General features: G+C 41.4%; 1 long non-coding RNA gene across 1 annotated transcript; it reads right to left on the bottom strand.

The window, feature by feature from the left end:
- Nucleotides 1-15,883: 15,883 nt before the first annotated feature.
- LOC142660720 (uncharacterized) lies at nt 15,884-63,555 on the bottom strand. Its single transcript, XR_012850557.1, has 3 exons — nt 63,438-63,555; nt 20,779-20,908; nt 15,884-17,533 (listed from the first exon to the last, which is right to left on the bottom strand). It is a non-coding gene; the product is annotated as an uncharacterized LOC142660720 (long non-coding RNA).
- Between the last annotated feature and the right edge of the window lie 8,534 nt (nt 63,556-72,089).

Genomic DNA, 72,089 nt, shown 5'->3' with positions numbered 1-72,089 from the left:
CAATTCTACTCATCCAAGCATATTTTTAGTGAGACACACAACAGGGTCAGACTGGCCCACGAGCGTGCAAGGGAAGCCATTGGTGGACCCTGGCTTAGACACAAAAATGGGCCTCTTATTCAACCGGCAATAAAAGGTATAGAAGAAGGCCACCTCATTTGAACTTTACTTCGGAGCCAGTCACTTGCCACTAGTGTCTTATTTCTTATGGCTGATATGTCCTGCTTGTGGAATTCTAACAACGTAAAGGTCTTCATGCACATATTCTGTATGGATGGAAGGTGTACCCTCAGCTTCATGCCTCTGGGGGTGAGGGTGGGCATGGATCCCCAGTCCGATGCTAGACACATAGGAAGCTAATAAGCTTATGATTACATGTTTTAATTTATGGTGGAAAACAACAGGTAAAATATGCAGATTTCATACAGATGTTCCTGCCGTAAGCAAACCCATGGCCACAGCCTCGAAAGTAAGAGCCCTGAGCCACAGGACTACTAAATCCGATAAGTTATTTATTATATATTGTAGTCTGAAAAAAAAATATTTGGATATCTTATGGCTATGGGCCTAAGGGGCTTACACAGAGGTAAGAGGCCACACAGGAAAATCAAAATGGTGCCCTACTTCCTGTTACTGTTTGCCTTAGTTTCCTCCTCCCCCAAGGTTCGCTCTATAATGTTAAAAACCCTTAACAGTCCTTCCTAAGTCAGGACAGAGGCAGGATTAGGACAAGGATTGTGTGTCAACCCATCTTGATTTTTGTCTCCATCAGTAATGTGGATTGGGACTTTGGCAGAGGGACACTTTTCACAACCATGGATCCAGGAAAAGACAAACTGTCACCAGGCAGGCCACTCTAAGAAAGAGCATCTATTAGATACTTTTTCTAATTCAGTCGGTGTGAATGGTGTTAGCATTACATGGTTGCCTTCATATGCTTATATCATCCACTTTGAAAAGACACAACAAATGGGAGCTCAGGGAGCCATTTATCAGGTACAATAGCCTCCGGTGATGTTAATTAGAAAGAACATCTAACAGATGTTCTTTTTTAAACTGGTCTATCTGGTGACAGGTCCCCTTTAAGTGATCACTAGATGCCCAGGACTAGTTGTCAACACTATTATTGTAGATAAGCCAAGAACTTACCATGTGGAGCAATGTAAGTTAATAATTTGTGCAATACGGGCAAAATTATTCTCATCATACTTTATTGCGCCTTTTTAACACAACTGTTAATAATGAAAAATGTTCCAATCTTTGGTACAAAACATCAAGAAATCCTAGAAACATCTTTATGTTTACAGTTAACTTTAGAGTGGTCGTATGGTTGGATCGCCTTAAATAATATTGTTATTCAGGGTCGTATTTACAGTTCGCACTGCCCGAAGCACTGAGACTAAATATATCCCCTATTAAGCCATATGTTACACCAGTATTCTGAGGCGACTGTGCAAGGATCTGTAATCTGTATCTATAGATGTTTGTCCTACATCCCACTCCAAATATATATATTTCTTTTATATGTGTGCACCTGCCGCCTGCTGAGTGCCGCCCTAGGCACTGGAGCTCCAGTGCCTAGGGTAAAATACTGCCCTTGATTTAAACTCTTAATATCTGAAATATTTGTTTAAATAAATTCTAGTCTTAGGCTTCCATTAGAGAAAGTAGGCTAAAAATATAAAATTGTTGTTATGTTTTACATTGCATGTATATGTACGGTTTATGTATTTACACATGCACACAGTATTACATATGTGTGTGCGTCTTCCGGAAATGACTTACAAATGCATTTCACAGACTTCCTAACTTGGGTGCGATTACTATTTTTAAACTCTTCGAAAGAGAAAAAAAAATCATCCTGTACAAATGAATTGTCTACAAAGTGTCAATTTCAGGGGGCCTTTAAAATGCTCAATTTTCAGCCTGCAAACAAATTCTCAATTTGCTCTTACAACACCCACTGGATGCATTAAACACCAACTGATAAATAAAAGTAACAATTGTGTGGCCTCTGAGAAACATACTACAGAAGTGTTATAATTCCCTAATTGATTCTACAGATCTGGGAGTTGAACGTTGCTTTTGTTGGTCTTACCGGACCTTGTGAGAATCATCCTGATTTGTTTGTACATCTGGTGTTTAATATTGAGCAAGTTAATATGAATTTAGAATATATCAGGAGCTCACATAAAACACTGTTTGCTCATTAAAATGAACCCTTTCCAAATATATAAATATATAAAATTCATGTACATGAATTTCAATTTATATTAAGTTAAAATAAAAAATGTAAAAAAATAAATTACTTTTTTTTTCTTATTTGTCTCCACATGGGATGCCAGACTCAGCCCTAGAGGTTCAAGCTTCCACTTACACCTTAAAAGATATTGCTCAAATCTCTCCCCCGAAAGTTTCCCAAACTTCATGCATAATTTACCAACTAGAAAGATTTATGTTAATAATGCTAACCAATAAGATACTGTTCCACCGTATCCAGGTTTGCATTTGGTAAGTTTCACTAATTAAAACTCTGACTTTGTAATTATTTTTGACTTCCATAAGAAAAATCCTTATAGGGATTGTCCAGGTTGGGGGCTATTTCCTCTACTGATGACCTATCCACAAGATAGGTCATCAGTATATGATCGGTCGGGGTCAGACACCCGGACCCCGCACCGATCAGCTGTTCCGGCTGCCTCTGGGCACCGGAAGCTATGCAGCTATGCAGACGGTACAGCTGATTGGTGGATAGGTCATCAGTATAAAAAACTGCCCCCAACCAGGACAACCCCTTTAAAAGAGTTGGCCCACAATGAAATAGTATTTTCTTTTGTTAGATCAGGCAAAACATAACAATATTTAAATTGTAAAATAAAAAAAAACATGCTTCTGTGTCTAGATATTGCTCTTGCATACTTAAAAAATGGGAACTCAGTACTCCAAGGTATTATGCAATAAGTGATATTTTATTTCACATATAGCTAAAAATAGTAATCCAAAAACAGGTTTAACGTTTCGGTCTATACATTCGACCTTCTTCAGACACGGATTACGTCCGTGGATATGGATATGCGGCGCTTGAGACCTCAGTCGCTGTTAGGTAATGGCGTATGCTGTTGCATACTTGTTATAATGTCCCCTGGTGTCCTTTTTTTTCCCTGTCAGAACAGCCACCTAATGTGTTCAGTGCTGGTGAGAGAAGTGGCTTGTAGTGTGTGTTGTTTTATTGACTGACCTACACATTAGCAGGAATGACTTTGCCGTCTGTGTACAAGTAGAACTGAAGTGGTACACAGGGAGCAAACTGAGCTACAGGGCATGTGTGTCCACCGACACTGGGCACATTAAGTGGACATTCCATGAGGAAAGCAAAAGAACACCAGGGGGCGCCAAAACACGGATGCAACAGCAAAATCTAAACGCAAGCGCATCTTATAAAATTGTTGATCTAACAGAGAAATGTACTATAGTGGTCAGTCAAGTTACAATATTTTCAACATACAATGGTGTTTACTGTGACATTGTAACTTGAAACCACAATCAACGTACAACGCCACAATCCGTCTGGATCTGCAGAAGCTGTAAACGGCTGGAAGATCCCTCCAATCAGCATGGGTATTCTACTGGTAAAATAGCTGTATACTGAAGTGCATGCTGTCTAGTATCACCTCTCTACAGTACAGTACTACATATTCTGTGCTGCTCTATACCTGTACCAGGATAAATTGCTCTTAGGTGAGGGCGGGTGTGTTATTTTTCTGGTACACTGTGTACTGTACAGATTCCGGAAGAAGATCCTTTCCTCATCATAGAAAGTGATTTACAGCGCCCACCAGCTATTTCTGATTTTTATATGTAATAACTTGCTTAGGCCCTATTCACACAGAGTTTTTTTGCCGCGAGGGGGAGGCGTTTTTTTTACAGCGAGCAGAAAAAACGCTCGCGGTAAAAAGAAGCGATATGCCCTATCTTGAGGCGTTTTCTGCCTCAAAAACCCCATTGAAATCAACGGGAGATGGAAATAAACGCGTTTTTTTACGCGTTTTTTGCTGTGATTTTTTACACTTTTTTTTTACGCATTTTTTTAAAAAAACGCTCGCGGTTATTTCATCTTTCTGTTGAAGAGATAGCTAAAAAAAACGCGGCAAAAGATTGCAGCAAAAAAATGCCTCAAAGGTGTGTGGTGCAAAAACACTAAAAAAAACGGAGCTGATTTTTTTAGCCAGAATTTTCTGCCTGCAAAAAACTCAGTGTGAACAGGGCCTTAATCTGCCTTAGTTACCTACTTATTTCTATTGATATTTTTATTATTTAGGTTGACATTTTGGAGGCTTGGGAACCAGTTACTAGTTTTCCATAGTTAGTTTTCAATTTACAATGGTCATCCTGGAACCAACTTATATAGTACCTTGAGGGACCCCTGAATTTAATAGTGCGATAACCCCTGGAATAGTCTGTTAAAATATTTTCATGTATGAGCCTTTCATAATGTTTTGTAACTGGATTTGCCTGTTGTGAATTTTGTCACTAGAAGCTATAGAAGCCAGTGTTCTGGTGTAAACACATTTTGTCACTTTTCCGACACATGTTGGAAAAGGTGAAGAGGCTTCGAAGTCAAACCAAGCGTGATTGATTTGCTGAAATTTTCTGACTTGACATTGCATTCAACCTATGCCAGATTCATCAACAGGACAGGCACTATTTATGAATATGGTGCACACAGTATGAGGGAGAGATATTAGCGCACCACTTGGGCCATGTTCAGACGTGGCAGAATTTTTCCGCTGCAAATGTTGGTGCAGATTCGGGGCAATTACGCAACGAATCTGCACCAACATTTGCATATTTGACAGGTAATTCAGACGTTTCAGATATCACAGGGGACTTGCCACAGATTTCAGTTTTTGCATTGAAAAGGCTGAAATCCGCAGTGAAATTCCGCTGCTTCTCCGCAACATAATGAGCATGCTGCGGAGAGAAAATTCTGCACCGCAGTCTAATTTCCGCACAGTTATTTTCTGCAACGTCTGAACTAAGTTTCCAAAAAATGTATAGAAACCAATGTAAAAAATGGCTGCTACAGAATTCCACTGCGGACTGTCCGCAGCGTAATTCAACAGCAATTCCGCCATGTCTGAATGTGCCCTTAATGCTGTGTCAGTATTTATTAATCGACCCCGTTATTTTCGGTTATACCTTTTACAAATTTAATTTATTTGTCAGACATTTTTATTTTTGCTTTTCTGCCCGGTGACTTGAAAAATAATCTAAGTGAGTTATTTTTTTTAATTTTGACTTGGGCTGATGGCTGTGTATGACCGCTCTGACCTATTCCACTCCCTCGTTGGTGCACTAACTTTACATTTTTTTGTGCCGGTTTCCCTGCTATTTCTTTTCAGAGTTTCTCTCTTTCCCCCACTGCTCATAATTTTTGCTATAGGTCTTTTTTTTATGATTTGCCTCTCTATTTTGTAATACTTTTGCTTTTCTTACCATTTACATCTTATATTCTTATTGTATTGTAAAGTTGCATACATTATGTCACATAACTTAAAGCTTAGGTAAAAGGCCCTCCACCTAACATATGTTATTTTTAATAGTAATATCTTCTTATGTGGCAAAGAGGTTTTTGGTCCTCCTCAGGCACCATGGCCTGAATGCGACTGCTATTTCTGGCCCCCACCCCTTATAGCCATGCCCCTGCATTGGTTGTTTGCCACATAAGTAATTACTGTTTTTGGGTAATGCCATATGAGTTTCTACATCAAAAAGTGCTTGTAGTAAAAAAAAAGACTGTAATGACAAGGCAAACAGTCTTTAATAGAAAACTTTAGAATTTCACACCTCAGTGAAAGGGTGAGTAGGTTATGCGGACCTTTGTATTATATCCTGTTACACTGTTTAAGCAAACTAATTTATCTTACTGAAAATTCATCATTCATTTCTGGAGGAATTCTTTGAGAAAAAGCTAATTTTTGGACGCAAACCATAAATATCTAAGTAGCTTAAGTTACTTTATAAGCAAGAAAGTTATTTCCAAGAGATCTCAGGCGCTTAAAAAAAATTACAATTACTTTCACCTGTAGGACCACTTATTTAAGAAGATTATTTCGAATCCAGACCAAAGTTGTTGTGACAGATTTTTTTCAATTCCCTTAAAGGGGTATTCCCAGAATCAACAATTATCACCTATCAAAAGATTGGAAACGACTGTTTGATTGCTGAGGGCCCCACCGCTAGGACCACCACCGATCGTGAGACCTGGTGTTCCGAGCCTACTGCTCCTCCTCACTGATTGACCACAGGACATTGAGTAAAGCACTCGGCTCTTTCCATCAGTCCCATAGACATTGACATGATTGGTGGGGGTGCCAGTGGTGTTGCCCCCTGCAATCAGACAATTATCTGCTATTCTGTGGATAGGTGAAAATTGTTGATTAAGGGGCAACCCTTTTAAATACTCTAATGGTCTGGTTCCTGTAATAGCCGGGGAAAGAACCAATTCACCTATAGGACCTTGCCTTACCACGTCTGCTGTTTGGGTTGCTGTACTCAGCTGGCCCCGGGACGTTTAGTCCCCCAAGCTAGTCCAGTGTTTGATTAACGTTTAGCATATGACCTATAAACAAAATTTGGAGGTACAGTTGCTAGGGTGAACGGAGACAACGGAAAGTTTATACAGAAACCTACCAATGAGTATAATAAACTAAAGATGTGGGAGTAAGTAGACGTAGTCAGGCTAGCTGATGTCGGTAACGGAGGTAAGACAGTACTGGGATGCGGTTTTTTTAAATAAACAGGAGCGTAGTCAAACCAGCCATGGATCAGGTAACGGAGGTCAGGCAAAACAAGTAGGAAACAGAAGAACTGAGAACAAGCACACAAGTCAAAACATTGTTAAAACCACTATAACTGGCACATAGGCCAGAGATAAGCACTCTCAATTAATGCGACTTAATTTTTATTGACAGGACAACCGTGCACACCCTGCGCGTGCTGCCCAACATTCCTACCCGCTGTAATTCAGTGCAGCGTCTGGGAGGAGAAAGTCGTGGTGCAGGAAACCAAGCAGGTAATTTTATTGCACATCAGCATAGTGGCTCAGTGTTTATCACTATTGCCTTACAGGACTGGGGACCAGGTTTCAAATAATAAATAACACATCATATGGGCATTGGTTTTAACTGAGAGGACCACACCTCTAGAAGTCCATTTTCACAAAATTCACAAAATATTTAATAAATCCAAACATGTACTGACTGCGGGGTTTTTTTTTTTTTCAAAAAAGAAAAAACATTTTCTTTCAAAAAGGTATTTTTATTTGAAGATTCCATATAGCGGTATTACGGTTAATCTACATTTATCTAACAACATTCCAATCAAATTTGTCACTAATGTGTCAGCGGAGTCTGAAAGGAAAAAAGGAGACAAAGCAGTAATGAATTACGATTATTTGTCTGGAAGTGACTGCATTGAGGTGACACAAGTTTGAAGAAATGCTTATCATAGAATAATCAAATCGCACAATATAATTCCAACAAAATGGACTAATGTGTTTAAAATCAGAGATGTGATACTTTTGATGGTCGTCACAGTGAGCACAAAATTGGTCGCTCCTTTTCATTGTTTTGTTGTCACTTTTGTTATGTGATTATTTTAGCTTTTATTTATAAAATAGTGAATTTTTTTTTTGAGAATTTCTCTTTTTTTATTAATATTTTGAAACAATTGATTCCACTTTTTAAAAAAAATAAATAAAAAATTAGTTTCACTAAAGTCCTAGAATATGCGATTGCTTGACCAAGCTGGCAGGGACTAATATGTGTACTAAGATGGCATAGATAAGGGCCATTAGGGGGGTTAAAGAGGCTCTGTCACCAGATTTTGCAACCCCTATCTGCTATTGCAGCAGATAGGCGCTGCAATGTAGATTACAGTAACGTTTTTATTTTTAAAAAACGAGCATTTTTTGCCAAGTTATGACCATTTTTGTAGTTATGCAAATGAGGCGTGCAAAAGTCCAAGTGGGTGTGTTTAAAAGTAAAAGTCCAAGTGGGCGTGTATTATGTGCGTACATCGGGGCGTGTTTACTACTTTTACTAGCTGGGCGCTCTGATGAGAAGTATCATCCACTTCTCTTCAGAACGCCCAGCTTCTGGCAGTGCAGACACAGCGTGTTCTCGAGAGATCACGCTGTGACGTCACTCACAGGTCCTGCATCGTGTCAGACGAGCGAGGACACCGGCACCAGAGGCTACATTTGATCCTGCAGCAGCATCAGCGTTTGCAGGTAAGTAGCTACATCGACTTACCTGCTAACGCCGATGCTGCTGCAGAATCAACTGAAGCCTCTGGTGCCGGTGTCCTCGCTCGTCTGACACGATGCAGGACCTGTGAGTGACGTCACAGCGTGATCTCTCGAGAACACGCTGTGTCTGCACTGCCAGAAGCTGGGCGTTCTGAAGAGAAGTGGATGTTACTTCTCTTCAGAGCGCCCAGCTAGTAAAAGTAGTAAACACGCCCCGATGTATGCACATAATACACGCCCACTTGGACTTTTACTTTTAAACACACCCACTTGGACTTTTGCACGCCTCATTTGCATAACTACAAAAATGGTCATAACTTGGCCAAAAATGCTTGTTTTTTTAAAAATAAAAACATTACTGTAATCTACATTGCAGCGCCTATCTGCTGCAATAGCAGATAGGGGTTGCAAAATCTGGTGACAGAGCCTCTTTAAGCAATGGGCTGATAGAGGGAGCCCCGCCCTCTGTCTATCCACTTAGATGCTGCAGTCAGCACTGACCGTAGCATCTAACGAGTCAAAGATATCTCCAATCCCAGGCTTTAGAGCGAGATTCAGTTGTATAATAAGGCACCCACAAGAAATGGTCGCGACATCACTATGACATACAATTTTGTTACTTAGCGGGAACTGAATAATTCCCACGTCATGGTGTTGGGAGGGATTAAGATATCTGATGACGTACCTTTTCATACATGTCAGAAGATGACATCATTGGGGTTCATGAACAGCACATTTTGCCATCTCCATAACCAACGCACCAAGGCCTCAACCCCTATGCAAATTTTCTTACATTGAAATCAAATACATATGTCCACTACATACTATTTATGGTGTATGTATTGAATATTTTCTTACCGATTGATGCTTCAATATTGTGAAGTATTAAAAGTTGGCAAAAAAAGTGTGTGCAGCTATCTATAGCATAGCATGTCAATTTTAAAACTTTTTCTTATTGTACTGAGGGTTTATTTTCATGAGAATACATTCAACTGTTATGCTGTCACATTCAGGGTTTTTAAGCTGACTATACATTAAGGTTTTCAGGCGGCCGTTTTCTGAACTGTCCTATGTTAGAACAACAAATCACTGATCGGTTTCTGCCCTGATCTGGTCGGTGCTTTCTATTAATGGAATGCAGATCTGTTGTTTGGTATAAACGATTTTGCAAGTACTGCACCCCAAAAGGCCTGAAAAAATCCAGCAAGGCAGATCAACTTCTCCAGAGATATCTGTCTTCACTCGTGACTGTCACACTCATTGGCATCGCGAAAAGTCACCGACAGTCATCAGAAAATGGTCTAAATCTGCAGTTTTGGTCATCTAAAAATCTCTGGACAGCTTTTAACTGTACGGATACATACATTTTCATAACCAGCCAGATACAACATAGCAGCAGGAGGCTAGCATTACCAGGATGGGAAGGCCCACTGTTTTTTTGCTCTCCCGGCCTAATAATACCAGCCTTTACACTACAGATGGTCGTGTACTCGATTTCAATCGGCTCTCCCAGTGTCCCTGGTGGCGGTGGGTTCTGGGGTAATAATGGGGGTTAGTGTTGCCCTTTTCACCGACTAACATTAAGCCGGCGGTCGTAATGGACGCTGTCAATCAGCCGGCGGCCATTACTAAGGCAGTAGAAGTAAAGTTTAAAAAAAAAAATACAAAGACATAGAAAAAATATTTTATTGAAATAAAAAAAAAACACACACCACCATCATTAACCATTTTATTAGAAAGTCGTCATAGAAGCAGTCCTCAAATCCCACGTAGTCCAACTACCGAACCTGTGAAAAAGGCACAAACACAAAAAAAATATTAGTAACACATGTGGTAGGCTTAGATACAGGACCCATGTGTGATACTATGTGTTGTACCCTGTATCTAAGCCTACCCCATATGTGATCATGTCTCCTGGGGCCCTGTATCTAAGCCTACCATGTGGTAGGCTTAGATACAGGGCCCATGTGTGATACGGTCTGTTGTACCTTGTGTCACGAAGCGGGTTAATGGACCCACTAGGCCGTACCGCCATAGCGGGAAGGCAGCTGGCCAAACCACAGGAAACCCCAGAAATACAATGTCCCGCAGAAGGGTACCTGAATAGTCCAGATGGTGGCCGCAGCTTTGGCACAGATGAGATGGGTGCAGCAGATGGCGCCAAACGTGGCGGATGACACAGGAGCCGCAAGTTGAGCCAGACGTGGCAGATTCCTCCGGACGTGGCAGATGACACAGGACGTGGCGGATTCCTTCAGATGTGGCAGATGTCACAGGACGTGGCAGATGTCACAGGACGTGGCGGATTCCTCCGGACGTGGCGGATTCCTCCGGACGGGGCGGATTCCTCCGGATGTGGCAGATGACACAGGACGTGGCAGATGACACAGGACGTGGCAGATGACACAGGACGTGGCACGACTTGATACTAAGGCAAAGCACGGGAAACAGGAACGGGGAACAAGGCACTGGTAACAACAGGAACGGGAAACACTAAGGGACCATTTGCAAGACAGACTGGGTAAACTAACAACGCTCAGGCAAGGATTAAAAGGCCAGGGGCCTTCTTATAGACCAGGAAATCGTGGCAGTTGAAGATGACAATTTCCTTATTGCGCGCGCTGGCCCTTTAAGGCCGGGCGCGAGCGTGCGTGCGCACCCGAACGGAGCGGAAGTGAGCGCTGGCGTCTCCTAGGAGGGAGACTGGGACCAGCGCTCACAGATCCATGGCTGCGGGCGTCGGGAGGTGAGTGAACCCGACGGCCCGCGGCCATGGACGCTACACCTTGTATCTAAGCCTGCCACGAGGTAGGCTTAGATACAGGGCCCAGCAGAAGGCTCACACCATGTGTGATCCTGTCTAATGGGCCCTGTATCTAAGCCAACCACATGGTAGGCTTAGATAGAGGGCCCCAGCAGGCGGTAACGTTATACTTACTCTCCCCTTCAGCTCCAGGCACAGCGGAGGTCCTGGTGCCATCCACCATTGCGACGTTGTGTGGGATGCACAGTGTTGTGACATCGTGATGTTGAAGACATCGGGACCTCTGCTGCGCTGGGAACAAGGAGGATAAGTATACTGTTACTATAGTAGATTATTACATAGGCCCCAGTTACTATAGTAGCTTTTAACATACGTGGTTTAATATACAATAAGGTAAGGGGCCTGGTCGCAATTGCGACTGCTGCAACTCCTATAGCTACGGCACTGTATCCAGTGGTCGCGGCAGGCCCCTGTTTAGCCCAGGCCCATGACAGGAGTACCATCTGTATTGCCCTGATGGCAGCCCTGCTGGGGACTAGGAATGAGAGGGAAGGCAAGGTGAGATGAGAGGTGAGCAATTATGGGGACTAGGAATGAGAGGAGAGCCATGGTGGGATGAGACCCATGCTGGTGAATGTTATTAATGAGAGGGGAGCCATGCTGGTTATTGTATAAGAATGAGAGGGAAGCAATGCTAGGCACTAGAAATGAGAGGGGAGCCATGCTGGCGAATGCAGAAGAATGAGAAGGGAGCCATGCTGGGACCAAGGGGGAAATGAGCTAGGCAACAGGATTTAGGGGGTGCCATGCTGGGGACCAAAAAGTATGTGGCCATCTTTAACTAGGAAAGGGAGGGGTTACTATGAGAATTGAAAAAGAGAGGGGGCCACCAATGGTTATGTGTGTGGGCTGGAGTTACTTGTGTACAGTAAAACGGCTGTTTTATTAGTCCTGGTCTTGGCCTGGTTCTCTATGCTATGGGGATGTAATGCCAAGTACTGCTGCTATAAAGCCCCTCAATACCTAAACTTGTCCACAGCAGGTTATGATGTGGATGCTGTACTACCACAGAACTTCTTATTAAACCAGGAGCGTAGCTAGGGGGGGCAGGCGGGGCATGTGCCCCGGGCCCAACTGAGAGGGGAGGGCCAGGGCCACCCCCTCCTGCACTATAATTGTACCTGTGTCTATAGGACACAGGTACAATTAGAAGCATGAATGGCCGGGTATGTTCCGTGCCCGTCCACTCAGCTCTTTTGTACAAGTCGCGCTTCCGTCACTGAAAGGCGCTGAATGACGGGCAAAGTCATCTTGCCCAGCCAATCAGCGCCTTTCATAGACGCTTCGTTCAACCCCTAGGAGACCTGCGCAGAATAGAGCAAGTCTCCATTGCTGCCGGCCGGCGTGGGAACGGGATTAAGGTGAGTTTGAATAGTTGTTTATTTTATTGTAATATAAAAGTGTGTGGCTGTATCTACAGGGGGGGCTTTATCTACAAGGGGGACTTTATCTACAGGGGGGGGGCATTATTTGCAAGGGGGACTTTATCTATGGGGGGCTTTATCTACGGGGGGTGACTATCTACAGGGGGGCTATATACTGGGGTGGGCTATCTATGGAGCACCATATACGGGGTGGGCTATATCTACAGGGGGGGCTATATACAGGGGTGGGCGATCTATGGAGCACTATAAACAGGGGTGGGCTATATCTACAGTGGGGCTATATACAGGGGTGGGCGATCTATGGAGCACTATATACAGGGGTGGGCTATATCTACAGGGGGGCTATATACAGGGGTGGGCTTTCTGTGGAGCAATATAGGGGGAGCTATTTGTGGGATACTATATACAGGTGTGGGCTATATCTACAGGGGGACTATATACAGGGGTGGGCTATCTGTGGAGCACTATAGGGGGAGCTATTTGTGGGATACAATATACAGGGGTGGGCTATATCTACAGGGGGCTATATACAGGGGTGGTTGATCTATGGAGCAATATATACAGGGGTGGGCTTTATCTACACAGGGGGCTTTATCTACAAGGGGGACTTTATCTACACGGGGGGGACTTTATCTACACGGGGGGGGGGGGCTTTATCTACACGGGGGGGCTTTATCTACGGGGGGTTTCTATCTACAGGGGGAGCTATATACTGGGGTGGGCTATCTATGGAGCACCATATACGGGGTGGGCTTTATCTACAGGGGGGGCTATATACAGGGGTGGGCGAACTATAGAGCACTATAAACAGGGGTGGGCTATATCTACAGTGGGGCTATATACAGGGGTGGGCGATCTATGGAACACTATATACAGGGGTGGGCTATATCTACAGGGGGCTATATACAGGGGTGGGCTTTCTGTGGAGCAATATAGGGGGAGCTATTTGTGGGATACTATATACAGGTGTGGGCTATATCTACAGGGGGACTATATACAGGGGTGGGCTATCTGTGGAGCACTATAGGGGGAGCTATTTGTGGGATACTATATACAGGGGTGGGCTATATCTACAGGGGGCTATATACAGGGGTGGACTATATGTGGAGCACTCTATATAGGGGTGAACTATATGTGGAGCACTATATACGGGGTGGGCTATATCTACAGGGGGCTATATACAGGGGTGGACTATATGTGGAGCACTCTATATAGGGGTGAACTATATGTGGAGCACTATATACGGGGTGGGCTATATCTACAGGGGGACTATATACAGGGGTGGGCTATCTGTGGAGCACTATAGGGGGAGCTATTTGTGGGATACTATATACAGGGGTGGGCTATATCTACAGGGGGCTATATACAGGGGTGGACTATATGTGGAGCACTCTATATAGGGGTGAACTATATGTGGAGCACTATATACGGGGTGGGCTATATCTACAGGGGGGCTATATACAGGGGTGGGCTATCTGTGGAGCACTATATACAGGGGTGGGCTATATCTACAGGGGTGGCTATATACAGGGGTAGGCTATCTGTTGAGCACTATATACAGGGTGAGCTATATCTACAGGGGGCTATATACAGGGTTGGGGTACACGTGGAGCACTATATACAGGGCTGGGCTATGTCTACAGGGGGGCTATATACAGTGGTGGACTATATGTAGAGCACTATAGGGGGAGCTATTTGTGGGACACTATATACAGGGGTGGGCTATATGGGGGCACTATCTACAGGGGGCTCTATGGGGGCACTATCTACAGGGGGCTCTATGGCAGACACTATCTACAGGGGGCACAGTGTGTGTGTGTGTGTGTGTGTGTGTGTGTGTGTGTGTGTGTGTGTGTGTGTGGGACACAGTGTATGGTGCTATTATAATTAGAGGTGCAGTGTATGGTGCTATTATATTTAGGAGCGTAATGTGTGGTATAATGATAACTTTATCTTTATTTATAGGTGTAGAAATGTTGGAAAAGTGAGCAGGAGAAGTCATAGAGGTCTGGACCGGATGGAGAAAAACAACTAGATTCTGAGACGTCACCGGTGAGTCACTTAATGTAAATGTTCATTCTGCCTCTAATCAGCACTGTAGTCACTGTATGATCTGCAGCAAGATGATGGGTGGTATGATTATGATATGATTTATTTTTTGTGAAACAGCATCTCCCAGCATATCCTTACCATTGTTCGGACCATGCTGGGAGCTGTAGTTTTACGCCGTACATACCTATATGGCAGGGGTTGCACTAAATTGAGCTGTATTTGTGCTGGTGTTGTATTTATGTACTGAGCTTGGTTCTGGTGTTGTGTATAGAACTATATTGCTTGTAAAATGTCAAAATGTTTTTATGCTCGAGTTACATAAAAAGAAATGTGGAAAAGAAATGACACGTCATTGATTGGTAGAGAAAACAAACACGGCGAGGGGGAAGGAGATGTCGGGAAAGAGGTTGGGGGGGCCGCCAAACTGAACCTTTGCCCCGGGTGCTGGAGAACCTAGCTACGCCTCTGATTAAACACATGATAAAAGACACGATTTTGGGCTCTGTCATCATTATTTGTGTGCTGTACATGTTTTCGGATTGCATGAGACACTTTAGTTCGAATTCTGTTATTTTTTTCTTTGGGAGGACCACCACCATAAAGGACCATTTTTCTGTGGTCGGTTCAAAGAGATTTCACTGTATATGATGCAATTGTTGTATAAATCTGAAGGAAAGAAAAGTAACTAAACGTTTCAATATTATTTGTTCCTTTACGTTGGTTGTTACGCTGATTAGATAGTTATTGCAAAATCCAGCCATATGGGTGTAAACAGAGATGAAATAAATATTTTTATTTCATTTTACAACCCATAATTAGAAACCCTGTCATGCAGACTCATGTGGCTGGATATAGACCATGGCATTATTCACTGACCATGTGAAAATCCTTTTACAAAAGTGTCTCTCAGGTCTGAAAATATTAGTCTGAGATAAACATTCCTTTGCAATGATTCATCTTGTCATTGTATAATAGAAATTGAGTCCCTTTTTCAGGGCAAAGCTGATTCACAAACATTAGCTGAGGTTAATTACAGGAAGGACATTCATGGCAATACTCAGAAAACAATTCCTGTATTTCTATGACTTTTCTCTGTGTCTCCTACGGATGTTGGTTTAGGACACAGAAGGCACTAAAGTAAAAAATATTATTTTGGGGTGAAATTCCCATACTCTACTGTCCTAATAGTTCCTTACAATGCTGAATAATTCTGTAATTGTTTCAAGTAATATTTAAAAGTGATTTTATTAAAATAATATTAGTATAGTAAAATGAAAAAGTTTATTAACTTATTAAATCATTTTTAATAAAAAAATAATAATAATATATATTGTGACTAATGAAATGTCTCATTGTTAAGCACTACACAAGCTAGTAAGACTGTCCAGCATATACCGGCCAATAGATAGAAATTCAAACAACCTATATATTTATACTGTAAAGCCATGATCACACGGATTTGTCATAAACATATCAGGCACAATTTTTTCCCGTTGCAGAAATCCACAGCTAAAACTCAAATAATGATAATATCAATTGTACTATGGTGTGCTCTTTATTCCCCATATTAAAATAAATTTACATTTAAGTACAAATGCATAAATTACATAATCCATATTTATTTTATTATGATATATTGGCAATAGTATTTTTAATATGTAAATGTAATCTGCCTGTGGTCAGTTAGAATATAAATCCATTTCCCTCGTTCATTATATGACAATATATTTCCTGGAACAGAATTCAATATATGGTAATGATGCATGGATTTAAAGCAGTGACAAAGAGCAAAAGGTTAATTATTTTTATCTCTATAATGAAGCATGTGGAATAAAAATATGAATAATGATAGCTCTGGTGGCTGTCAGGATAAAATAAGAACAATAATAAAAGATAATAGTAAAGTTTTTGGATTCAGAAAGCAATCTAAAATTGGCTATAGGTTTTACATTGTTTTTTAGGTTTTATATTGTTTTTTTTAGTACATATAGTAAATACCCCATAGGTTAAAGAACATAACAGACTCCCTATCAGAACTTTATAATATTATTGTACATAATCCCATTGTAAGAGAGATACCTTTCCACATTCCTGCATAGTCCCTATAGCACTGCCAGCCTGTCCAATTAGATTTCTTGTAGGCTATATTTAATAGGACACTGGCCCCACTGATATTATCTAGTACTAAACTAGCTCTCTATTTGTTTTCTGCCCTTTGACCTCTGACCTTTGTTGACTTCTAGATTCTAAACTGGATGGTTACTCTTTATTCCTTTGTCTTATCACTACATTGTCAACTACCCACCTGAACCCTGGTTGTGCCTGGTTAGGACCTGATTTGGCTCTTTGCTTGCTGCAGTTTCTAACCTTCCTTGAAAATGACTACAATTAAAATGTTTGATTTGGTATTGTCCTTGTTCTTCTCTTGATGATACACTATTTGATGTGGCCAGTGACTCTCTGCTATGATGCCACCTGCTAACATTAAGGAAATTAGCATGGAACGAATCAGCTCAAAATCTAATTCTGAGGGCAGCAAAGTACCAGTGACTGAAACCACTGTATGCAAAAAGTAGGCCTCCCAAGTGTCCCATGTCCAGTGAGACAGTCCCAGATTACAGGTGTTGTCCTGTTCTCTGAGGAGTCCTCACTTCCTTTTCATTCCTGAAGGTCCTGACAGCTGGAAAGTCCTTTGGGACTTGGACACATTTTACTATGACTAAATGGACAAAATATGGACACTGGCTTTATGTAAACCCAGTATGGCACAAAGTATGTGCTATAAAACAGGAATAAAAACAGATAAGATACAAGGAGAAAAACATGAATTTACACAAAGGCCCATTTCCATCTCCTGTGAAATCTCATCCACGTCAGGGCCAGTGTAGTCCATGAGTGAACATCTCTTCTGAAGCTGACAGCAGAACAGTAGAGTGAGTCCCTTGCTTCTTGGGTTATAACCTGCAATAAAACCTGCAATTTACTATAGAGGATGAACTGTCACTCCTCACGCATAAGACACAGCAATGTTTAGACCTTACCTATAGTAAACATAATAAATTGAATATAGAGGATCTTCAAAAATAGGCATACATTACTGCAAACTCTACCTGCACCAGCTCTGCAAACTAAAGGCCCTTTTACACGGGCCAATGATCGTGTGAATGAGCGTTCATATGTCCATAGTCGGGAGAACACATCTATCTGTGTAAACAGGGAGATGTGCTGCTGACATGATACAACTGCATGGGGACGAATGATCATAATAATGATCATTCATCCTCATACTAGACAATCATTTCTCAGTTTCAATGGTGCAAAAGAGCACCGATCGACAAGCTGTATTGTCGATCAATGCTCGTTTAAAGGTGGTTAACATGGGGGCCAATATCTTCCTATGTAAATCCACCTTTACCCCTACTCTACTACTAATTTAGAGATTATAACTCTTCATCAGCATCAGTAGCTTTCTTGGAAGCTCCAGCTTTTTTCTTTACTCTGTCGGAAAGTGAGCATTGGTCAACATGTGCCTTATAGATAAACCCAGGGTGGTCTTGGGATAGATGGCGCCCTGTGCGAAATTATATTTTGGCGCCCCACCCCATCATAAAAAAATGGCACATAAAAAAGTATAATGACCCCCACAGTATCATTTCCTTTATGGTGCCCCTACACAGTATATTGCCCCACACACAGTATAATGCCCCTTTAGTACCCCCCACACAGTATAATGCCCCTTTAGTGCCCCCATACAGTATAATACCCCAATAGCTGCCCCATACAGTATAATAATAATATTTATCAATATAATATATTATAACCTCTTCAAGGACACAGTTTTTTTTATCCTCTAATTGTGCCCACACAGTATTATGCCCCCTAAGTGCCAGACATGGGTATATTGCCCCCTATAGTGGCTACTACACAGTATAATGTCCGCTTAGTGGCCCCCACACAGTATAATGCCCCCCTTCCCTGGGTGCCACACACATGCCTTCCTTCTAAATATTGCCCCCTGTAGATTTTTTCCCATCAGCCTCCCTGTAAATAGTGCCATATTCCCCCACCTCCCCCTTGTAGACAGTGCCATACAGCACCCACCTCCCCCCTTGTAGATAGTGCCCCCACCTCCCGCTTGTAGACAGTGCCATACAGCCCCTCACCCCCTCCTTGTAGACAGTGCCATAATCCCCCGCCTCCCCCTTGTAGACAGTGCCATACAGACCCTCACCTCCCCCTTGTAGATAGTGACATACAGACCCTCACCTCCCCCTTGTAAATAGTTCCATAATCCCCCACCTCCCCCTTGTAGACAGTGCTATACAGTCCCCCAGCCCCCTTGAAGATAGTGTCATACAGCCGCCCACCTCCCCCTTGTAGATAGTGCCATACAGCCCCCCCACCCCCTTCTAGACAGTGCCATACAGCCCCCCATCTCTCCCATGTAGACAGTGCCATACAGCCCCCACCTCCCCTTGTAGACAGTGCCATACAACCACCCACCTCCCCCTTGTACACAGTGTCCCCCACCTCCCCCTTGTACACAGTGTCCCCCACCTCCCCCTTGTACACAATGCCCCCACCTCCCCCTTGTACACAGTGCTCCCCACCTTCGCCCTATAGACAGTGCCATACAGCCTCCACATCCCCTTGTAGATAGTGCCATAAAGCCCCCACCACCCCTTGTAGACAGTGCCATACAGCCCCCCAGCTCCCCCTTGTAGACAGTGCCATACAGCCCCCCACCTCCCCCTTGTAGACTTGTAGACAGTGTCCCCCACCTTCCCATTGTCGACAGTGCTCCCAAACAAAAAAAATTGAACTCACTCAACAACGAAGACGACAAGATCCTTGCGTAAACCAGCGTGATCCAGTGATGTCATCATGCCAGACTGCGCAGGGGTGCTGTCCCTGCACTTGATAGGCTGCAGGCCGAACGGCCTGTAGCCTATTAGATGGCGGAGCAGGGAGATACCTAAGGACACAGATACCATTGAATGTGGCATTGCTACAGCTGTAGCAGCCACTGCGGCTGCTAGAGGCATCACCGGGCATGGAGGGGACGTCCAGGCGTGTGGCATGGGCGACCTCATGCCTGGAGTCGCAGCTAGCCGGGCAGAAAGGCAGCTGCATAGTCACCGGGCACAGTCGCTTCTGAAACAAAAGCAGGGGAAGGGAGCCAGTGCAGCGCCCTCTTCTACCTGCGGGAGTGATGCGCCCTGTGTCGCACACCCCAAAAGCCGACACAGCATAGCCTATTTTGTAAAATTTTTAAGAAAATAAAAGTGTTAGAAATGTACAACAGCAAATAGCTATTATAAGACGTCTTATATGTGACATATATACATAATCAGAGACAACCCCTCTCTCATTGCAGCCACTGCGAGGATCAGTCCATTGCTGTGGGTCCGGCTGCTAGCCAGATATTTACCAGGGAAATGTAGTATTAGATGTCATCCATCACAAAGCTGCTCTCTGCCTTGTCTAATAGAGGGGAACCCCCTTTATGATGTCCATATATATATAATAATAGTTCATATAGACAGCGGTTGTCTTCATGAGACAACGCTTTTTAGCAAAAGTTGCACAGTTAAAACATTTTCTCACGGAAATAATTGTTTGCAAGTTATTGTTTTACACATAACTCTCCTCTCAAAGTATTTAGTAGTTTAATTAAAATTTATAAGCTGTAAGAAAACCAAAGAAAAATAATGTGTTAATTTAATATGGGCTGTAAATGGTATATTTTGGCAAGAGCATTATTAAATCTATTTATAGTGCATCAACACAGTCTTTAGTGCTTTACATATAAGCATCAGCTTATGACTCTCAAAGACTTACACATTTAGGACATATGGCAGACTAGACACATATAAGTACACATTATATGTATGTAGAATCAACTTTCGGGTAAGTAAAACCCTTTCAAAATATTATTGTTTGGGCTGAGAAGAAACCACAATTGCCACAGAAAAACGTAAAAACACAGGTAGGACATAAACAGCAGGCAGGTAGTACACTGATCGATAGTAGATCCATGACTTTCTGCACTAACATGGATCCTTCCTTACATATTAACCAAGAGATTCTTCTATATTTGTTTACCAGATATACTGTCATGGATATGGGAATGTGGACCCACTATGCCGCTCTGCCGTAGCAGCTGGCCAAACTGCAGTCATTAATAGTCTTTAGGACAAGAGTACCTGGATAGAAGATTTGGCAGACACTTGGCGTTGCAGAGGTTTGATGTAGCAGCCGTTTGGTGTAGTAGACACTTGGCACAGATGACACTTGGCACAGATGATACTCTCGACTTCGACACTAGACATCGCACTGGAACAAACACAATTACTGTATAAGGGATAATGGTACATGGGATACAGGACACAACTAAGGGACCATTTGCAATAACGAACATGGGCAAACACGACAACGCTCAGGCAAAGAAGAAGAGGGCAGAGTCTTTTTTTATACTGCAGGGTGAGTAGGGATTGGATAGGGAGCTTTTAGTAGGTGCCCTTTAAGGCCGGGGACGAGCGTGTGCACGCGCACCCTAACTAGAGAAGTGGAAAAGAGCGGCCGAGGAGGGAGATGCTAGCTGGAGGACAACAGTCTGCGGTCGCGGCCGCTGGCAGATAAGTGATGCCGGCGGTCCGCAGCCGCAGCCGTAACATATACAGAGTCACTTTCATAGTAAATAACCTTAATTGCCGGATAATACTTTATTGTAATGTATTGACAAGGTGCATTGTTAAATAGGGTCACGTGGTAAGTTACATTGTGGTGCCAACCTTACTTTAAGGCCTCATGCACACGACCGTGCTTTGGCGGCCACAATTTATCCGCATTGTGGATAAATTGTGGACCCATTCATTTCTATCGCCCCATGCACACAACCATGGTTTACACAGATCCGTTTGGGGGCCGCTAATCCAGACCGCAAAAACTCAGGACAAGTGATTTTATGGTACGGATTTGCGGATTCACCAATACTGGTGAATTGTTGTGGATCTGTGAGTCCTGATGACACACGGATGCACAATAAAGGTTTTGCAATCCAATGGACAGAAACGGACGCATGGATTTGCAGACTGCAAAACCAAAGCAGCGTGTTCATGAGGCATTACAATAAAAGCAAAAAAAACATTTTTATATATAGACAGACATGGAAGGGTTATACTTATTACAATATATAGAAATTAATTTAAGTGCAGCAATAACACAAAAGATAAATATGGGTAATAATAATATAAATCATAAGTTATTTACCGGATAACTTTAGTGAGATTACAAACTATAATAGTATATGAATTTCTTAGTTAATATTACTAATTTTACAATTTTCTAAAAAATATGTAAAATATTTTATAAATGTAACTGCTTAAGAATAAATACATATATATATATATATATATATATATATATATATATATATATAATAGAAAAAATAAATAAATAAATAATATATATATATATATATATATATATATATATGCTGAGGATAGGTGAGGACACTTCAATTTGTCAAAGAAATAAATTGATACTATGTATCGCCACAGGAATCTGGACACAATGGGACTTATTCTGAAGATGGAATATGCTGACGTTAATCTGCTGTTGATTTGACAGAAGATGTCTTACAACCAGAAGAACAACTCTGATAAGAAGTGAAGGATGACAACGGTGACAATTCTCATATCAGATTACAGACCTTCCACAAAGTCAAATAAATGCGCGGCTGGCTGGTGACATCACACAACAGTCACAAAGACAAGTGAAATTTCTTTAGCAGAAAAGAAGAAACAAAACATTCATGAGTTATCACTGAAAATACATTAAAGGACATGTACCATAGACAATGGATGCCTAATATTAATGTCAATATAGTTTACAAGGTCTTTATATGGATATTGGCTGGAGCTCAGAGATTACACATGGACAAAGAATAAGAAAAATCTCATATTGTTTGCCAGGGACAAGAAACACACGGACATAAATAGTGGGGTTGTGATTTGACCATACATTATTTGAATTACAAAGAGCAAGAAAGTAACTGATTTAAGTAGGGTTAAACAAGGCTACTGGAGCCGGAGTGTAAAACATCTTCTAACATGGCCGACCTATAAATTATATTGCGGATACAATAAGCGTTTATTTCATTCAAAAGGATGAAAGCCATAAAATAACCGGGATTTTGTTTTTTTTAGATGAATGATTATTTCCTCGCTTCATGGTTCGGTGAAGAGTTACAGGTGAGATTATTGCATTCTAAAATAAAACGTTTTACCCTTTTATATTGTCAACTCAGAAGAAAAATGTTTTCACCCATTAAAGGGATTTTGTACTTGTACTGCGAGAAAAAAATAGCACCATAAGAAAGGCCGTAAGGGGAATTAGGTAATGTCACGGCTTGGGGTATGTGGACACACTAGGCCGCTCCTCCATAGCGGAGTAGCAGCTGGCCAAACAACAGTTAATAACAGTCTTTAGAACTGGAGTACCTGTATGGAACTTCTGACAAACACGTGGCGTAGCTGACACTATGGCGTAGTGGACTCCTCAGCACAGATGACACTTGGCATGGCAGATGACACTTGGCGTTGCAGATGACGCTTGGCGTGGCAGATGACACTAGGCATGACAGATGACACTTGGCGTGGCAGACACTATCGCGTAGCAGACTCCTCGGCACAGATGACACTTGGCATGGCAGATGACACTAGGCGTGACAGAAGACACTTGGCGTGGCAGTTGACGCTTGGTGAGGCTGATGACACTTTGCGTGGCAGATGACACTTGATGTGGCAGATGACATATGGCACAAAGGATTAAGTCAACTCCAACACTGGACTTCGTTTAGGAAAAAAACACAATTACTGGATACGGGATACAGGAAATAGGATACGGGAACACTGGGAACAGGATACAACTAAAGCACCATTTACTAACGAATATGGGTAGACATAACAACAAGGAGAGGAAGGGTAGAGCCCTTTTTCTAGTCCAGGATGTATTAGGGATTGGCCAGGGAACTTTGAACTGGTGCACGTGCTTGCCCTTGAAGGCCGGGAACGAGCACGCTCACCCTACAGGCTTCAGTGTGGAGGATGCAGCCGCATGAAGAGAGTGACCTGCGGTTGCGGCTGCTGGTAGGTAGGATGTGCCGACGGTCAGCGACTGCAGGCACATCAGGTAGTCAAGGTGTGGCCTACCCATATTTTTACACGTCACTGACCTATTTTTGACAATAACAATGTAATGGCCCATAGAAACATTATCAAAATATCTAACTCAATTATACTGATCATATAACTGGATAATTTATGCATCATGAGAGGTCTGAGGAACCTAATCCTTGATTTACCAATCATTGGTCAAAAGGAGATGCTTTTATCCAAGTTCACTACATCGTCCATTTTGTCACTTGAGGGATTATCCAACACCAGGCAAAATATTTTGTGACCAGAACCTCCCATTTATTGGCACCTAACGAGTAAAAAAAACCCTTCTTCTAACATGATAAAGAAAAGTCATGATCAAACAAGATTACGTCAGACTATACACCACTTGAGCCCATATTTTTTATTTGCTCAAAATAGGTCTTGCTCTCGTAGACTCAGTAAAACGATTTATCACATGGTTTGCCCATTCATTTGAATTTGCATTGTATAATACAACATATGCACTAATAACTTCCCCCAGATATAGCAGCTGCCAATGGTGTGTCCCAACAGTCAGACCCCTCACGATTAGATGACAGTCGGGATTGCTGTATTTAAAAGGGTTAACAAAACGGAAAAAGGTCTTTAAAAAGGACATTTATATGATGCACACTGAGGGTTAAACTAGAAGGCGCTTACAGTGCCTACTATACTGCTCCCAGAACCGGTGTGGACTATATATTGTGATTCACAGCCAGCTAAAATGAACTTTTGGGGGAATAATTGTGAACACTTGTGTCAGAATTTTCACCTTATCTCTAGTGGCAACTATTATCTTTCGGTCAGTCCTAACCAGTAGACATTATATGCCAAATAGTAGGATATCTTAACCCAAATTTTAGAGGGGTTCTTTATTCTAAACAAATATGACTAAACTAATAGGTCCCTAAAAATTCTTTAAAGGGGTTGTCCAGTCCCAAAAGATTTATGGTCTATCCTCCGGATAGGCAATTAATATGGGAGAAGTCTGTAATACTGTGAACCACCGCTACAAGTTCACGGTGTGAGCAGTAAAGGAAATAAAGGGGAAGCCGCGCTCGTACAAGCACTACAGGCCCTTCAATACAGCTGATCGACAGGTATGCTGGGAGTCGGACCCCGACCAATCAGATATTGATCGCCTATCCTGAGGATAGTCCATAAATTTTTGGGGATTGGACAACCAGTTTAACTTTATATTTTATAATCTGGTGACTACAAGTGTTGTGTGGGGGAATATTTCTTTACTTACACTCACAGATGTTGGTTACGCACCCCTAGTCCATGAACCAAGGCTTGAACTTTCTCATTGGTCTTAAACTGTTAAAATAAAATCTGTAACTCTATTCCTGTGTCCAGTTTTACTTAAAATTAAACTAAAGTGCAATATTGGAGTAGTGTGAAAGAAGGAAAGGAAGGGCCGATGGGAGACCCGGTTATCTGTAGATTTTTTAATTTCAATTTGTTGTGAAACACCCGTGTAAATGACAGGAGCTTTCAATATTTTGAGGCCTAACATAATATAAAAAGCATTCATGTTTATTAGATGGCTGTCTCCATGAAACACAATCTCTCACTGCCGCCTGGTACTATTATCTGGCGAACAATACCGGCATACATTTTCTTTCACTGCCCACAGTTAAAATCAATTAGAAAACATTTTAAAAAAACAGCCAGACTTCAATAAAATGTAATTAATGACTTTGATGGATGCTCATGTAAATGAGGTGCTAATTGCTCCAGTAATGCGTTCCCATTAAAATTAAACTTCAGATTAGTATTTAGAATTACAGCCTAATCATATTCTACAAATACATTCCATTTTCTGAAATTTCCAGTAAAGTGAGTACGTTTCTACTACTATGTTGTCCTAATGGATAATATTGTTTAATACAACATTTGCATTTTCTTGCTTGGTAATTGTAGGATAATAAGATGTGGTACATCAAATTAATCTACGTGAGGGATGGAGGTCGGAATTATGGGATTATTAACGTAAATATAACTGTACATAATTGTACCTGGCCGTAAGATGCCGGTTGATGAGAGTAGACTGATATCATTTTGCATATTAATGCCTTAAAATAATTGTTAGTATTGAGTGGGTTATTATTATGACTGTATCTCCGGTGTTATACTTTAAGATTTGACAAAAAAAACGGCAAGAAGGCATTGTCTTCTTCCGTCTTCCGTAACCAATATAAAGAAGCAAAACGCAGAACTGTCTAAACAGGGCTTTCTCGTGATATATGAATGAAGCTTAAACATTATGTAATGTGTTTCAAAAACTCTGCTTGCTGTGATTGGAAATATTCTTCTTAAAGGGGTTGACTGGTTTTCAAATTAATATAGTTATTTTCTATAAGAAAAAGTTATAAAATGTTGTAATATACTTTCTGTAATAATTCCTCATGTTGTTCAAGATCTCCACTTGTTATTCAGTAGGAACATTCATTGTTTACTTCCAGTGGATAAACTTCTGTCCATGGTCATGTGATGGACACACAGGTGCTGGGATCGTTACATGGTCATGTGATGGACACACAGGTGCTGGGATCGTTACATGGTCATGTGATGGACACAGGTGCTGGGATCGTTAAAATACACAGCTCTAATACACATACTTTAAGGGAATGTTCAGACGTAGCATAAACACTGCAGATTTTCCGCAATTAATTTAATTGCGCAAAATCTGCAGCATAATACAGTAGCAACAAAGTGGACAAGATTTGAACAAATCTCATCAGGACGCTGTATAAAAAAAACCGGAGAAAAAATGTTCATAGATTAACTTGCGGTGCGTTTTTTAATTCGCAGCATGTCAATTTATGCTATGGATTCGCTGCTTTTCTGTTGCGGGTTTTCCCCATTAAATTCAATGAGGAGGTAAAACACGCAACAAAGAGCAAATGTTGCGATTTTTGCGGTAAAAAAGCTGCGATTCCACCACTAAAATTGCACTCAGAAAAAAAAGCTTATACTTACCACGTTCTCTGTACTTTTCTGTCTAGGCCGGATTTCTGGGATGAAGTTTCATCCCATGTGACTGCTGCAGCCAATCATAGAATGCAGCGGTCACATGAGCTGCAGTGTCATATCAGGAGGCCGGACTTCACGGACAAAAGTTTTTTCTTTCTAGCGCTACTCTTTGCAGCTAAAATTCCCCACGAAAAACGGCACCACAATTGGGGTTTTTTGAACGGAATGTGTCCAGGGCGGATACGCTATGTACTTTTATGCAGCGTGTCCGCCCTGTGCGATCCCCTCAGGCTTCTACATGAGTCGTATTCATGGTAGCCACGCCGGGCAGCGTCAGGGCATTGCATGTGACACAGCACGCAATGTTCTGATGCTGTATGTTGTGTGCTGCATTGCATACAACATCTTGACGCTGCTTGGGGTAAGGACCTTGTATGCATTGTAGACCTTCATTGGGCCCTGATGTGGGAACTTGAGGGGAGAAGCGGAGAAGTAAGGTGAGTAAAACAAATTTTTTTGTCCGATTGGGGGGAGTTGCAGTCGCATTGTTACGCCACAATGGAAATATACTGCCGATTTACTAATAGACATGTGACTCTTAATAAATCAGTCGCATCTTACTCCAGCAGAGCAGATAGCTAAGACTGGCGTATGAAAAGTAAACCTTGATGTATCTGCCTCATTGACTTATTTGAGTAAAATTCTCGGTGGCGCATAGCCACAGACATCAAATTACTTTTTTGTTTGGTGCTTTTCAGCTCACAAAACAGCGCACAAAACAACGGTAAAAGCATTCGGCACTGTTTTTTCAGCTTCCAAATGGAAATTGAAATTGTCGGGTAAGATTCAGCACCCAAATAGGTCATGAGGCTTTTTTTTTCAGCGGCGCTGATTTAGATATAGCCCGCTGAAAAATCAGCACTGTCAGCATTGAATGCAACAGGAGGCAAAATAGAGGCATTTTCCACTCTGATTCCAACGCTAAAAAAAGTGTCAGAATCAGATTACTAAACGCGCTGCGTAAACAAGGGCGTAAAGTCTTGGTGAACAGTACGAGGTGAGACCTGATGTGGTTCAGTAGATTGAGATGTATCCTACCACAGCTCACACTATTTCCCTTCCTAGACTTATGTACCACGCAGCTAAAACACTAGACTTTATTCAAGACCCCCCAAAAAATTGGCATCCTTGCAAAACAATGTGCCCAGTTTTTGCTTACTTGTTGAGGAGCCTTTACTGTACGCTTGCAGTCATGTGTGGAGTACTTGCTTTGTATTTCCACTTACAATGTAAGCCTACGGGAAAAATATTCCCAGCGCAGGAACTAAAGAAGTCATCTGTCGGAGTTGCGGAATATCATAAGCCTACCTTGTAGTTTTCCACACCGTATGCTTACGGTGCAAATACATAGCAAGTACACAACGTGTGACTCCACCCTTAAATTCAAGGGTAACCATTATAAAAGCTCTCCACTTTCACACCTGTCTATGGTTCACTTAGGGGTGGATTCACATACGGAAGATTTTGTCACATAAATTTCTGCGACTGAAAATCAGTTCCATTACGTCCTCTGCAATTCCAGAAAATCATTGGTGACTTTAATGGTTGCCGACACCTTTCCATCGGGGTGTCCGTGGTTCTATCGGAAACAACAGTGCAGCTTGCATTTCAGCTGAATCTGCGAGGGAGGCCCCTTAGGATGCTTCAAACACAGATGTGTACTAGGCCTCATTCTGATCAAATTTGTCATAGTACAAAATATTAATTCTAAAAAAGCAAACAAAAGGACTAAAACAAACAAAAAACAAACTAATCAAAAAACAAATAAAACAATTTTACAATTATACTCTATCTGGATTCTATCATATACAATCAGCACCTCCAATGTACAAATCCTTTGCGTCTCCCAAGGAGAAATAAGAAATAAGAGGGTTTTTTTGACGTTCATTGCTTCCAAGTCCAAAAGAAGAAAACAAATCAAAAGCTCATATAAAGAGGGAAAGAGGTTCACAATTCAGGCTTGTTTTCTTAGCGAGCGGCTGGGAATCCACGAGTTAAATAATTAAGGTTGGACTTTATAAACTGCAGAAAGTTATTTATTGCAGCCATAATTCTGTCATTTTTTGAAGCATGTGAAAAACTATAAATGTTTTGCTATAATTGATTTTGTTGCTTGAAATATGATGAACACTTCAGGAATGAAAATAATTAATATGTGTATATGGCATGACTCTGAACCTCAGATAAATTGGTCCCTGTATTTAGATAAGCCAATCGACTGGAACATATTTAAACCTTGTTTAATACTTTGAAGTCTATTACATATATCTTAAGAATTAAAGTGAAAAGGGATAAAGTGGGAAGAGATAAATCTGATTATCTGTTATTTTTTCACTGATTTAAGCAGGAAGCACAGGACAATAAATTTAATGTCAAATTTGTGCAGTCCAGTTGAAACTGTTAACAGACATGTTTCTTCATATGCTGCCTAAAAGCCGCTGACTTTACATAGTAATCAAAACAGCCCAAAAATGGGGCCTTTAAAAATGACATCAAAGGAAACTTCCATATGTTTTCTAAAATGAAGAAAGTGATGTTCCTATGTTTGTACAATTTTGCTCTTAAAGCGCCATAGGCAGGGGCGTAACTAGGAAAGACTGGGCCCCATAGCAAACTTTTGACTGGGGCCCCCCCTCTGCTGGGTATCACACAACCCCCCCCCCCCTTGTAGATAGTGCCTCCCTATAGATTCCACCACACAGCGCCCCCCTATAGATAGCACCATACACAGCCCCTGCAGATAACGCCATACAGCCCCCCTGTAGATAACGCCATACAGACTCCCTCTGTAGATAACGCCATACAGCCCCCCTGTAGATAACGCCATACAGCCCCCCTGTAGATAACGCCATACAGCCCCCCCTGTAGATAACGCTATATAGCCCCCCCCCCCAAAAAAAAACGTCCTATAGTTTGTCCTACAAAAGACATGCATCCCCTATCCACAGGATAGGGGATACATGTGTGATCACTGGCAGCGATAAGGAGAACGGGGGACCGAAAGTCCCCCGAAGTTCTCCATGACTAACCTCGGACTTCCGGCGTCTGCGCAGTTCAATAAAAATGAAAGGAGCGCTGGTCACGCATGCGCACAAGCGCGACCGGCGCTCCATTCATTTCCATGGAGCTGCCGACACAGACCCCGGAAGTCCGAGGTTTGTCATGGAGAACTTAGGGGGGACTTTCGGTCCCCCGTTCTCCTCATCGCTGCCAGCGATCACACATGTATCCCCTATCCTGTGGATAGGGGATACATGTCTTATGTAGGAACAACCCCTTCAGTGGCGTCGCGCTGTAGCAGCCATAGCGGCTGCTAGCGGAGCCTGCGGCCATGGGAGGGGGCCGTGCCGGCGGGTGGCACGGGCCCCCTCATGCTGCAGGCCCTGTAGAAGTCACTACGGCTGCTATAGCGGTAGTTACGCCACTGCGTATAAGTTTGTACGGCGTAAAACTACAGCTCCCAGCATGGCCGGAACAATGGTAAGGATATGCTGGGAGATGCGGTTTCACAAAAAAAATCCTATCACCATCATCTCGCTGCAGATCATACAGTGACTACATTACTGATTAGAGGCAGAATAAACATTTACATTAAGTGACTCACCGGTGACGTCTCAGATTCTAGTTCTTTTCTTCTCCCTCCGGTTCAGACATCTATGATGGATTTCTCCCGGCCATGACCCATTTCTGCAGTTTTCCGTTTAGATGTCTTCAGCTTCTCACTTTTAAAACATTTCTGCACCTATAAAACGAAGTTAAAATTCTCAACACATCTAAATATAACTGTCACAAACACACAACATGTCCCCTGTAGATAGTGACCTACATAGAAGCCCCTGTAGATAGTGCCCACATATGGACTCCAGAGCTGCAAGGCAATAGTGCTAACCACTGAGCCACCGTGCTGCCCTACATATAGCTTCCCCTATAGTTAGTGCTCCACGTATAGCCCACCTCTGTATATAGTGTCTCACATATAGCTCCCCCTGTATATAGTGTCCCACATATAGCCCACCCCTGTAGACTGTGCACTACATATAGCCACCCTGTTGCTAGTGCCCCACAGGTAACCCACCCCTGTATATAGTGTCCCACATATAGACCCCCCTGTATATAGTGTCCCACATATAGACCCCCCTGTATATAGTGGCCCACATATAGACCCCCCTGTATATAGTGGCCCACATATAGAGCCCCCTGTATATAATGGCCCACATATAGAGCCCCCTGTATATAGTGGCCCACACCCCCACATATAGACCCCCCTGTATATAATGGCCCACATATAGAGCCCCCTGTATATAATGGCCCACACCCCCACATATAGACCCCCCCTGTAGCTACTGCCCCACATATAGACCCCCTATATATAATAGCCCACATAAAGATGACACCCCCCCCCATAGATAATGCCATTCACATTTTTATGAGGGGAAAAAAAACAAAAACTTGACATACTCACATTCTCCGGTTCCCACGCTGTTCACTGGCGATGCAGACATGCTCTCTTCTGAGCATGTCTGCAGGAGTTGAACGAGCGTCCTCCAATGACGCTGATTGGCGGGGCAGAATGACTTGCCCCGCCAATCAGCACCTTCCAAGCATGGAAGCGGCGCGATGATGTCATCGCGCCGCTAGCCAATCAGTGTCATTGTAAGGCACTGGATGGTCAGGCACGGAACATGCCCGGCCATTCATGTATTTGGCTGCCGCTAGCACTGGGGCCCCCTCCGGTGCTAGCGACACCTACAGGCATGAGATGGCCTGTGTAAGGCTCGGCGTCGCGGGCCCCACAGTAGCGACGCTACCGCTGTAGTAGCCATAACGGCTGCTAGCGGCGCCACCGGGCCCCCTCAAGCCCCGGGCCCCGTAGCAGCCGCTACTGCTGCTACCGCGGTAGTTACGCCACTGGCCATAGGCACACGACATAGCTGCCTGTAGGGAGTTCCTATACCGTCATACTACAGAGCTTCAGACCGCCAAATGGTGCCTCTGTACGACAACGTATTATCGTTAGAAGCAATACTTCTAGAGGGGAATATATACATAATATAGAAGCAATGGGACATAGTGCAATTTTTTTCACCAGATTCAACGCTGCTGCCAAGTTCCTAGTTAGTTTCTTTATAACATGTCAGAGGAAGAGACCTGAGCTGTCTCATAGGTACAGAGTTGCTACTGTTGAAAAAATACTTGTGTCCATCACGTTCAACCAAGGAATGGGAAAAAAAAGTGTCTTGGAAGCGTGCATCTGTAATCTATTATTAATCAATTAGGGCACGGCCAGACGTGGCGGAATTGCTGTGGAATTCCGCTGCGGACAGTCCGCAGTGGAATTCTCCTGTGGCCGTTTTTTACATTTGTTTCAATACATTTTTAGGCAAGTTAGTTCAGACGTTGCGGAAAACTCCGCTGCGGACCATAGGCTGTGGTGCAGAATTTTCCCTCCGCAGCATTCACTGTCTGTTGCGGAGAAGAAGCGGAATTTCACTGCGGATTTCAGCCTTTGCAATGCAAAAACTGAAATCTGTGGCAAGTCCGCTGTGATATCTGCAATGTCTGAATTACCTGTCAAATATGCAAATGTTGGTGTAGATTCGTTGCGTAATTGCCCCAAATCTGCACCAACATTTGCAGCGAAAAAACTCTGCCACTTCTGGTCGTGCCCTAAGAAAGATAACTACAACTCTAGTGTCTGCGTGGCTAAAATTGTACAACACCCTATTGCTGTGTTTGAGGTATATTAGGTATGGTATCGTTTTTTTACACTGGATGTTTAGGGTAAGGCGGGAGCTACACCTAGACTTTTTGTAGTGCTATTGATTGATTGGCTGCAGTCCAAATAATTGCATTGAGTTGCATGCAATCTTGTGGATGGCAGCTGTCACTGAAGTGTTAAAATCAATCAATAGCACTACAAAAAGTCTAGGTGTAGCTCTGGTCTAAAGGCCCTATTACACAGGCCAATTATCGGGCAAACGAGCATTCATATGAACGCTCGTTCCCGATCATTGCCCTGTGTAATAAGGGCAACAATCAGCTGATGAACGAGAAAAGGCTCGTTCTTCGGCTGATCTGCTCTATTATGCAGAATCAAATATGATCGTTGTCGGCAGCACATCTACCTGTGTTATCAGGGAGATGCGATGCCGACATGATGAAGATGCATAGGGATGAGCGATCGTAGCAATGAGCGCTCGTCCCTATACATATCCAAGCATTGCTCTGTGTGATAGAAACAAACAAGCGTCGATCAACGAGCTAACTCATTGATCGGTGCTTGTTTACACGGCCCAGGTCGTGTAATAATACCATAAGCAAATAGCTATCAGGATGAGAGATATTTAAGAAAATAACACCTAGTTTAGCGAAAAGTGTTTATATTTTTTATACCTAAGTGTGAGGTTTTTGAAATTTCGGTAGAGCGTTGATCCAAGGCAAATAGAATCACATGGCAAGGACATTTTTAGTTGACATTTTAGTGGCACAGAAAACTGGTGTCTTTGTTCAATACACCTTCTGAATTTGCACATAAATTTATATTCCCACTTAAATCTTGCTCAGTGATCTAGTTCCCTGTACAGTCAACCCAGGATCATCTATATTATGGCCTCCGCTAAAGAAATAGTAGTAATACAGAGTATATACTGTACATACAAGTTACATGTTGGTATTAGCCTACATAAGGTGAAGGAAAATATTCCTTAAACATTTATTCCACAGGTGGTTTTCCTCTTTGTACTGTAGGATGACTTGTAGGATGTTTGTCTGTTTTAGTGTCAGTTACTGGCCTGGAATCTAGTTTTTAATACATTGGAGGTATTGAATTAAAGTGGTAAATAACAGGGACTCGGTTTATGTTAAAGCGTATTTAACTTTTCAGGAAACTTTTCAGAATAAGCTGTCATATGTGTGTACATGAGGAATAACACTATTTCTAGCCATTATGTGACTTGTATGTGGTATTATCTAGCAGTTTCTCCCTCTGCATCTATTTCTAAAGCTTTATCCAAATGAATGTGTGTTAAACGGCCATTTTTCAAGTCCTGTTCGCACCCGTGTAGGACCCGTTTTCACGGATCCCTCATAGACTTGAGTCTATCGAGGGAACCATGAAACCGGACAAAAATTGGACATGTCCTATTTTTTCGCGGGCGCTTCACATGTGCGAACAGCCCCATAGAAATGCATGCAGCCGTGTGATGGGCGTTAAAAAAATTCTAGCATTGTTGTATTGTGAGGACCCATTCCATATTGAGAAGTCATGTGACAGACATTGCCATCTAGCTTCTAAGGGTCAGACAGTGTTTATGGTTGTCTTTAATATTACGATCAGTGAAGACAATTTTGAGAATAGAATGACCTTTGTTGTAAAAATAAATGCACTGATACTAAAAGGATTAAATATTAATCTAGTCCTACTAACCCGTTATCACTAATTTCTATTAATAATCTCTAGTTTTAAAAATGTAAACCAGCTGGAAAAATTTGTCCTTGGAAAATCCCTATTTAGTAACATATATGAAAAGATCTGATTACACAAGAAATTGAATTTATATTTATTTATATTACAAATATATAAAGCATTTCCAGGCAATTATTTTTATTCGCGTATACATGTATGCAGCACCAATACATAGATATTAGTACGAATCCAGAGCAATGATACTTTATAAAACAAATAACATTTTTGCTATCCTCATTAAAACTTCTACCTAGCAAGGATCAACGATTGTATGCGTCCATTTATAATGGCTACCACTATTTATCCCTGAGGTCTGAAACCATAAGAACAGTGGTATATGACGTCATTGATAGCATAACTTTTGCAGCAAGACCCAAAGCCACCAAAGCTATGTTTCAGAATACAATGCACTGTAAGGTGAGGGCCTGGGCGGTGTAAAGTCCTGTGTAGGTGTTTTATGGCAAAGATGGTACGAAGACAGGAGATTTCTTGCAAGCTTAAAGAGGCTCTGTCACCACATTATAAGTGCCCTATCTCCTACATAAGGAGATGGGCGCTATAATGTAGGTGACAGCAGTGCTTTTTATTTTAAAAAAACGATTGGTTTTCACCACTTTATTAGCGATGTTAGATATATGCTAATGAGTTGCTTAATGCCCAAGTGGGCGTGTTTTTGGTTTAGACCAAGTGGGCGTTGTACAGAGGAGTGTATGACGCTGACCAATCAGCGTCATGCACTCCTCTCCATTCGTTTCCTCAGCACATAGGGATCCTTTTAGATCGCTATGTGCTGTCTTATACTAACACATTAACAATACTGAAGTGTTTAGACTGTGAATGGACATTCGACGGGATGTCTATTCACAATCTCTGCACTTCGTTACTGTTTCTGTGGTATTTACAGTAGAGCAAGCGTAATCCCGCAAGATTACGCTGTAGATGACAGGTTACAACAAGATTACGGTTCCTCTGCTGTAACTACCACAGAAACAGCAACGAAGTGCAGAGATTGTGAATAGACATCACGTGGAATGTCTACTTATGTAGGAGATAGGGCACTTATAATGTGGTGACAGAGCCTCTTTAACTTTATTAAGCAGGTGTTCATGGCACACCCAGACACAGCAGAAAACACAACAACACTTTTTAATATGAGAGATACAGTTCTTAGACACGGCGCAGGCAGGTGGATGATGGTTGGCTCAAACTTTGTGGTGAACAAAGCCATGTGCGCTCCTCCCTGATACAGGGTTTGGTCCAGCTATTTCAGGCCTACTAGGCCGCAATTGGCTTGCTTCTCTGTACTTCTTTGCTGTCACACGTGGGGAGGCCCCTCCCCACGCTCGCTCACACACGCAAGACGGCTCCTGCCCGTCACACGCAACACGCTTTAGCATCACATATTCAGGCCCAAAGTACAGTAAGTGCCTATCGCACCAAAGCAGCTCTAGCGGTTCTTTAACACCAACTCACTCACAGCAGCTCTCTATCTTCAGTCGCCAGGTTCTCCCTCTCTTACACCTGAATTGAGCATTCACTGGTGAGAACAGTAGCATTTTATTCCACAAGCGGCACCTCTAGCTTCAGGATGCAGCGTAGCCAAGCATCAACGTCCTAGCGCTGTAATGACTCGGCAATGCAGCCAAATGGTGTCCTCGTGCCAAACATTCAAGATCTGCAGCAGGTCAGGTATTATTTACCCTTCAAAGAAATGGTCATAAAGTTACAGTGCAATAACCATTAATAGAATGATTAAGTACATAGGCCAGACTGGCCACTCCTCCCATAGAACGCCACCAATGGAGATAAAATAGCAAAAACAGACAGCACAAAAGCACACATTAAAGCCACGGTGCATAGATAAATAGATCATATTTTAGACACTCTTGCTGTAGCACTGTTAGCTGTTTTAGGTAAAGCCACAGTTTAATACTTGTATCCAGATTTACCTCATCCTAATAATTTTCTTTAATATTCCTATAGTAATAAAATTTCTGGTAAATGTCTATTTCAACATAAAGAAAGAAAAAAAATAACCAAAAAACAACTTGTCCGCTATCCAGTAGTAAAGGGCTTTAAAAATATTCCCCACACTCTAGCACATTCTCTTAGAACAGTGATTTCCAAACTTTCTGGGGCCGGGACCCACTTAGCCCCATTTCGTCTGAACTATGTCAACATTAATTGTAGCTAGATGCCGGCACTTAGAAAAATAAGTCCCTACAACATCGAAAACAATTATTATTGTGAGGGCCGGGGAGGACGCAGGCTCAAAGTATCCTGCTGCGTGTAGCTTAGGCCCGACTATGGCCACTGATGGTGGCTTATGTGACCCGACCTATCCATCTGTGGCTATCGGAGGCATAGCTAGAGATTTAGCACAGGGGGTGAAACACATCTGAGTGGGCCCCAACCCAGTGGGCCCCCCACACAGTATAATGACCCCATAGTGGCCCTCACACAGTACAATGCCCTTAAAGCTGCCCCACACAGTATATTGCCTCTAAAGTTGCCCCCACACAGTATAATGCCCCTATAGCTGCCCCACGCAGTATAATGCCCCTTCAGTGCCTTCCTACACAGTATAATGCACCTAAAACTGCCCCTTCACAGTATAATGCCCCTATAGTGCTTCCCTCCACAGTATAGTGCAAAAACACCTCCATACAAGCATAAGGCGGAGCACAGATATACGGAAACCTCCATAGGATATTAATACTGCTGTATAATGTCTCTGTACCACTCGGAACTGGTACGGACTACTAATACGGTTCTGTCATGACCCTTAAAGCACAAATGCAGCTTTACCTGTTTTCATTAAAGTGTAACTAAACTGTTAAAACGTTTTTTTAAATGTCATAGTGACATGTCAGAAGTTTTGATTAGTGGGGGTCTGAGCACTGAGACACCCACAGATCACTAAAAGGAAGCGGCAGGAGTGCTTGGGTGAGTGCTGTGGCTGCTTAGTTTCTGATCAACTTTCCTCGGAAAGACGAACGAGCGTTGTATGTACAAATAGACTTTCTATTAAGTCTGTACACTGCTCTGAGGAAAGCTAAGCCGATCAGTAACAAACCGCTCCCGCGACCGTTAATGCCGCTGTGTTTTAACGATCGGTAAGGGTCTCGGAACTCGAAAATCCCACTGATCAAAAGTTCTGACATGTCACTATTATATGTCAAAAGTTTTTAAAACAGTTTAGTTACACTTTAAGGCTAGGGCTACATGGTGACTTTGGCCACGACACAGGTAACTCGGCCAAGATTGCAGTGCTGGCTGCATTGTAGCCGTGAATGTAGCCATTTTTGCGACCCATTGGTTGCATCAAGTTTGAATTTCTTGTGCTCGCGGTTGTGTAAAACCTGACGAACGGTGCGAAACGCGTGTCGAGGTGTCTATCCTTTGAGATTTACAGCAGCCATCATGCCAGCTACAGGTATTTGATATTACTGATGCTATTTTAATTATGTTTTAAGAAATTTTGTATATATTTGTGTGTGGGGGTGTCCATGTCTATGGACTAACAAAGCAAGCTTTTTTGAATATCTTTTGCCTTTATATGGATGTCTACAGTATTATTCCTAAATTGTGACAATATTGGTTTATTTATGTTTGAATTATGTCCCACATACTCATTGGTGCTCAGAAGATTTTATAGGTTCTAACAATTTCTAATATAATCTGGAAAGTAATTCATCCCATTTCACAAATATGTTTATGCACATAATTTCTTGTTTTACCTCTTGATCTTAAACAAGAAGAAGTAAAACATTCCTGTGTTACTTCCCAGAAGATTTTGCAGCATCATTCAGCAGGGATGCCGTTTATTCCATTCTCCCAAGCGTATAAAGTTAATAAGTGAACGCTCTGCTGGTGAATTTTTTTTCCAGTCTCAGATATAAAACCTGCAATTTCTTTATTGAGTGTTAGATGTACAATTATATGTTTCAGATGGTATAAAGTATACTTATGGGCACATATATCCTATATTCTAGATCAAACATTGTTGTACTATCAGCATTTATCTTCAAAATCTCCAGGTTCCCTTCACAATCTTGTCCTTCCGTCATTGAATAGCAGAGTCAGATTTACAGATTTACGTTAACAGAGAGTTAAAGTAGTCACATAATGACATAATGATGAAGCACACTAGGCAATAAAACCGTTATTTTGCTACATTTCACCTGCAAACAAATTTCTGGCCACGCGTCCCCATAACACTCCCAAAAAAAAGAGTTTTAAAGAATGCCCCTATTAATAGCTTCAGCAGCTTGCCCACATTTATTATGTCAGCAGAGTGCCCTATTTAGGCTCTGCTCAGACTGTGATCAAGCCTTTCATCAGAGGTACACCTCGGAAGGATTTCCTGACATATACATCCGACAGAAGGCTCCGACGTAGGTTACTGTATAACCAATAGGGGTTGTTCTTAACAAAACCAATAGCGATGTCGACTGCGCTATTGATTCCGTCAAACCAACGGAACTTTGTCACAACGGTGACAAACAGAAAACTCTTCAACGTTTCCGTCACCGTGGAGATCAATGGTGAGGAAAACGGAAGTTTGCCTTTCCGTTGATGGGTTACCCGACGGAAACCTCTGACTGAAGGGCAGCTGTGATGTGAACAGGCCCTTATTAAGGCTTTTTTTTTGTGTTTGTGTTTTTAAAAGGTTGGGTCATTGGACTACATTGGATTCGAGGACTACTTCGATGACGGCTTTTTTTTATTGCCAATAAAATGGTTATTGAGGGTTGTGTGTTTTTTTAAATGTCAATAAACCTGTTTTTTCTATGTCTTTATATTTTTTTAAAAACTTTTTTACTACTGCCTTATTAATAGCTGCTGGCTGATTGACAGTGTCCATTACTAAGGCGGGGGTTAGTGTTAACCGGTGCAGAGGCTAACACTTACCCCTATTATTACCTCGGTACCCACCACCACCAGGGGTGCCGGGAAGAGCCGGGTATGATCCAATACCCTACCATATGTGGTGATGGTCGGGCACTGGCACTGGTATTATTAGGCAGGGAAAGGCCAAACACAGTGGCCCTTCTCACCCTGGTAATGCTAGCCTGCTGCTGTTATGTTGTATCTGGCTGGTTATGAAAAATGTGGGGGACCCCACGTCATTTAAAAAAAAAAAAATTATTGTAAAGAATGATGTGGGGTTCCCCCATTTTTATAACCAGCCAGATACAACATAGCAGCAGCAGACTAGTATTACCAAGGTGGGAAGGGCCACTGCGTTTGGGCTTTCCCAGCCTAATAATACCAGCCTGCGTTTGCGCCAGTGCCAACCATCACTACAGATGGTCAGGTACTGGATCGTAACCGGCTCTTCCCGGTACCCCTGGTGGCGGTAGGTACCGGGGTAAAAATGGGGGTTAGTGATAGCCTCTTCATGTCTAACATTAAGCCTCGCCTTAGTAATGGACATTGTTAATCAGCCAGCGGCCATTACTAAGGTGGTAGTAATAAAGTTTAGACAAATACAAAGACATAGGAAAAATATTTTATTGAAATTAAAATCCCAAACACAACCCTCGTTATCCATTTTATTGGGACTAAAAAAAACGCCGTTATCAAAGTAGTCCTCGAATCCGACTTAGTCCAACAACCGAACCTGTAAAAAAACAAACACACAAAAATAATTAGTAACACATAAAAAAGCAAACAAATTATTACACTTACCTTTCCTGGAGCCACCATGTCAGCGAGCTGCAAACTATATCTAATCCTATCATGTGTGATACTGTCTGCTGAGCCACTGTCTCTAATCCTATAATGTGTGATACTGTCTGTTGAGCCACTGTATCTAATCCCATTGTGTGTGATACTGTCTGCTGGGCCTTATATCTAATCCTATCATGTGTGATACTGCCTGCTGAGCCACTGTATCTAATCCTATCCATAGCTATAGGGTCGTAGTGCTTTAGATATGCTGTCTCCTATATACACACACACACACACACACACACACACTTTTTTTGGGGGGTATATGTATTGGAGCTATTTCCCCTGGCATTTCAAGACCTTAGTGATGCCCCTTGCTGCTAGTGCTGCAACGTTGGATCACTCAGGAGACCCAGCAGTGCAGCTGAAAGCTGCGGGCCGTCGGCCATGAGAAGTTTTGGGGGCCCCAAGAAGAACCTTTGCATTGGGGCCTCTGAGCCTTTAGCTATGCCCCTGCAAATGATGCTCATTCATTCATTTTTTACAAACAGTTAGACATAAGTTACTGATCTTCACTGTTTGATAAAGCTAGTTACTCTACTGTTCTCATGCTTTTCCACATTATATGTCAAGCAGAAGAATGCAACTACAAGCTGCTATCCCAGTGGTAGAGGTCTCTAGTTACAGTTCATGCCTTTGTACCCACACTCTCAGATATGTGCTGGCATTGTAATCAGAACAGGGCACAATATTCATGTTGGGTGGAGTTGCCCCTCTGCTATTTTTTTTTTTTTTTTTTAGGACAAAGCGCTTCATATGTACTGTATGTATAGTATATAGGTTAGCATAGAGAAAGCATATTGAGTATTTCCTAACCATGGCCTTTGTTTCCTTCCATGTCATTCCATGCCCCTAGAATTTTATAAAACAGCCTGCAAAACATTGACAGGTTGACAGAGAAACTGCTGGGGACATGAGTTCCCTCATATTAAGGTAATGCTCCCAATATTTTTATATTATGAATTGTTATGTCAGCAATTTTACAATATATATTTGTAGGGACATGAATGGTAAACCTGCAAAGTGGTCTCTTTGTAATTATCCCATGTTACTCTAAGAATAATTTTTCTCCCATATTGAAAATCATGCCCTATTCGAATAATTATAATTTGGGAATGTGAAAAATTTTAATGGTCGAAATCTCAGTGCTGAAAATCAATTCTAAGTTCTTTTCTTTGCAAAAAGTTTAAAAACAAATATCTTCTAAGACATCTGCGTTTTAATTTACAATTCTTAATGAGGCTGAATAAAGAAGTTTGTTCCACCATATCTTTCATTCGAGGTTAACAAAGAGCCAGGCTTTTGTGGCTCGGTACTAACACACTTGTGTTTCTTGCATAACTGTTGATATTTTTCAAAATGGCTTGAATGAAAAGGTTTTAGGTGAAACCAGATGGCTGCAATTGACTGATGAACTTCATCCAGCCTGGGAAACAAGGCACATCTTGTGTGGTACATTCTAACCTCTCCTTCCGTATCATATGCAATTACAAAAACTGTGATAGAAAAATGTTTTGTTAATTTCATTTGTGCCTGTTCTTTAAAGTTTGCATGAGAAAAAGGAGGCAAGCTTTACTGTGATATTGCTATTCAAAAAGATGAACTACTACAAACACCGCCAATTAATGTGACAGCACAACCTATTCATGTTTCCCATTACTGTATGAGAAAAGAAAGAAAGAAGGAAAGAAAGAAAGAAAGAAAGAAAGAAAGAAAGAAAGAAAGTTTTTTTTAAGGAAATATTTTGTGACATTACATGGTGTGAATTATTGTGATATTGCTATTCAAAAAGATGAGCTACTACAAAGACCACCAATTAATGTGACAGCACAACCTATTCATGTTTCCCATTACTGTATGAGAAAAGAAAGAAAGTATAATGACGGGGTAGGGAGACGGACAAGTGAGCCCTAATCTACCCGCAACCCAGTCCCTGCCTACTTGCACGGCCCGTCCTAGGCGACGGCATACAACTGGGCGACGGTCCCTACACTCAATATGTGCACGACAGACAACACAAGACAGGGTACACAGAAGAGAGGGAAGTGGGGCAGTTGCCCACGGAACACCGTGCGCAACCGGAGTAGTGAATGAGCCGAGTCAAACCAGGAGAGTACGAGGTAACAAAAGCAGAGCAGAAAAATAGTAGTCAATCAAGCCAGGGTCAATATGGAGCAGGTCAAATGTAAGTAGCAGGAACAGCAGAGCCAGGAACCAGAGAGAATCACAGGCAAAGGACAAGCAGCAAATAAAGGTATACATAGACCAAGGGCGGGAGCTAGAACCGTCTGGCCAGGCTGTGATAGGTTCTCCCACTCCTGAGCGTACCCGCCTGAGTGGTAGCAGATCGAGTCACTCTAACAGACCTAGGCACAGATGCAGGCTGATTAACCACGGGCGTCGACACAGAAGCTGTGTCAAGAAAATCCTTTACAGAAGGAAAGAAAGAAAGAAAGAAAGAAAGAAAGAAAGAAAGAAAGAAAGAAAGAAAGAAAGAAAGAAAGAAAGTTTTTTTTAAGGAAATTTTTTTTGACATTACATGGTGTGAATTATTGTAGACACAATTATCATTTTGTTTGAAATATTAAAAAAAATATATTGGTGTGACTAGTGACAAATAGTTGCAGATTGTACAGTTTCAAAGTACCCAAAACTGCAAAGCGTATTTCAGGGCATTGTCCAATGGGCTAAAAAGATGTGATGTCCTATGGGCTCCACTGTGTTGGTGCCTATCATAGTTGCTACTTATCTTCCTTCACACAAAATTAGATAAGGAAAAAAAAAGCTTCTATCAGGGAGGAATACTAGTTAAACATTTGTGGCTTTGCTGACATTCCAATATTAAAAATCATGTTTGGATTTTTAACTTTAACCCCCTCTGAACATTCGCCGTGTATATATATATATATATATATATATAGGGGCCGGGAGAGAATGGAGCGGGCTCACGGGCTGAGCCTGCTCCATAAGTTGTGTGTTGTCTGCATGTTATAGCTGACAATTACCTGCAATGTGTGGGGTCCCGTAAATTTAAACCCTTAGATGCTTAGATTCTAAACCGTTAAAAAGAGAGGACTGCCCCTTACGACATCCCATCGGCCCTCCCACATCGGGAGAGCAGGTGCTGATGGTTATTATGGAAGCCTGGGGGCCTAATGAAGCCCTGCTTTACCGACGTACATTCTTAAAGTAAAGAAAAACGTGCTCTGAAGGGAGCTTAGTAAAAGTACTATACTTAATTTGCATTAACATCATTATACATAAAAAAAAAATTGATTGGAAAAAAATAGAATTAGCCAAAAACTAAACATTCACAACAATAATCACTGTTGCTCTGGTACTAAACAAATAAAATATATGAGCAGTTATAGTTCTTAACCCGTTCTTGATCTATGACATTTACGTAGTTTCATTACATTACATGGTACAATCTGCGTTGTTCCTGCAAAATGACATAAATGTACACCATAGTGATAATGCGGGCACAAGAGCTGTGCCCATGACATCACTTGTGGGTGCCGACTATTTTATATAGCCATCACCCCGCCCTAACGGCCATGATTGGAGAAAACTCTGTGGCTATTTATCCCCTCAGATGCCGCGGTGAATGCTGACTATGGCATCTAAGTGGTCAGTGATGGGAGGAGGCAGGGCCTAAAAGGACAGGTATAATACACTGCAATAGAAAGTATTGCAGTGTATTATATGAGTGTTCAAGAGATCACATAGTCTAGTCCCCTATTGGGACTAAAAATAATGGGAGAAAAAGTCAAAGAACTCCATAAGGACCTAAAATCTAAAATGATAATGTTATTTAAGCCATGAACGCTGAAAACAATAAATAAATAAAAAACAATGTCAGAATTGCTGTTTTTTGTTCACCTCGCCTCTCTAAAAAAAACAAATCAAATAGTCAAAATGGTACAAATGAAAACATAAATTCATACCGCAAAAAAACGGAAAAAGTAAAAAAGCTATGGTTCTCAGAATATGGCACACAAAAACATTCAAGATTGCCGAAATCGTACTGACGAACAGAATATAGTTAACATGCCATTAATACTGCATGGTGAGTGCCTTAAAAACAAAACCCAATGAGCAATGGTGGAATTTTTTTCCCACCCCATCCCCTCAAAGAAAATGCATAAATGTTATACAATACATTATATGTACCCCAAAATATTGACATTAAAATACAAAACTTGCCCCGCAAAAGACTAGTCCTTTTTAGCTATGAAAACAGAAATAGTTATGGGTGTTGGAGTGCGACAGCACAAAAAAAAAAGTATTTGTATTGTGCAAAAGTAATAAAATGTAAACAAAACTATATATCAATTTGGTATTGGTGTAATCATACTAACCCACAAAATAAAGATAACATGTCAATTATGAAGAAAGGTGAATGTCGTAAAAACAAAACCCAAAAAACAATGGCGAAGTTGCTGTTTCTCTTCTACCCCCACAACATTTTTTTATAAAAGTTACACAATACATGTACCCCAAAATTGTGCCATTAAAACATACATGAAAAAAAAAAGTTAAAACTCTTGCAATGCAACGATAAAAAAAAAAAGGTGCTTCTTGGAGGCAAAAATAGGCAGTGTCCTTATTTGTTTTTTTCCCACAAAACACATTTAACCCCTATCCACAGGATACATGTGTAATCGCAGGGGGTCCGACCACTTGGACCCCAATGATTAGAAGAACGGAGGTCCTAAAGTCCCTCGAAGTGCTCCATGAGAATGCTTAGCCTGCGCTCCATTAATTTCTATGGGACTTCCGGAACCACTGTCTCCGGCAGCTCCATATAAATGAATGGCTCTCCTCATCGCTGGGGTTTTAGCGGTCAGATCCCCAGTGATCAGACAAGTATTTTTAATAGCTTGATGTGTTTATGAAATAATTTGTATTGTTTAATTAACCATTTTTATAGGAAACAAATGCATGCCGAAATAATTTAATTTTTTTTAGCAGAAAACGTACCTAGTGACATTTCCACGCAGTCCTGTTAACCCAATCCCAGAACTACTACTGCAAGTTCACCAAGAAAAAATCAAGAAATAACCCACATTATATAAATGCATTACTGCCGCCCAAAGGCGTCGCTAGCACCGGACCTCCGGGACCCAAGCCCCGGATCTTTGGCCCTGTGCCCTGGATCCCGAGGCGACTACCGATACAGAGGTCGCGGTGGTCGTGATTGGGCTGTGGCCCCTGCACTACTAAAAAAAATGGTATAGTAACTGGGGCCTATTTCATAAAATACACGGGCCCCTGTTACTATAGTAACCACACATATACGTACCCTCTTTCCCGAGCACAGCGGAAGTCCTGACATCTTCTCGTGCCATGACGCTGTGCGCCGCGCATGATGTCACGATGCTGGATGGTGTTGGGACATCCGCTGCACCGAAGGGCTGGGTAAGTGTGACATCATTACTGCCTGCTGTGGTCCTGTATCTAAGCCTTGTGGTAAGCTTAGATATAGGGTCCAACAGACAGCATCACACATGGGCTTAGATACAGGGCCCATGTGTGATACTGTATTTTGAACCATGTATCTAAGCTTACCACAAAGGGGGGGGGCACGTCATTTTTTAAAAAAATTGAATAAACTTTGTGCGTTACCTCTCATTTTTGCTAACCAGCCAGATACAACATAGCAGCAGCAAGCTAGCATTACCAGGGTGGGAAGGGCCACTGTTTTTGGCCTTTCCCAGTGTAATAATACATCACTACAGATGGTCAGGTACTGGATCGTACCCAGCTCTTCCCGGTACCCCTGGTGGTGGTGGGTACCGGGGTAATAATGGGGGTTAGTGTTAGCCTCTTCATGTCTAACATTAAGTGCCACATTAGTAATGGACTCTGTCAATCAGCCAGCAGCTATTAATAAGGTGGTAGTAATAAAGTAAAAAAAATACAAAGACATAGAAAAAATATTTTATTGAAAAACACACATCCCTCATTAACCATTTTATTGAGAATAAAAAAAAGCTGTCATCGAAGTAGTCCTCGAATCCGACGTAGTCCAACATCCGAACCTGTAAAAACACACAAATACACCCCAAAAAAATTGTAACACATAAAAAAACAAAACAATTATAATTCTTACCTTTCCTGGGTCCAGCGCTGCACCAGGCTGGGCCCTATATCTAATCCTATCATGTGTGATACTGTCTGCTGAGTCAATGTATCTAATCCTATTCATAGCTATAGGGTCAGAGTGCTATAGATATGCAGTCTCATATATAAATATATGTGTGTATATATATATATATATATATATATATATATGTGTGTATATATATATATATATATATATATATATATACTGTATATATATATGTACACACACATAAATACATACATACATACATACACGCACATATACATACACGCACACACATTATTTTTTTTTGGGGGTGAACATATTTTAGTACAAGGATACATACTGCTGGGGCCCTGTATGTAAGTCTATCATGTGTGATACTGTCTGCTGGACCATGTATCTAAGCCTATCATGTGTGATACTGTCTGCTGAGCCAATGTATCTAATCTTATCCATAGCTATAGGGTCAGAGTGCTACAGATATGCTGTCTCATATATATATATATATATATATATATAGACACACATACATATACACGCATATACATACACGTACACACATTTTTTGGGGGTGAACATATGTTAGTACAAGGATACTTACTGCTGGGGCCCTGTATCTAAGTAAAAAAATGTGCGTAAATCCGGTCTTGTATGTTGCGTTTTTCATCGGTGTGCTCTGCGTGTGGCATGTGTTTTTACGCACTTCCAAGCACTTTTTTTTTTTCAGTGTAATTGATGCGTAAAACACAGACAGCACACGGATGTCATCCGTGTGCTGTCTGTCGTTTTCACACACCCATTGACTCCAATGGGTGACTAGGTGCGTGAAATACACTAATATAGGACGCTCGCTGCGTAAAAAATCACGCATGTGTGAATGGCCCCATTGTTTCAACACACAGCACATGGACGAGAATCACGCTCGTCTGAATGAGCCCTAAGCCTATCATGTGTAATACTGTCTTCTGGGCCCTGTATCTAAGCCTATCATGTGTAATACTGTCTGCTGGGGCCATGTATCTAGGCCTATCATGTGTGGCACTGTCTGCTGGTGCCATGTATCTAAGGCTATCATGTGTGATACTGTCTGCTGAGACAATGCATCCAATTCTATCCTACGGTGTAGCTATAGGAGCCTCAGTCTTATAAATATGCTATCTCCAATATGTATGTAAAAATGTATTTATTTTTCGAGGGGGGGGTAAATATATGTCTCGGGGCCCGGATCTTTTAAGACCCTAGCAACGCCCCTGCTGCCGCCTGGTTACTGCCCTGTATCTAGCGTTTGTTCTAACTACCTGCTGACTTTTTGGATTCTGACTTGGATTGGCCTGACCCTGAATTTCTTTTGTGATCCCATGGTATTGTATTTTTTGTTCCAGATCCTTTGTTCATGGCCACAATTCCTGTTTCTGATTCTTCTCAGCAAATGTTAAAGAGGCTCTGTCACCAGATTTTGCAACCCCTATCTGCTATTGCAGCAGATCGGCGCTGCAATGTAGATAAGAGTAACATTTTTATTTTTAAAAAACGAGCATTTTTGGCCAAGTTATGACCATTTTTGTATTTATGCAAATGAGGCTTGCAAAAGTACAAGTGGGTGTGTTTAAAGTAAAAGTCCAAGTGGGCGTGTATTATGTGCGTACATCGGGGCGTTTTTACTACTTTTACTAGCTAGGCGTTCTGACGAGAAGTATCATCCACTTCTCTTCAGAACGCCCAGCTTCTGGCAGTGCAGATCTGTGACGTCACTCACAGGTCCTGCATCGTGTCGGCCACATCGGCACCAGAGGCTACAGTTGATTCTGCAGCAGCATCAGCGTTTGCAGGTAAGTAGCTACATCGACTTACCTGCAAACTCCGATGCTGCTGCAGAATCAACTGTAGCCTCTGGTGCCGATGTGGCCGACACGATGCAGGACCTGTGAGTGACGACACAGCGTGATCTCTTGAGAACACGCTCTGTGTCTGCACTGCCAGAAGCTGGGCGTTCTGAAGAGAAGTGGATGATACTTCTCGTCAGAACGCCCAGCTAGTAAAAGTAGTAAAAACGCCCCGATGTACGCACATAATACACGCCCACTTGGACTTTTACTTTAAACACGCCCACTTGGACTTTCCAAGCCTCATTTGCATAAATACAAAAATGGTCATAACTTGGCCAAAAATGCTCGTTTTTAAAAAATAAAAACGTTACTGTAATCTACATTGCAGCACCTATCTGCTGCAATAGAAGATAGGGGTTGCAAAATCTGGTGACAGAGCCTCTTTAACAAGCTTGGCTAGATTACTACAAGTCTTTAGTTATCATAGACGAACCCTCTTACCTGTGAGTTTTTCTGCCTCTATCCTAATATATATATATATATATATATATATATATATACACACACACACATACACACACACACATAAACACACACACACACACACACACACACACACACACACACACAGATTTAGCCCTCTGGGACCCATGTTGCCTGAAGTCCTGGGCCCAGCAGAATACTAAGACCCAAGACGCTTGAAGAAGGGCCCTATAGCTGGATTGTTCAATACTCTATGGATCTTTCTCGGGGCGTTTTTGGGACCGAGAACATTACAATGTTTAGTATTTTATTACGTTAATCTTAGAAAGCTCCAGGTAATAGGACCACAGCACTTTTTTGTCTCAGGGTGCGGTTAAGTCTTAATGTCATAAGATGTTTCCTGCATTCTCCCATTTATAAATAATATTTGCTGAGGAGAAATCGGACAACTTATCTGTTGCAGATGATTTACTTGTATACTATATCATGTCATTAATAGATCTCACACTTACATGAAATAGTTCTATTATTCTTTCCCTAGACAATTGAAGAAATGGATGTGACATGTGGCACTAAAAGGTTTTACTTCCTGTATAGTGCTCGGGGAATGAAACCCATCAATCATTATTCATCTTTTTTGGAGATCAAATAAAAAAAAAATCAGTTAGTGATTGAAATTGACAGCAATAAGTGACAGATAGCCTTCAAAATTAGCCTAAGTATATAGATTACTTTGACCCCTAAGCATTCAGGCGAGAGTTTACTGCCACTTCAAGGCTATGTTCACATTGAGTTTTTTTGCAGGCAGAAAAATCTGGCTCAAAATTCCTTCTGGAATTTTGAGGCAGATTTTGACCTGCCTGCACTTTCTTTGCAGCGTTTTTTGCGGCGTTTTTCCACTGTGATTTTCGGCCAAGGCCATTGAGCGCCACATATAAAAAATGCAGAGAAAAACGCTTTCTCTGCCTCCCATTGTTTTCAATGGGAGATCAGAGACGGAAGCGCGGGAAGAAAAAGCATGTCGCTTTTTCTTCCCGCTAGCGTTTTTTTCCCCATGTAGGAAAAACGCCTCCACCTCCCATTGAAATCAATGGGAGGTGATTTCGGAAGTTTTTTGGCACAGTTTACGACGCAGTTTCCGTGTCAAAAACAGTGAAAAAAAACTCAGTGTGAACTGGGCCTGAAAATCACTGCCCTTTTGAGATACAGTATATCATAGACAACTTTAACTTTTCTACCTCCAACTGATGAAATTAGGTGGAATAAAAATAGACTTTGGGTAACTCAAATGACTACATTACACATAACCATTTACCAATTTACCAATTATGTGTTTTTTATTTCTTTACTAATAAACTTTTTACAGGTAATGTGAAACATAATTACCAATAGTGAAAAGAGAACTAGTGATAGACAATATAAGGGCCTGTTCACATCACCGTTTGCTTTCCGTTCCGGGGTTCCGTCTGAGGTTTCCGTCGGGTGAAATCCGCAAAGGAAAGTGAAACTGAAACCACAGCTTCTGTTTTCGTCACCATTGATATCAATGGTAAAGGAAACATTGCTAATGGTTTCCGTTCGTCACCATTCCGGCAGGTTTCCGGTTTTCCGCAGTCGACTCCGCTATTGATTCCGTTCTTAAAATGGAAACCTGACGGAATGGTGACGAACGGAAACCATTAGCAATTGATATCAATTGTGACTGAAACGGAAGCTGTGGTTTCAGTTTCACTTTCCGTTGTGGGGTTCACCCGACGGAAACCTCAGACGGAACCCCAGAATGAAAAGTGAACGCTGATGTGAACAGGCCCTTATAGAGAACTAATCTTTTCCGAAATAATCGAAATCAATAACAACCGAATATACTGTTTTGACATCAATTACATCAGTAAATTAATACATTGTTAGAAGTTGTTCACATTGGCGTTATTCCAATTCCATTGAGGTACTGTTACTTTTTGATGGCAAATATAGCGCAGTCTACAGCGGTGTAGTTGCCCTAAAAAATTCTGGAACTCCAAAGGGAAATAGATGTCAGGGCTCGGTTATGATCGAAAGCCCAGTATTTTGAACAATGCCTTACCTATCACTGATGTATAAATATATATTCATTACTCGTCTAAATATAAACACGTTTAATTAATACTTCAACCAGTCTAAACCCGTTTCAAATTTCCCTTCACCTACAGAGAACTATATGGAATTAATCATATAGAATCATGGAATCCTAATCATATAAAATACTAATACAAAAGATTCAGTAGAAACACAGAAAAAACAACGTACAAGGTCTAATGCTCCATTAGGCACAAGAGGCTTCGGCCTAGGGTGAGAGTGGGGGAAAGGGCACCTGGTCCTCATGGTTAGGGCTAGATTTTAGTTCAAGCAGTGGAAGTTGGTGTAGTAGTCTACAATATGTGCAACAACATACACATACGTATTCATATGATGTAGTTCTATGCTATCAGCACTGCTGGAAGAATATATCACATGGCCATCTATGGAGGATTAGCTCTGTGTCTTACATGTGCACTGACTGATCAAAATTTTACCAAATAAGATAATTTTGTACCTTCAGACTCCTGAGATGTAAATCTGGTATTAAATTTGCTCCAAACTATTTTTAGATGATAGATTCTACAATGAGAAATAGGATCCAGAAAGGGGATCAAAAGCTAACAAACCAAAAGGGGTTGCAAGGGTTAGAAAAAAAATGTCAGTTTTCTTACAGAAACCGCAACACACCTGTCCATGGTTTGTTTCTGGTATGGCAGCTCAGCTTTATTAATTAGCTTTATTCGTCCACGGGTTCAGCATGCTTTCCATGCTTCATTGTACAGCCATCAGCCCTTACTAGGCTTCTAGCTGATTTGCATCCATTTGTTTTCATTGTTCCACAGATCAGTTCCGAGCCACCGTTGTTTGACGTGACCAGCACTCTGGCCACCCGAATCCTCCAGCGTCTGCTGTGTGGACTGGAGGTCAGTCTCTTTCAAAGCAAGTCTATGGGACCACATTGAGAATCTCATGGGCTTGACTTTTGGTCAATACAGCAGATGCTATAAGATTCAGGGAGTCAGAGTGGGGATCACATGACCCAACAGTGGCGAGGAACAAAACGACCAATAGTTAAGTAAAGTGCCCGGTAAGGGAATGAACCGCATTACCTTTCACCAAGGCTGGGTTCACACGTGGCGGAATTTCACTTGAATTCCGCTGCGGACACTCCGCAGCGTTAATCCGCAGCGGAGCCGTTTCTCCATTGACTTCCACTTAAATTTAGAAGTGTTCGTTTAGACGATGCGTAAAATTCCGCTGCGGAGCATAGGCTGCGGAGCGGAATTTGGTGTCCGCAGCATGCTCTGTCTGTTGCGGAGCAGTGGCGGACTGGTTGCGGACTCATGGCGGAATTTCTCCATTGACTTCAATGGAGATTCTAATTTCCGCAATGAAGTCCGCAGCTGTCATGCACATGTTATGTGTGCTGCGGATGCGTCTTGCTTTTTTAACATGACATTTCTTCATTCTGGCTGGACCTATGTATTTCTAGGTCTACAGCCAGACTGAGGAAGTCAATGGGGCTCCCGGAATTACGGGAGCGTTGCTAGGAGACGTCAGTAAATAGTCACTGTCCAGGGTGCTGAAAGAGTTAAGCGATCGGCAGTAACTGTTTCTGCACCCTGGATAGTGACTACCGATCCCAATATACAGCAACCTGTAAAAAAATAGAAGTTCATACTTACCGAGAACTCCCTGCTTCTGTCTCCAGTCCAGCTTCCCAGGATGACGTTTCAGTCTAAGTGACGGCTGCAGCCAATCACAGGCTGCAGCGGTCACATGGACTGCCGCGTCATCCAGGGAGGTAGGGCTGGATGCCGAAAGAGGGACGCGTCACCAAGACAACGGCCGGTAAGTATGAAATTCGTTTACTTTCACTAGGGAAAGTGCTGTCCCTTCTCTCTATCCTGCACTGATAGAGAGAAGGGAAGCACTTTTTCCGCAGTCCGCAGCAGCTAGTCCGCATCAATTTACTGCACATTTTGGGCAGATCCGCAGCCGTAATCCGCAACCCGGATTAGGTGCGGCATTGATGCGGACAGTTGCGGAGGAAATCCGCCACGTGGGGGCATGCCCCAAATCACCTTGTGATGCGTAGGGAGGAAAACTTTTTTCGACAAGGGTGATTTCTGAAATGTGGACATATTAATTAGTTGCACTAGACTGAATTGTAGTGAAATAACTGCTAGGGCTTGTTGGTGTCATTTGAGGGACAATTTATTTGTGGGGTCTTCTCTTTCGGGGTGGGTGCATCGTTAAAGAGGCTCTGTCACCAGATTATAAGTGATCTTTTATGAGCAAGTTATGAACAATTTTAGATTTATGCTAATTAGTTTCTTAATGACCAAATGGGCGATTTTTTTACTTTTGACCAACAGGCGTTGTACAGAGGAGTGTATGACGCTGACCAATCGGTGGCCAATCAGCGTCATACACTTGCCATTGTTACAGTGTGATTGTGCAGTGATAGAAGCTGGGCTGGAACAATTGGAAATGTGTATGATGCTGATTGGTCACTGATTAGTCACTGATTGGTCAGCGTCATACACTCCTCTGTACAACGCCCAGTTGGTCATTAAGAAACTAATTAGCATAAATCTAAAATTACTCATAACTTGCTAAAAAAATGATAGTTTTTCAAAATAAAAACCACTGTTATCTACATTACAGCGTCGATCAGATTATGTAGGAGATAGGGCACTTATAATCTGGTGACGGAGCCCCTTTAACCCGTTAGTGATCGGCCCATAGTCTTTTTACGTCGGTCACTAACGGGCCTTATTCCGATGCCATAGACTTTTTACGTCGCGGCATCAGAATAAGTAAACAGAGCAGGGAGCTGTCAAATCTCAAACATACAAAAACTATACAAATTTGGTATCGTTGCAATCGTAACAACCCGCAGAATAAACTTATTGTGTCATTTATACCACACGGTAAATGGCGTAGATTTAGGACGCAAAAAAGAGTGGCGAAATTTCAGATTTTTTTTTATCCCCCCCCAAAAAAAGTTAATAAAAGTTAATCAATAAATAATATGTACCTCAAAATGGTGCTATTAAAAAATACAACTTGTCCCGCAAAAAACAAGACCTTATACAGCTATGTCGACGAAAAAATAAAAAAGTTATAGCTCTTGGAATGCGACGATGGAAAAATGTAAAAAATTGCCTGGTCATTAAGGTCTAAAATAGGCTTGTCATTAAGGGGTTAAACAGGAAAAAAAAGTAAATGTAGAGTTAAGGGTAAGCGATCCTTGCCACCACTGTTCCTTGTGTTCTTACCTCTAGAACGATGACAACAACTGAATGAAAATGATATAGAACCCTAGTAAGGACTGATGGCTGAACAGTGAAGTGTGAAAAGCACTCCTAAGGCTGGGTTCACACGTGGCGGAATTTCACTTAAATTCCGCTGCGGACACTCCGCAGCGTTAATCCGCAGCGGAGCCGTTTCTCCATTGACTTCCACTTTAATTTAGCAGTGTTCGTTTAGACGATGCGTAAAATTCCGCTGCGGAGCATAGGCTGCGGAGCGGAATTTGGTGTCCGCAGCATGCTCTGTCTGTTGCGGAGGTGTGGCGGACTGTTTGCGGACTCATTGCGGAATTTCTCCATTGACTTCAATGGAGATTCTAATTTCCGCAATGAAGTCCGCAGCTGTCATGCACATGTTATGTGTGCTGCGGATGCGTTTTGCTTTTTTAACTTGACATTTCTTCATTCTGGCTGGACCTATGTATTTCTAGGTCTACAGCCAGACTGAGGAAGTCAATGGGGCTCCCGTAATGACGGGAGCGTTGCTAGGAGACGTCAGTAAATAGTCACTGTCCAGGGTGCTGAAAGAGTTAAGCGATCGGCAGTAACTGTTTCTGCACCCGGGACAGTGACTACCGATCCCAATATACAGCAACCTGTCAAAAAAAATAGAAGTTCATACTTACCGAGAACTCCCTGCTTCTGTCTCCAGTCCGGCCTCCCAGGATGACGTTTCAGTCTAAGTGACGGCTGCAGCCAATCACAGGCCAATAACAGGCTGCAGCGGTCACATGGACTGCCGCGTCATCCAGGGAGGTCGGGCTGGATGCCGAAGGAGGGACGCGTCACCAAGACAACGGCCGGTAAGTATGAATTTCTTTGACTTTCACAAGGGAAAGGGCTGTCCCTTCTCTCTATCCTGCACTGATAGGGAGAAGGGAAGTACTTTTACCGCAGTCCGCAGCAGCTAGTCCGCATCAATTTACTGCACATTTTGTGCAGATCCGCAGCAGAATCTGCAACGCAGATTCTGTGCGGCATTGATGCGGACAGTTGCAGAGGAAATCCGCCACGTGTGAACATGCCCTAACACTGAACCCCGAACACCGAAGTGCAAGAATCTTTCTTTTCTGCTGTTTCTTGTACCCTAGCAGTTGAAAATTGTATATTTAATGGTGTCGTTGAAAATTACTTTATTGGTATAATATGAATTTTTTATAAGACTTGTAAAAGTTAATTGTTAAATGAAGGAACTTATCACTGATTTTGACACATATTTTTGAGGCATTGGGAGGCGGTAAATCTCCCTTAAGAGTGTATCCTAAATTTGTGACCTGTGGACAGGTGTGACACTATTTTTGTAAGAAAGCTGTCATGTTTTTATCTAATCCTGGACAACCGTCTAAATTGTCATTTTCATAACTTTAAGGCACCATGCTCACGACCGTAAAAATTGTCCGTAATTGCGGACCGTAATACGGTCCACAATTACGGACCCATCTTTTTCTATTAGCCGTATCGCTACGGATGGGTGTTCGGGTCGTAGAAATGTTCCGTAAATTATGGAACATGTCGTTTTTCTTGCATTTTGTATGGGAGCAATCGCAGGTCGTGATTATGAGTACGGCCGTGTCCATGGGGCCTAACAGCTCAGAGACATACGTTTCTAGTATTATGGATAGTGATCTGTAATGTCATGTTTTAAGACACCTGGAAAGTTTTCCCGAAAACTGTCAAAACCTTGTCGGAGGCCTGTGTTAAATTATTTACAGTAGCTTATGATGTTTGCTATACCCATGTCTAAAAGACCTAATAAAAGCAATGGGCAACATTTTAGGGCTGATATTTTAAGTAGCAAAATTTTACTGTCCAATAATCTACAGTACATCTTTTATTCGATCAGATGGACTAAGTACTACAGTACTCACCTGTAGAAAAAAAAATTGTCGTTTATTCATGCCTATTGTGTATGGATTGACCCGAAAACTTTTTGAAAAATCTTTTGAACTCCTTTTAACTTTATTTTAAATAATTTTCAAGAGAATACAAGTTTTATTAATGTTCTGCACCAACAAATATTAGAAAAAGTTGTTTTCTACATTATAAAAATGTTTAAATTGCCGATATTAAGGATTTATTCTTCGATAATGCTGGATAAATGTTATATCGTTACTACAGGAGGGACTGTAATCACTTATTCAACAACAGTTTCTATTCTTCAATAATTTCGTAATCAGCAATTTCTAATTGCATAATCAGCCTTAATATTTCACACATTCATCTCAATCATCCCTGCATGTGCAGGGTATACAGTCATAACTGTACGCATGACTGCCCCGTCTAACTGTATTCCGAGCATAAACTTTATATTCTGGTTTTTATAATACAATAAACGCAAAGCACATTCTCTGCTCTGGAAACAATTCTGCCAGATAATTCCTCTATTGAATAATGTTTAATTTTCTGATGATGCCATTAACTTTTTGAACATACACTTTTTAAACTCAGCATTTGTTTGATTACAGCAAAAGTAAAGCCTAGTGATCTGCATCTAATATACTCAGCTGCCTATTGACTGGATATTCAGTTTGTGAAGAATTAAAGAGTCAGCAGAGCCAGAACAGAACGTGAGTGTGAAACATTGTCATGCGCTAATATCATTGTAATGTGTGCCGTCGTACAAATATCTGGTCTGGGGGCCAGTTTCTTGTTTTGAAACGGTTATTCCAGTAATAGAAACTTTCAAATAAAATAACTCAGTTATTTTAAAAAAAATATAAAAAATTAATTTGAAATAAAAAATAAAAATACTTTTATTCTTTTTTTTTAAATGACAAAAGGGCTTTGACATGTATTAATTGTTAGTTACAAGTAAATACATATAAATATATATAGATAAATAAATACATATATGTGTGTGTATATATATATAAAAGCAGATAATGTAAAAAAATAGTAATAATACTGGCATGTAGCTACAACCATATCTCAACCATATCACATAAGCCATCTGTCATACCTTTCTATGCAATATCCCTTTTCCCTGCTATGCGGTCGTTTTAATGGAGTATAGTAGTGGAAAACATGCAAAACATTTTAGAGTTCCATAATTTTTTTTTCATATTATTTGTAACATCTGTAGTACGTGTTTGAACGATTTAATTTGTCTTCTCACTAAGGCGTCACACATTTCATCCCGTAACACAGGGTTTGCCAGTTTCCAGTTTTGTACTGTGGGTCAATTTGTTGCAAGTGTGCCCAAATTATAAAGTGTGTACTAAATTTTCAGTGGTAAAAATCTGTCAGACATCCTACCTCAGATAAGAGTAAGCATCTATAAGCAAAAGGTCTCAGATGCACTAGATCGACCTAAATATAAACGTCCGTCTGACATTTTAAGTTTTTGTAAGCATGTTAAAAAATCGAGTCCCTTAGGCATAAATGGCGTATAATTTAATAAACCACTGTGGGATAGCAGTGGGGACATCTGGATATACCTGTGGGGCCACCTATAGGCGATCAACCAGCCCAATAGCGGCAGAGTTTCATTTGAAGTTCCATATCACAGACCAAGTATTCTCCTGAAGGTACATAAATCAGTGCTTCTAGAAGAGAACTTGATCCGACATACTGTATCCTATGGAGCATGCTGCAATTTTTTTATGGAGAAATTTCTGTATGCCGCCGTATTGTTATATACACTGGATTGCTTACCCCATTGAAATGCATTAACACTGTAATCAGGATCAGACACCGTTTAGCCCTTTTCAGCACTCGTTAGTTAAACGGTTATAACTTTTTTATTTGTTGGGCTAGCGATGTTATTTTTGTGTTGTTTTTCCGTAGACAATGCTGGTTTCTTTTTTTTTTTTTTAGCATTTTTAGGGTATGTTCACACGTACACGTCAGGTCCGTTACGGCTGAAATCACGGAGCTGTTTTCAGGAGAAAACAGCTCCGCAATTTCAGACGTAATGGCAAATGCAGGCGCTTTTCGCTGCGTCCATTACGGACGTAATTGGAGCTGTTTTTCCATGGAGTCCATAGAAAACGGCTCCATTTACATCTGAAGAAGTGACAGGCACTACTTTGACGCAGGTGTCTTTTTTACGCACCGCCTTTTGACAGTGGCGCGTAAAAAAAATGACCGTCGGCACAGAACATCGTAAGACCCATTCAAATGAATGGGCAGATGTTTGAGGACGCTTTTGAGCCGCATTTTCGGACGTAATTCGGGGCTTAAATGCCCGAATTACGTCCGTAAATAGTGTGTGTGAACCCAGCCTTATACACACCTTTTTGCTATTTTAGAATTTTTAGGCTTAAAGTTTGAAAATAATAGTAAAACAATAAGCTTTTTTACATTTTAGCTATTTTTTTCTGATAATAACATAGTTTTACCCTAAAATAGACCTTTTATTTGTGATCGTCACTGTGTACCAAAAATTGTAATATATGACGTCTATTTTAGGGTAATTGGCTCAGGGCTAGTGTTATGAAAATGACTGGTGGGGGGATGTTTTTTTGGGGTGTATATTTTATGTGTATTATTATTACATTTTTTGCACTTTACTTTACTTAAATTTTTTTCTTACTATGGTCTGTCCCTCAAAGATCAGAAAAACCTTTGGGGGACTTTATTTTTTTTTTCTTTGTTCTTTTACACCATGTTTTTCCACTGTAACTGGGGCTGCACCGCAGCCCCAGTTACAGGGGAAATCAGCCCGCTCATAGTGACTATTGTCACTAATAGGGCTGTGCTGGGTCTAGTAAGACCCAGCAGCAGTTCGTCAGTAACGGCACCCGGCGATCATGTGACCAGTTACATGATCACCGGGACCAATAAAGACAGCGGCGCGGCCGCTGCCTCTATTCATATACACAGCGTTCATTGATAACACCTCAGCAGTGCCACAGGCTGATCGTCTCCATGCCACGCCGCATTGATGCAGTAATTCATGCTAAAGGAGCCCCGACCAAATATTGAGTGCATATACTGTGCATACTTTTCAGTAGGCCAACATTTCAGTATTAAAAATCATTTTTGAAATTGGGCTTATATAATATTCTAATTTTCTGAAATATAAAATTTTGGGTTTTCATTAACTGTTATTCGTAATCATCAACATTGAAAGGAAAAAATGCTGGAAATAGATCACTCTATGAGTTTCACTTTTTGAATTGAATTACTGAAATAAATTAACTTTTTGATGATATTCTAATTCATTGAGATGGACTAGTGTATATATATATATATATATATATATATATATATATACACACATACTTAAAAAAAAATCAGAACTCATTTACATGTATTCTATATTCTCCGCGTTCGTAACGACCCCAACTATAAAACTATAATGTTATTTTTCCCGCACGATGAACACCCCAAAAAAAAAATCATTAAAAAACTACGACAGAATCGCAATTTTTCTGGTCACCACCCCTCCCAAAATAAGGAATAAAAAGTGATCAAAAAGTTGCATGTACCCAAAAATAGTACCAAAAAAACTTCAATCCGTCCTGCAGAAAACAAGCCCTTACACAGCTTTTTTGACTAAAAAAATAAGTCCTCGTACAGCTCCGGTGGTGAAAAAATAAAAAAGTTCTGGCTTTCAGAATATGGCGATGCAAAATGTGCAGAGTGTTCCAAAAGCGGATAAGATTTATCAGTGCGCCACCGGCCACATATCTATGAAATATTATTTATTTACCCCATTATTGTACCCTCTTATTATGCCCTGATGTTCTCCGCACAGATTACATATGCCCCCAGATCATAAACTGAAATAGCAGCAAAACCCCAAACAGAACTACCGCTAAGCAAAATCTACGTTCCAAAAGCCAAATGGCGTCCCTCCCTTCTGAGCCCTGAAGCGTGCCCAGACAGCAGTTTGCGCCCACATATATGGCATCGCCATACCCAGCAGAACCCGCTTAACATTTTATGAGGTATTTGTCTTTTGTGGCACAAACTGGGCACCACATATTAAGCACTAAAATGGCATATCAGTGGAAAATTGCAATTTTCACTTTGAACCAACCGCTGGGCATTAACCCCTTTGCACACTATGACTCAATTGCCCGTCATGGTGCGGGGTTTGATGTATGGAGCAGGCTCACGTGCTGAGCCCGCTCCATACGCTGCGGGTGTCAGCTGTGTATTACAGCTGACACCCATGACTAACAGACAGGAACAGTGATCGTGCGGTTACAGAAGCCTGTAAGAATAACAATATACTGCAATACATTAGTATTGCAGTATATTGTACCAGCGATCCAATGATCGCTGGATCAAGTCCCCTAAGGGGATTAATAAAATGTGTAGAAGAATTAAAGTTATTAGTGGTGAGAATTTTTTTGAAAGTAAAAAAAAACCTTTTCCCATTTTTCTTCTAAAGTAATGTAAAAAAAAATGAACAAAATTTGTATCGCTACGTCCGTAAAAGTCCGAACTATTACAATATACCATTATTTAATTCGCACGGTGAACACCTTAAAAAAATTTAATAATTGAAACTGGCAAAATCGCTGTTTTTTTTTGTCACCTTAGCTCTAAAAAAAAATTTAATACAACTTTTTAATCGCTTTTTATGTACCAAAAAATGGTACCAATAAAAACTACAGCTCCTCCCACAAGAAATAAGTCCTCACTCCACTCTATTGATGGAAAAATAAAAAAGTTATGGCTCTTGGAAGGCGGGGAGTGAAAATCTAAAATAAGAAAGCAAAAAATGGATCTGTCCTGAAAGGGTTAATTCATTTCTAAAAAAAAACAAAAAACGTATGACTACATGTGGGGTATTTCCGTACTCAGGAGAAATTGCTTCATAAAATTTTTTTGTTTTTTTCCTCCTTTATCCCTTGCGAAAATTAAACATTTTAGTGGAAAAAAGTTTGATATTAATTTTCACGCCCTAATTCTAATAAACTCTGCAAAAGACCCGTGCGGTCTAAATGCTCACTATACCCATGAAAAATTCCTTGAAGTTGTTTCCAAAATGGGGTCACTTTTCGTGTGTTTCCACTGTTTTGGTCCCTCCAGTGCATTGCAAATGCGACATTGCACCGAAAACCATTCCAGCAAAATCAGAAATCCAAAATCCAAATGGCGCTCCTTCCCTTCTGAGCCTTGCTGTGGATCTAAACAGCAGTTTATTAGCACATATGGGGTATTGTTGTAATCGGACAACATTGCTTTACAAATGTTGGGGTGCATTTTCTTCGTTATTCCTTGTAAATATTAAAAATTTCTATGTTTCATAAAAAAAGTAGATTTTAATTTTAGAGACTAATTCCAATATATTTAGTGAAAAACCTCTATGGTAAAAATGCTAACTATACCCCTAGATAAATACCTTAAGGGGTCTAGTTTTCTACATGGGGTCGTTTATGGGGAGTTTCTATCGTTCTGGCAGCTCAAAGCTTCTCCAAATTTACAGTGGGGCCTAAAACATTTTCAAGCAAAATAGGAGTCCTTCCTTTGGGGCCCTGCCGTGTGTCCAAACAACGCATTAGGGCCACAATATGGGTATTTTTGAAAACAGTAGAAACAGGGTGATAGATTTTGTGGTGTGTTTCTACATTTTCATGTTCGCTTTAAAAAGAAATCGGTCTTCAAACTGATACTTTTATGAAAAAAGTGTTTTTTTTTTTCACCTGCTATGTATTCAATTTAGCAAAAAACTGTGGGGTCAAAATACTATACCCCTAGATAAATACCTTAAGGGGGTCTAGTTTTCTAAATGGGGTCATTTGTGGGGGTTTCCATCATTCTGAGACCTATGAGCCTCTGAAAACCTGGCTTGGTGCAGGAAAATTTGTAAGTCCTCTAAATTGCTGAAAATGTATTTTATTTTTTCAAAAGTGCTGCCAAGATAGAGTAAAGAGATGGAAATACATATTTAATGTAAAAAATTGTACAGTATGTGTGTACATATGTGACATATTGCTGTTAAAAATAGGGAAAAATTTTAATTTTTACAAAATTTCTTCCATTTTTCTATTTTTGAATTAATTTCCACAAATTGTAACAGTCTACGTTTACCACTAAAATAAAGTACAACATGTGATGAAAAAATGAGTTATTCTCTGATAAAGTCAGACATACCAGATTTGACAAATCTGGCTTGGTCATAAAGGTCCAAACAGGCCCGGTCATTAAGGGGTTAATAGCTCCGTTGTGTAATATGGCAACTTTGAAGGGCATGGTTAGTTTACTGCACCTCTGTATGCTTCCGATTTCATACAAAGGGACATGGAGTTTTTTGTGTGGGATTCCATCATATTCTGTTTCTAGGGGTAAATAACTCCCTACAAACTACACCAAATGGAGCATTGTACAGATGTACACAAAGTCCCATATGACTGCTTGGACTCTGTGTGCCAACAAAAGGGGGCATTGTTGGTTAGATTCCCAGGTTGCGGTCCCCCCAAATAGTCCCCAATAGATGGATGAACTGCAGATGGCACATGGGAACCATTCATGGTCAAACAGGTTTGGGGCGTTAACAGGCAGGAAATGTCAGGTCCAGTAATCAGTCAGGAGTCAAGGTTAGAGTCAGGATATAGGTCGGTACATGGATAAGTCAGATCAGGCGGAGTCAAGATGAAAGCTGGTTTATACAAAGGGAAATCAAGGGGAACAACAGGAATAAATGCCAGGAAACTCACCACTAGGGCTCATAACCAAGCAATGCAACACTGGACTGTTTCCCCTTTCAGGTCCAGAAAGGGTGATGTCCGGCGCTGCGCCGGGTCCCGATCCTGCAGATGGAGCCGTGCAGCACAAGCAGAGAAGAGCGGTTGTGTCCCAGTGTCATGGTGACGCCACGGTTTCGACCGGGCCGATACGCTGCTCATGTAAACTCGTGGCTGACAGCATGTGTTTTATGTAGATGTATTTTGAAACTACAGGACTGCTTCACTTTGTCAATCAGCTAAATTATTCTTGAAATGAATCACATTTTATAATTACATTTTATTTTCTTTAACCTCTTTGAACTTCCTCCTTTAAAATAATAGGGAACCCACTCAAACCCACTCATGCCAAGGGATAGTTCACTGTAGTTTTAGAGCACTCATTAAGTCAAGAGAGTGAAGTAAAGTAGGAGTTATTAGCGTGACACACAAGGAACACAGTCATTTTTGCTGAGATATGGTAAAAAATTATAATTTTTACCAGCAGCGCATACTCCCAGACAAAAGGGCTACAAATATTTATCTAATATGTGCTAACTATTGCAATGTTGAATCAATATACAGTATACTGATAAAACCTTATCGTGTTTTCTTTTTAACCATTTAAATAAAAAGCTATTCAAGAATCGCTGACATTATCTGTTAGATTGGAAGTTACATTTCTCTGTCAATAGACCCGAAATTAACGAATCATTTTGTTCCACCAAACCTATCCATAGGGCCCCATTGACGCGACGTGCAAAAGAATCACACGTCTGGGAGGTACTGTATGTGTCAGCTTACTTTTTTTTTGAATAGCGTAGTTGACTATGCTATGAAATATAGAGGATTCCCGCAAAACCACATATAGCGCAGTATACATATATATTTTTTTTAATGGTATCCTAGGGCCGATACAGTGGCATACATCAAAGACTTATGTCATAGGTACAAATAGGGAGTATTCCCGGATGTAACTTCGACAGACACTAAAACCAGTCTGACCTGAGCTTTAAGGCCGGGCTCCCACATTGTGGCGAAGTTTTTCGAGAATATCCGCTGCGGAAGAAAGTGATAGTACTTAGCCCCTCCGTCTTTCCTGCTCATAGTCCAGCCTTCTAAGTTGCAGGATATGTGACACTGCAGCCTGTGATTGGCTGCAGCGGTCACATGGGATGAAATGTCATCCCAGGAGGCCGGACTGCAGGGAGAAGGACGGCGTTCTAGGAAGTATGATATTTTTTGTTTTCCGTAGTTGTGATTTTTGCGGAATACGCCGCAAAACTCACAACACTTGGCTTTCTGTTGCGGGATTTGAAGCCCCATTGAATTCACTGGGGAAAACCCGCCATGGAAAATCAACTAAAATGCAGCATAAATTAACATGCTGCGGAATTAAATTCCGCAATGCTGGTCATATTAATTAACGTTTGCGCCGCATTTTTTTCCGCAGCGTTGGCACGAGATATTCTAAATCTCATCCACTTTGCTGCTTTTGTAAATACTGCGGAATTTCCGCACACAATTCTGTTGCGGAAATTGCGCAGCGTTTTCGCTAAGTGGGAACCCATGCTAAGGGTGTATTTAGAGGTTACAGTTTAGGTGCAGTTGAAACCACATGTGGTTTTACTGCGGTTTTCAATGCGGTTGCAGTTTTTACACGTGAAACACATGTATTTCATTTGTTACACCTGTAAAAACCGCAACCACACCAAAAAACGCAGTAAAACCTGATGCATTTTTTTTATGGCTTTTCAACTGCAACTCAAATGCAATGTCTAAATACACTGTAGGGCCACTTTCACATGGTAGTATTTTGGTCAGTATTTTGGTCAGTATTTTGGTCAGTATTTCTAAGTCAAAACCAGAAGTGGGGACAAATCTTTCGATTATACTTTATCTCTGTTTATGTTCCACTCCTGGTTTTGTCTTTCAAAGACTGATGCAAATTACTGACCAATATGGAAGCAGAAAACACTAGCAAATGAACCAAGTAACTAAGGGTGCAGTCACATGCGGCAAATTATGTTGCAGAAATTTCTGTGACTCAAAATCAGTTCCATTCATCTGCTCGGGGTTGTTGTTGCAGCAGGTGCCAGTCACAGGCTGCAGCGGTCACATGGGATGAAACGTATGTACTTTTTTTTTTTACGTGCTGTTTTCCAAAGCAGACATTCCACCCGAAAAACTGCACCACAATTTGTTGCATTTTTTTTTTGTCCAGAATTCCCTGCAGCGACCAGGTCGGATACGCTGCGTGCTTTTACGCAGCGTATCTGCCCTGTGTGAACATAGCCTAATGGCTTCGAAAAGGCTTGCATGCTGCTGTAATAACTACAGTTAACAGTTCGTTAATTCAGAGGACATAGCAGAGGACTAGGCAAGGCAGAAGAAACATGGGGAAGAGATGCCAATGTCTCTGCTACTGCCAAAAATGCTAAGCAGATGCAGAACATCACAGCAGCTGGCAAATATGCCCAGAAATACTCTGAGGCTGGTTTTACACACAGCGTTTTTATGCATTTTTCCGCGGGTCTTTTGTGGGTTTTTTTTACGGAAGGGGTTACTCTGCGGCCAGATGTTAATGTCCATAGTGAAATATGAAAATGCCTACATACTGTACACAGCGCTTTGGTTTGTGGAGTTGCTGTAGCGTTTTTGGGGTCAGTCGAGTTTTTATGAAAATGCTTCGTGCTCTAGGCATGGCTTTTTGTTCTGCCATTTCCTTCTCTATAGAATTTCAAATACATCCAGAAAAACACCTGCACAAAATGTCATAAAATAAAAAATGTCACCCAAATCACATGTAAAAGTGCCATAAAAATGCTTGTTATATATATTTTAAAAAAAACACTGGCATTTTAACATACTTTTTTACATGCCGTTGAAAAAATAAAAAATAAATAACACATGTGAAAAAGGCCTAATAGGCAAATGTAGGAAAAATTGTGTCCTTTTGGCATACATTTGGCTAGGATATGCCAGAATGCCACCACCTAAACTGTATTGGCCAGCACAGTCTTCTACACTTCTATGCCATGTCTATGACAGATGTATGCCATATAGGCATAAGGTTGCATATACCTGTCTAAACATAAACAAAACAGAAAGGATTTATATTTTTTTGCACTAGTTGGCCAAACCATTTGGGTCTACTGTTAAATAAATAAAAAAATAACAAAAGTGCCCCTAGAAAACCAAATCCAACTTAACCCAATTATAGTGCTCCTAGTATTAAAGTGCAGTCAGTCTGTTCTTGTTCACACTTTCTGAACATATTTACGAGAATAAAAAACTTCTTCAGTTTGAAACAGACTTTAATTGTATTATTGAGCACAATGAATCAAAAGACAACAATGTGCTTGTACGTTTAGCCAGTGGAAAAAATGCCCCAGGATTTTCTATGGGGCTCAAAAGAAGAAATAGATTCATCTCAGTCTTCTGAGCCCCATTCAAAATCTTCTGAATAGAATTTCCCTGAAGTTTACCGTTTCTTTGGCCCAAATGCAACATTTTTCATGGTTTTAGAACTGTCATTATACAAAGACACCAAATGTGGACATTGTTTACAGTGAAGAGGGGCCAAAAAAGATCCTTTAGTCGTCTGTGTTCACTCTACAGCTGGATAGTGTAAGTCCAGCTAAAAGGTGCAATATATATTTTTAAGTATTTGATCTTCTTTGTGCTCTGTAGAAACTGAACACCACAGGAGGCTGGAATGACAGAGGTACAAAAAAATGCATTATGCAAAATCCAAATAAAAAAAAATGAAAGCGATATTTCTTAATTTCGGATAATTCCCTTCTGTGTGTCATTATATCCTGTCAACATTAATAGAGGAAATTCAATAACTGTGTATCATGAATAATATCTCCTCCTTTTAAGACTAATATTGCGCTGTCAGAGCAATCAGTAGTTCTGTGTTTTCTTTTAATTAGTCATGCAGATCATAAAACTGGTCTGTACATTTTCGCAATAATTTCATTAACCCTGTGCTAAGATTCAGTGCTGTGTAGGGACTCAATAGTAATGAATAGAGATGAGCGAACCGGGACAACCGAACCCGGTTTCGGTCCGAACTTCCGGAAAAGTTCGGTTCGCAGCGAATCCGAACTTCACCGGGTTCGGCCGAACCCGTTTTGACCGAACCCGGTCAAAAACATTATACAAATCGGCAGCCACTTATCTCTATCAATCACTGATAGAGAAAAGAGGCTGCTGATTAAAAATAAAATAAAAAGCATTTCATACGTACCCGGTCGTTGTCTTGCGGACGAGTCCCTCTTCTTCCTCCAGTCCGACCTTTTCTGACGCGGCAGCCTGTGATTGGCTGCAGAGGCCTCTGCAGCCTGTGATTGGCTGCAGAGGCCGCGGCAGCCTGTGATTGGCTGCAGCGCTCACATGGGCTGCATCGTCATCAAGGAATGTCGGGCCGGATGTCGAGAGGGACGCGTCACCAAGGCAACGGCCTGGAGACCGGACTGGAGGAAGCAGGGAGTTCCCGGTAAGTATGAACGTCTTTTTTTTTACAGGTACTGTGATCGGTAGTCACTGTCCAGGGTACTGAAACAGTTACTGCCGATCAGTTAACTCTTTCAGCACCCTGGACAGTGACTATTTAGGGTATGTGCACACACACTAATTACGTCCGTAATTGACGGACGTATTTCGGCCGCAAGTACCGGACCGAACACAGTGCAGGGAGCCGGGCTCCTAGCATCATAGTTATGTACGATGCTAGGAGTCCCTGCTTCTCTGCAGGACAACTGTCCCGTACTGTAATCATGTTTTCAGTACGGGACAGTAGTTCCACGGAGAGGCAGGGACTCCTAGCATCGTACATAAATATGATGCTAGGAGCCCGGCTCCCTGCAGTGTGTTCGGTCCGGTACTTGCGGCCGAAATACGTCCGTCAATTACGGACGTAATTAGTGTGTGTGCACATACCCTTACTGACGTCGCCTAGCAACGCTGCCGTAATGACGGGTGCACACATGTAGCCACCTGTCATTACGGGGCCTCATGCACACGACCATAAAAACACCCGTTATCACGGGTCGTAATTATGACCCGAAATAGCGGGCCCATAGACTTCTGTTAGCCACGGGTACCTTCCCGTTTTCTCACGGGAAGGTGCCCGTGCCGTTAAAAAGATAGAACATGTTCTATTTTACGGGCCGTGCTCGTAATTACGACTCGTAACTACGAGCACGGCCGGCCGGCCACGGGCAGCCGGCCGCTTTTGCGAACCGTGCTGTCATTATAATTATAGCAGCACGGCCCGTAAAATAGAAAAATAGAACATGTTCTATTTTTTTAACGGCACGGGCACCTTCCCGTGAGAAAACGGAAAGGTACCCGTGGGTAACAGAAGTCTATGAGCCCGTTATTGCGGGTCGTAATTACGACCCACAATAACGGGTGTTTTTACGGTCGTGTGCATAATGGGAGCACGGCTCGGAAAAACGAACGGCTGCCCGTGCTCATCTCCTGAAATACTCTGTGCTGCCTTAAACTCTGTGGACAGGTCAGGATCCTGTTTCTTTTAAATGCTGCTAGGGAACCCGCTCGATCCACTATATAAGGCTACGCTACAGTGCAGCATTTAAAAGAAACAGGATCCTGACCTGTCCATAGAGTTTAAGGCAGCACAGAGTATTTCAGGAGATGAGCGTGCAGATTCAGTGCTGCTGTGAACTCTGCTCTTACCATTACGTAGCTCTCAGTCTGTTACCTCTCCTCCACTCCTGTCCTCAAGAACACCTTCACATGATTGGCAAGTCACCACGTAATGGTAAGAGCAGAGTTCACAGAAGCACAGAGTATTTCAGGAGATGAGCGTGCGGATCTTGTGCGTGGTGGTGACTTGCCAATCATGTGAACGTGTTATAGAGGACAGGAGTGGAGGAGATGTAACAGACTGAGCTACGTAATGGTAAGAACAGAGTTCACAGCAGCACAGAGTATTTCAGGAGAGGAGCGTGCAGATTCAGTGCTGCTGTGAACTCTGCTCTTACCATTACGTAGCTCAGTCTGTTACCTCTCCTCCACTCCTGTCCTCAATAACACCTTCACATGATTGGCAAGTCACCACCCCGCACAAGATCCGCACGCTCATCTCCTGAAATACTCTGTGCTGCTGTGAACTCTGCTCTTACCATTACGTGGTGACTTGCCAATCATGTGAAGGTGTTCTTGAGGACAGGAGTGGAGGAGAGGTAACAGACTGAGAGCTACGTAATGGTAAGAGCAGAGTTCACAGCAGCACTGAATCTGCACGCTCATCTCCTGAAATACTCTGTGCTGCCTTAAACTCTATGGACAGGTCAGGATCCTGTTTCTTTTAAATGCTGCACTGTAGCGCAGCCTTATATAGTGGATCGAGCGGGTTCCCCAGCAGCATTTAAAAGAAACCGTGTTTGTGTATGTGTGTGTTTGTGTATATATGTGTGTTTGGGTATGTGACTTTGTCTGTTTTTGTTTTTATATGTGTGTTTGTGTATATGTGTGTGTATATATGGGTATGTTTGTGTATATATGGGTGTATTTGTGTATATGTTTGTGTGTAGATGTTTGTGTGTGTTTTTGTATGTGTGTGTGTTTGTGTATATGTGTGTATATGGGTGTGTGTTTGTGTGTATATATGGGTGTGTTTGTGTATATGTGTTTGTGTATATGTGTTCATGTATGTGTGTGTATAACTGTGTGTGTGTGTGTGTGTGTTTGGATATGTGTGTTTTTGTTTGTATATGTGTGTGTTTGTCTGTTTATGTGTGTGTGTGTGTGTGTGTGTGTGTGTGTGTGTATATCTTGTTGTGTTTGTGTATATATGTGTGTCTGTGTATGGTTGTTTGTGTGTGCGTGTATATATGTGTGTAGGTGAGTAGAAGTATTGGTATTGTTCACATTGATAACTGTTTTTTTATGTTGTTGCAGATTTTGATGTACCGATTGGACTACATCTTCGATTCGTTGGACTACTGCGTAGATCTACGTTTTTTCAAATTTTAATAAAATGGTTAACGAGGGTTTTGTTGGGGATTTCTTATTTCAATAAAAAAGAATTGTCTTTGTGTTTTTTTTTAAACTTTATTAGTGCCTAGATAATGGCAGTTGGCTGATTGACAGCGTCCATTATTAAGACGGTACTTAGTGTTAGCCGGTGCAGAGGCTAGCACTAACCACTCATTATTACCCCGATACCCACCACCACCAGGGGTGCCGGGAAGAGCTTGGTACGATCCAGTACCCGACCATCTGTTGTGATGGTCGGGTACTGGGGCGGCCGTAGGCTGGTATTATGAGGCTGGGAAGGGCCAAAATCAGTGGACCTTCCCACCCTTGTAATGCTAGGCTGCTGCTGCTGTGTTGTATCGGGCTGGTTATAAAAATGGGGGGACCCCCACTTCGTTTTTTTTTTTGAATTTAACAAATTTAGCAATAGACGGGTCCCCGACATTTTTAATAACCAGCCATATACAAGGCCGCAGCAGTCTGGCATTACATTGGTGGGAAGGGCCACTGGTTTTGTCCATTCCCAGGCTAAGAACACTGTGTTGTATGTGGCTGGTTATGATAAATTGGGTGGAACCTCATGTCTTTTAAAAAAAAAATAAAAATAATAAATAAATAATTAAAAAAAATGACGTGGGGTCCCCCCCACTTTTATAACCAGCCAGATACAACACAGCAGCAGCAGCAGCCTAGCATTACAAGGGTGGGAAGGTCCACTGTTTTTGGCCCTTCCCAGCCTCATAATACCAGCCTGCGGCCGCCCCAGAGCCCGACCATCACAACAGATGGTCGGGTACTGGATCGTACCTGCCTCTTCCCGGCACCCCTGGTGGTGGTGGGTACCGGGGTAATAATGGTGGTTAGTGTTAGCCTCTGCACCGGCTAACACTAAGCCTCGCCTTAGTAATGGATGTTGTCACTCAGACAGCGGCCATTACTAAAGTGGTAGTAATAAAATTTGAAAATAAAAAGACAAAGATATAGATAAAATATTTTATTGAAATAAAGCACCCCCAACACAACCCTCATTAACCATTTTATTGTAGAAAAAAAAACGTCATCTAAGTAGTCCTCGAAACCGACGTAGTCCAAACACCAAACCTGTAAAAAAAAAAAAAATGAAATAAAACATGTCGTAGGCTTAGATTCAGTTTAATGTGTGATACTGACTGTTATACCATGTATAGAAGCCTGCCGTGAAGTTGACTTAGATACAGGGCGCCAGCAGACAGTATCATACATGGCCATACATACATATATACAAACATACATACAAGCATGCACATATATACATGCAAATATACATACATGCAAACATACACACATATATACATGAAAACTATCATACATACATGCATACACACACACACATGAAAACATACATACATACAAACAAACATGCAAAGATACATACATACATATATACAAGCATGCACAAATATACATGCAAACATAAATACATGCAAACATAATTACATACATGCACATATATATAAACATACATGACAACATACATGCAAAAATAAAAACATGAAAACATACATACATGCACATATATACATGACAACATACATACAAACATACATGACAACATACATACATGCAAACATACATACATGCAAACATACATACACACATGCAAACATATATACATGCAAATATACATACAAACATGCACATGTATACATACATGTCAACATACATGCAAACATACATGCACATATATACATACATACATACATGACAACATACATACATGCAAATATATACATGCAAATATACATACATACATACACACATGCACATATATACATACATGCCAACATACATGCACATATATACATACATGACAACATACATACATACATACATGACAACATACATATATATATACACACATGCAAATATACATACAAACATGCATACATACATACATGCAAACATACATTCATGCAAACACACATACATGCAAACATACATACATTCATGCAAACATACATACATACATACATACACACATATACATGCAAACATACATTCATGCAAACACACATACATGCAAACATACATACATTCATGCAAACATACATACATACATACACACATGCACATATATACATACATGACAACATACATGACAACATACATGTAAAAATACATACATGCAAACATACACACATGCAAACATACATACATACATGCAAATATATACATGCAAATATACATACAAACATGCACATATATACATGCATGCCAACATGCATGCACAGATATACATACAAACATGCCAACATACATACCAACATACATACATGCCAAAAAAAAATAATAATACGTTCATACTTACTTTCCTCCTGTCCGGCCTCCAGCGATGACGTTTCATCCATGTCGCCGCTGCAGCCTGTGATTGGCTGCAGAGGCGGTCACGTGGGATGAAGCGTCATCCTGACGTGCGTGACCGCCACTACAGCCTGTGATTGGCTGCAGCGGCGAAAGGGATGAAACGTCATCGCTGGAGGCCGGACAGGAGGAAAGTAAGTACGAACGTATAATTTTTATTTTTTTATTACATTTAAATTGTATTTTCCGCGCGCCGAGCATGTACTGTGAAGGTTGCTGAAAGAGTTAGTGCAGCCCATTAAC

Source organism: Rhinoderma darwinii, chromosome 9, assembly GCF_050947455.1.
Source record: "Rhinoderma darwinii isolate aRhiDar2 chromosome 9, aRhiDar2.hap1, whole genome shotgun sequence".
NCBI lineage: Eukaryota > Metazoa > Chordata > Amphibia > Anura > Rhinodermatidae > Rhinoderma > Rhinoderma darwinii.
This window is presented reverse-complemented; position numbering and strand designations above follow the sequence as displayed.